At 45.3% G+C, this 69589-nt stretch overlaps 5 protein-coding genes across 7 annotated transcripts; 4 read left to right on the top strand and 1 right to left on the bottom strand.

The window, feature by feature from the left end:
* The first annotated feature begins 10674 nt into the window (after window positions 1–10674).
* Window positions 10675–22970, top strand: LOC133890458 (uncharacterized). The gene is made up of 20 exons (XM_062330833.1): window positions 10675–11033; window positions 13917–13973; window positions 14544–14571; window positions 14684–14806; window positions 14950–15061; window positions 16426–16463; window positions 16546–16599; window positions 17745–17813; window positions 17884–18000; window positions 18108–18176; window positions 20440–20519; window positions 20638–20769; window positions 20839–21112; window positions 21185–21277; window positions 21373–21537; window positions 21628–21752; window positions 21849–21975; window positions 22188–22312; window positions 22410–22571; window positions 22656–22970. The coding sequence occupies exons 1-20, from the start codon at window positions 10939–10941 to the stop codon at window positions 22693–22695; spliced, it is 2085 nt and encodes a 694-aa protein (XP_062186817.1). The 5' UTR covers window positions 10675–10938; the 3' UTR covers window positions 22696–22970.
* Window positions 22971–23844: 874 nt separating this feature from the next.
* Window positions 23845–29364, top strand: LOC133890456 (protein TPX2-like). 2 transcript variants are annotated; one of them, XM_062330831.1, is made up of 23 exons: window positions 23845–24342; window positions 24469–24560; window positions 24658–24716; window positions 24818–24854; window positions 24955–25016; window positions 25108–25241; window positions 25335–25524; window positions 25602–25695; window positions 25778–25894; window positions 26014–26100; window positions 26447–26614; window positions 26710–26772; window positions 26858–26938; window positions 27017–27093; window positions 27203–27281; window positions 27364–27492; window positions 27651–27740; window positions 27826–27945; window positions 28023–28189; window positions 28276–28384; window positions 28555–28614; window positions 28710–28804; window positions 28892–29364. In XM_062330831.1, exons 1-23 carry the CDS (start codon window positions 24177–24179, stop codon window positions 28974–28976), a joined length of 2361 nt encoding a protein of 786 aa, XP_062186815.1. In that variant the 5' UTR covers window positions 23845–24176; the 3' UTR covers window positions 28977–29364. The 2 variants fall into 2 exon arrangements, with proteins under 2 accessions (XP_062186815.1, XP_062186816.1); XM_062330832.1 differs by lacking the exon at window positions 26014–26100.
* Window positions 29365–35813: 6449 nt separating this feature from the next.
* On the top strand, window positions 35814–40308 carry LOC133890895 (probable protein phosphatase 2C 62). The gene is made up of 5 exons (XM_062331520.1): window positions 35814–36235; window positions 38084–38335; window positions 38756–39041; window positions 39257–39411; window positions 39949–40308. Exons 1-5 carry the CDS (start codon window positions 36197–36199, stop codon window positions 40087–40089), a joined length of 873 nt encoding a protein of 290 aa, XP_062187504.1. The 5' UTR covers window positions 35814–36196; the 3' UTR covers window positions 40090–40308.
* A 3548-nt stretch (window positions 40309–43856) lies between these two features.
* Window positions 43857–48310, top strand: LOC133890434 (uncharacterized). The gene is made up of 12 exons (XM_062330804.1): window positions 43857–44073; window positions 44189–44304; window positions 44404–44433; window positions 44523–44659; window positions 44819–44995; window positions 45151–45214; window positions 45307–45414; window positions 46043–46196; window positions 46833–46922; window positions 47161–47216; window positions 47457–47514; window positions 47743–48310. Exons 1-12 carry the CDS (start codon window positions 43992–43994, stop codon window positions 48126–48128), a joined length of 1458 nt encoding a protein of 485 aa, XP_062186788.1. The 5' UTR covers window positions 43857–43991; the 3' UTR covers window positions 48129–48310.
* A 564-nt stretch (window positions 48311–48874) lies between these two features.
* On the bottom strand, window positions 48875–54664 carry LOC133890433 (filament-like plant protein 3). 2 transcript variants are annotated; one of them, XM_062330801.1, is made up of 6 exons: window positions 54369–54664; window positions 53639–53833; window positions 51730–51913; window positions 50953–51437; window positions 49428–50855; window positions 48875–49295 (listed from the first exon to the last, which is right to left on the bottom strand). In XM_062330801.1, exons 2-6 carry the CDS (start codon window positions 53741–53743, stop codon window positions 49080–49082), a joined length of 2418 nt encoding a protein of 805 aa, XP_062186785.1. In that variant the 5' UTR covers window positions 53744–53833; window positions 54369–54664; the 3' UTR covers window positions 48875–49079. The 2 variants fall into 2 exon arrangements, with proteins under 2 accessions (XP_062186785.1, XP_062186786.1); XM_062330802.1 differs by lacking the exons at window positions 53639–53833; window positions 54369–54664 and adding an exon at window positions 52207–53280.
* Between the last annotated feature and the right edge of the window lie 14925 nt (window positions 54665–69589).

Raw genomic sequence — 69589 nt, 5'->3', positions numbered from 1 at the left:
GGAAATCCTTTTTTCTGCATCGGATTGCAATCTTGAAAATATGGATGAACATGATGTTAGAATTGAATAGCCATATTTACTTCTGAATCAAATCGAGCAAAGCTTAATTGCTATTGTGATTCCATTAGTGAGAAATAAGCAGTGAAAGAAAAGAGTTACGTATTCTATAGCATCAATACATCATTATTAGAATCTACACTGTGAATCAGATTATATATAAATAAGTGATTAAATGGAAATGCAAATTGGTAGCGAAGATATACACCATTATCATGTTTATAAGAGAAAAGAAAATAATTTATACTGCTACTTGACAGAGTGCTGCACATACCGTTTCCTCAGTTTTCAGCTAACTGCAGAGAGGACAGGGCACGAGGTCGTTTTTGTTGGACACTGGCCATGCACGCGGCTAGCGGACTGTGCCGATGAGCCCGACCATGCGATGCGACTGTGGGCCCAGCACCTCGCCGACGCGCCGCTCGTCCCGCGGCCACGCCCGGCCACGCGGCGCTGCTGCGGCCTCGAGTTCGCTATCCACGCAGCTGCAGCCGTGGATACGTCGAAGGTGGCGTGCAAGTTCGCCTCGTGTTCGCCATCCACGCGGCTGCGGCCGTGGATATTTTGAAGCCGGCGCGCAGCTCGGCCATGAGCTCGCCGTCCGCGCGGTCACAGCCGTGCAAGGCAGCGAACTCGGCGAGGTCCACGAACCCGTCGCGGCTGGAGGAGCCCTCGAGATCCGGATCAGAGACGACATCAAAAGAGGAAATAGGCGAGCTTTGAACGATCCGCACCTATTGACGGCGTCCTCGAGGGATTGGAAGGGCATTTTGATGTCCGGGTTGCAGACTCGCATGGCGTCCTGCAACGCCATCTCCATCTTAGGGCTTCGGCCCCTCGCCACCTGGGCCTGCGCTACGGCAGCCTGCTGCTGCGGCGACGCCTGCGGCTGAGACAGAGGGCAGAGAAGGAGGTGACACGTAGGGACCGAGCCAGCGGCAGCGGGAGAGAGCGGGGCGGTGGCCGAGAGGGAAGGAGGGAGAGGGCGGGCTGGAGGAGGCGGAGGCCGCCGTCACGTGTGCCCAGCAACGGCGACGGCTCGACAAGATCGTCGGAAAGGAGCAGGTCGATGGCGCAGTAGCTGGGTGAGGAGGAGGAGCGGCCCCCGACAAGTAGCTCCGCAGCGGCGGCGACGGACGGCGGCAGGGGCGATTCATCGAGCACGTGCCAGGCACGGCAAGGAAGGCGACCGGGTGGGCGCGCGTGCAGGAGGACGGCCCCGCGCATCTCTTCTGGCCCTCTCGCGCGCGGGGTCGACGGTACGGACGCCGGCACTGCCGGTGGGGAGGACGTTGGCGCGATCGACGGGGTGGATGGGGGCGTTCCCGACGCCGTCTCGGGCAGCGGCGGCGTGAGCGAGGGCGCGGACGGCAGAGCGCGCGAGGCGCGGCTGCCTGCGTGGCCATTGCTTCGGCCAGAAGCAGCGGCACGCTGTGGAGCGGCCGACCGAAGCAAGCACGGGGCGTGCGACGGAGGCACGAAAGAGTGATACGTGCTATGTATAATCGGAGGTTAATAGTCTTATCGAAAGATGTATATGAGATCTTGATTTATGTAATTCTTTTTTTTAATAGTTGATACATGTAATTAGAAAAGAAGAGAACATGTGACATGTATAAGAGAAGGTCTTTCTGTGAGACTGTATCTTATAAAATTTCTTTTTGAACAACGGAAAGAAAATTATATGTAACTCTTCACCAAAAGATCTCTACGAGGCTCTGATTCATACTATCCTTCTTTGATCCAACGATTGATACGTATAACTAAGAAAAAAGAGAAAAACACATAATATATATAAGAGAAAATCTTTCTATAAAATCAAATCTTATAAAATTTCCTTCCGTAAAGAACTTACATGGATTACCGATTTCACCCGGTAGCACTAGCGAGGAGCGACGCAGGGATTCTGCTGAGGGCAGGAAGAATTCCAGAACGGGGTGCCTGAAGCTACAAGTGTACGATCGAAATCCAACAACCCTCACATTCATGGTGACATGGCTTAATCTGGTGGTGAGAAACCGTAGCGCTTTAAAATAGATATATAGATGGTCAAGAAGCAACAAGTATGACACTAGCTTTGAACTTTTCAGCTCCAGTGGTTTTGCAGTTCATGCGACGCGTTTGAGCATCCTTTTAATATCTCGGAGCTTCTAATCAAGTGTCTATGAAGATCTGATTTTCTCGATCGGTAGGCCTATCGTTGCGTACCTCATCTACTGATGTCTGGTCCACTGGAGATCATTTGAAGAGGAAAGGTCCCCCATTCGCTCTTCCTCGTCTACCTCACTGTTGTCACGGCGTACTACTTTGAGTGCTGGGAGAGCAAGGACGATGAAGAGGAGATAATGGGGCCACCTACGTGTCAATTCTTTTTCTCCTATTTTTCTTTTACTATGTAAAAAAAGATTAAAAATAACAGATGAGCATCTTCCATGTGTTTGAGAGCAAGACATAAGTGACGAGTAACCATGACCATTTCACTTATGAGCGTCTTCCATCTGTTTGAGAACAAGACATAAGTGATGAGTAACCTCTTCATCCATAACTTATGTTAGGACATAAGTGACAGATATGTCTTTCACGTGTGCACTAAAGACAAAACATAAGTGATACCCATCACTTATGTCTTTCACCTATGTGCTAGGGAGAAACCATAAGTGACAGGTAACTTTGTTACCCACTTATGTTATATATAAGTGCAGATAAGTCAGTCGTCCTTATATGAACACAGTTACTCATCACTTATGCGTATTTTACATTGCATAATTGTATTATTTTTTAGCTCCATCCTGGAGCATAGCTAGGATTTGACAGTCGTCTTCTCCCTGTAAACAACAGCAACACATCCAAATTCATATCGACAAACATACTTATATAAGAACTTATTTCATCATAGAATCACAAAAGTTATAAAGTTTCCATCAATTAATGATTGAATCACAAATGTCACAAAGTTACAATCAACTCATATTACATAAGATCTCTAGGGTTTCTATAGAACAACTCGTTATGTGGGTTGATAACTTCAGACATCATGAACTCGGCAATTCGTTGTCGAATCCTCGAGAGTGCACTGTCGTCAAGAAAACAAGCTAAAAAATCTTGTATAATTTGACGTGTAACCAATGTCACGTTATCAGGAAATTAAATTAGTTACTAAAATTAGTATTGAATAATCTTTTATTGAACTTACATCGGGGGGATTTGATATACTTTGATTGGAGCTTAAGGAGCAAGTTTCATGCAACATAGACAATACATTGCCGTTTTACTATGATCTTTCATATCCGCCAAAGCAGCACTCGTGAAATATTTTACCCCACTCAGATATTCCGGACAAGTCTGGGTCTCAAAGTACACCCAACTTATATCTGCCATCTATAATGTAAAATTAAACATGCATTCTTCATTCACAACTACCTTAATTGGGTGATTAAACATGCGATTAAAAATTCTATACAATTGCAGTAAATCTATGGCATAAAGCGGTAGAATGCGATTAAAAATTCTATACAATTACAGTAAATCTATGGCATAAAGCGGTAGATCGAGCAAATCTAGTATCAGATCTAACATAAATACAACTCACTTGTACTAAGATTTTAGATAAAGATGCAAAATGGTTGATTATAACTCAAAGTACCAAAAATCAAGATTAAATAAGGGTTAAAGGAGGAGGAAAGTGGAAGATGCAAACCTTCAAAGACTTAGCAACACTTTAAACTTCAAATCTATAAGATATTAGAGAGTCTCTGATGAAATAGAATAAAATCGATAGATCTACTATGCGCACAGTAAGGTTGAGTTTGTTCTACGCACACAGTAGATGGTCGGCTCTTATAACAGAGCTAAGTCATCGGTGATAGGTCGAAATATAACATGTCACCTATACCAATCATGAGTGACGGGTTGTAACATAACCCGCCATTTATGACTGCTGCAGGGAGACTCGTCACTTGTGACTTATGATTAGATCATAAGTGTGACCTACTACTTATGACTGGTGCACGGAGATCCATCATTTATGACCAGGTAATAAGTGACGGACGTAGTTATGACCCATCACCAATGTGATAAGTGACGGATAATAGTATGACCCGTCACCGATGATCTGATATCAGTGACGGATCAATATCCGGTACCAACATAAGGCTACATAAGTGATAGATAATATAATTATTTATCACTAAATTATGTATTTTTTGTCTGTTTTTCACGTAGTGCTTGTTTGGAAGACTTGTATTTTATACTAGTGCTCTTTTTTTTGTTTGGTAATTGTTGCAAGAAAGAAATAGCATAGCATGTAAATTGACAATTTCCAAAGTCATTCAGATAAATAGGATCTTAATTAGAACATTATATAGTGAAATTTGGAATGTATATGTGGAAAACTGTTCTTTCTTTTAGATAGACAAGTATCACAGAAGAAAGTAGATAATCACACAAAAAACACATCATCCATGCAAGTTGCTCATACCATTGATGAAATGTACTAGTTACAAATACACACACCACACAGCTCAATTATCCTATAATTAGGATCAAATATGAAAAGCAATGAAACAAATGGTTAAATAGGTATAAATATGTACTCAGAAAAATTAGAGTATTGCGGACATTACATAATCGAAACAAACATCCAACCCACCCTTAGAGTTCAGGATGTCAAACAACCATCAGCTTTTAGACCCTTAGCTTTTTAAAATCTACTATCCAAAAACTGGTTTTCAGAATTCAAAGCTAAAACCAATAAGCATAGTATGGATCTACAGCTTTGTCTTTGGGCATTTGCTTTAATTAGTTACATGCCAGTGTGTTGCAACGAGAGTCGAATATTTTCATACTATAATATGTGTTGCGGTGGTTGAACAGGCAACGATGAGTGAATGTTGGTGTCTAGGCTAGGGACAAGCGGTGCGACCTCGCGTGGTTGCTCAACGCCTGCGCCTTCCATGAGGCCAACGATGATCCCTTCCTGGACACTGTCATCCTAGGTACATCGCATGACACTCAATGACTCACGATGGGAAAGGGTGACAGAGGGAGCGAATAGAGTGAGCAGGCAGGGAGGAGGAGGAGAGAAGGATCAATCCCGTGGGACCACCTGTCTGCGCGTGAGGGGAAGGGGCGGCGAACGAAGGGGTGGGCTGACGATACATGGATTAGGGATCTTTTAAGTAGGAGAGAAGAGAAGAGAAATGGAGGAACAAAAGCTAATTTAGGGTAAATGTAAACCTGCAATAGATCACTCATAGTCATAAGGAGCCCAACCTTGCTCTTGCAAAAGAAATGGAGGAACAATTATTAAAATAATCAAGTCTTTATCCTAATTGGCATCCACTTTAGATAAAAATAGTTTTCTGGCCGTGCATTGCAACGGACGTCAAAAATTTGTTAGATAAAAATCTACAGAATTGTCATAATCGACGGCCAGAACTGGAGCACAATAACATGAAACGGAGAACATCATGCAGAAATAAAAGAAGACAAGACTGAGACCCCAAGCTCAGCCAGATCGGTGCTATTCGAGCCAATCCATCGGATGCCTTATAGGCACCATGCAGTGTAATTTTTCAGTTCTGATGGCAGTAGGGCACTACGGACTTCCATCGAACATCTTGCAGTCATAGAGTGCAGCATCCTCTTCAAACCAGATGGTGGTACCAAGGACACCAACGGACTACGATAGTCTGGATTGCTGGTTTATACGAGGTTTCCTTTCATAGATTTAGATAGTATAATGTCCGTGCGTTACAATGGTATCCAAATATTTTGAACGCATGTCCTACTATAATGATAGTATATCACTCAAAAAAGAATATAGTATGCAAATATACCTTAGTCAAAGATAATATGTATCATAGCAATATTCTCAATTGTTTCACAACTACATGATAGTAAGGTGCCCGTGCATTGCTACGGTTTCCAAATTTTTCAATGACGCCAATGAGATAGTGTGAAGATTGGTTTTCTCTTAAGCATTTTTCACTGAAGGGATCCCTTCACTGAAGATGCTAATGCAAATTGGATATAACAATCCAAGGTATGAAGCAAATCAGTGCTAGCCAAACTGAGGGAATCATATGGTATTAAGCCAATAATGGAATACTTTTGATAAGCACATGCAAAGTAACACAACAAAACACAACCGATTTTCTAATACTAACCCTAAGCAAGTTGCACATTGTGATGAGTTACTTTTTCAGTCAAGGATGTAGCCTCCAAGATATCATGAATTTTATCATCCCCTCAAGCATCCAACTTTCTTTGAAGTTTCCATCCATGCCTTTTCAATACTTTCTGGAGCTTCATGTTTGCAGCAATCCAACATCTCTGTCCACAAACTTGCGTTCTAAAACTGGAAGCTGGTTCTGCCAATGCAGATTGGATGTAATAATCAAAGGTATGAAGCAAATCAGTGCTAGCCAAAATGAGAGAATCATAAGGTATTAAGCCAATAATGAAATACTTTTTATAAGCATATGCAAAGTAAAAGAACACAACACAACCGATTTTCCAATACTAACCCTAAGCAAGTTGCACATTGCGATGAGTTATCTTTTCAGTCTGGGATGCAGCCTCCAAAATATCAAGAATTTTATTATCCCCTCAAGCATCCAGCTTTCTTTGAAGTTGCCATCCATGCCTTTTCAATGCTTTCTGGAGCTTCAGATTTGCAGCAATCCAACATCTTCATCCACAAACTTGCATTCTAAAACTAGCAGTCCTGCAACCTTTGTATAGATCATACAAAACCATTAACTTATCAGTATACAGATATTAGGAGGATTTGTTCGCTATTCTTGAGAGAGCGAGTGTATACCTACACCTATAAATATCAGAGTATCAATGCAATTTATCTCACTTTGCATTGTAGTCCTCATATTGCTTCCATAAGTTTAGTTCCCATAATTAGAAATCTAATGTTGAAATACCCAACTTCATAAAATAAATCACGCAAGCCTCTTGCTAAAATGAAATTCAGATAACATTGTAAGCAAAAGTAGCAATATAATAATGCTTTTGCCATCCATGTAACATAATGAGTTCTCGGTCAGATCAAAGATGCAAAACTTGCAACAGAATTTCTTATTGGAAACCATATTATATATACTCACAAAGAAACTAATGTCAAGATATCTTAAATGCTCAATTGATGCTACTTGTGAACACTATAATAGTGAATCACAAAAAGATAAACTTACCATCTCTAATGAAGGAACACGCACACTGTTACAATCCTTTTCCTTGTCAAAGTTGTAGAAGGAAATTAAGTAAGATGAGAAAATAGGATGACTCTGGAGAACATAGTGCACTATAATATGGTTGTGAATGTAATGTGAAGTAAGGAAAATTGAACAACCTTGTGATATTATGAATATAAAGGTATGATTCCCAAGTCACCTATCATTCTTGGGCCTGTATCCACACCCAGATCACTACACGCATCAAGCAATGCAGTCAGTTTCTCCATCGAATCCATCTGAAAGAAAGAGATTGAGAAACTAAGAGAGCCCCACCAATGATTTATGTTAGCATATAAGATCAATGTTGTACTCAAATAAGAACACAAATGTATTGTCTAGCCATGGTTCATCTAGAAGTACACCCCCTATTTCATCCTTTTCAGTTATATGCTTTGCAACAAGGTGTTAGATAATATTTTGCCCAAAGTTATTTAAAGATAACCCTCCTAAGTCCCAACAACTACTAATCTATGAAGACCACGAATAATATTATCAGTACATTATTACATTCAAACCTAAAATGCAGTTTAGATAGAAGAGGCTGCTATAAACACAGCAAGCAAAATAGACATTGGCCACCCATTACATCAAAATAGGCATTCTAAGCATCTCACTACCCAATGGCAAGCACTAACCAGGCAGATGTTCCAATACACCATTTGATCAGACTCAGAGGTAGTCCATAGATAGCTGCATCGGCTCCAAGAGGAAAGGAGACACTAAGCAATAGCATATGCCGAAACAATAATGCCAAGGCATTTCATCAAACACCCTACTTGCAGCGTACGGAACGCGGAGAGGAAGAGGCAGATAAGGAATGAGGTGGGAAACAGAGGAGGAATGGACTCACGTAGCGGCTAACCTCGCGACGAGGCCAGAGGTCGTGGTTCCCCAACATGTAGAAGACGGCCCCAAACGGCTCCCTAAGCACCTCTATGGTGTGCGTGAAGTTGTCTCGTGTCTCTGCCACGTCCTCGGCTATGATGAGCGCGTCCAACCCTCCCCCGCCTCCCCGCACCCCAACCTCAGCTAGGAGCCACCGCACCCACTCCATGTTCTCCAGGTAGTCGGTGTGGAGGTCGGACACCATGAACACCTATGTGCGGTGGCGACGACACCTTTACCGGGGCGGCGAGACTTTCACGGGCGGCAGGGGCGGGTGAAGACCACTGGTGCCGTGAGCGGGGTCGCGGGCTTCTTGTGCGACAGAGACAACAAGGGAGACATTGGCGGTGGAGAAACCTTGTGCGGGGTTATGGTGGAGAAATCTGACCGTGGGGACTTAGGCGGTGGGCGCGAGGAGCCCCATGGGGTTTCGGTCGGCAATGGTGGTGTGATGAAGACGATGAGGTTGCCGACCCTCCTAATAATGGGTGGCGGAGACGGCTACGGCGAGGAGGAGGAGCCCATCGCGGTGGGCGCCTGGGCGCAAGCGGAGCTAGGGTTGGGGAGGCAGCGGTGACCTGGAGCAGTTCGCCCATGTCAGGTCCCTTGGTGAAAGCAGACACAGGCGAGGTCGGCGGGGTGACTCCGTCCTTAGCGAGCGTGGAGTGGAGGAGCAGGAGGAGGTACGCGAGATGGTGCTGCGTGGTCTCCTAGCGAGGAAGCCGACACAAGGTTGTAGGTTATGCAGAGAAGAGAGATTTTCAGGAGCGGACACACGCACAAACGAGCGAGGGAAGAAATCATTAGAGGACGCAGCGAGAGGGAAGCTCACACCTTTGGAGCAAGGATTTAAGGGTACCGTGGGATTCACGGGTGCGTGACTCATTATGTAGTTTTTAAGTAGGAGAGATACATGCAATGCTTCTTGTCCTATAAAGGCCTCATCCAGAAAGGAAAGATCTTCTGTTGAGATCCAGGGTCTCTCCGTCAAAGTCTAAATCTTGATGGTTTCGTTTGGCACATGAGAAAGGGAAATAATACAATATTCCACTAGAATAAAATAAAATTTAATCCTAACCATCCATTCCTTCCACCTTTTTATTATAATCTTCCTTTCATTTTTTTTTCCTATTTTACCCTTTTTTTCCAGTTGCAAAATGCCACATCAGTGTAGGTGATCCGAGAATACAGAAGTGCTCCTGGACAACAACCGCCCTTTCCTCATGAGAAGTGGCCCTAGCTGTGTAATATGTGGAGCGTGTGTGGGTAGGGCTAGATGAAAAGCTCGAAGCTCGCGACCCAGCTCAGCTCGTGTCTGCCTTGGCTCGGCTCGTTTCAAAATCTAACAAACCGAGCCAGAGTTTTAGCTCATTTAGATAACCAGCTAACTCGCGAGCCAAACGAGCCAGAGCTATCGTCTGCATCATATCACTCTCTTTCACTGCGGTCATCAGTTTTCTCTTCGATGGAGAGGCTCCTCACCAACCTACTTGGCTTTCTATTGATCAGCTTCTTGTTACGATATAGCTCTTATATTTTTTTTTCTCCCATCGATCATTCCTTCAGGCTTTGCATGTATAGACTGATGTGTGAGGAATATTGTTTTATATATTTTTTAGAGGAATATTTTGTTCCAGTAGCAGAATATATATAGGTGGATCTGTCAACTACTGTTATGCTACATGTGAGTTTAAAAAATATTCAAAAAAGATTCAACTTATAACAATTATATCTTTGATTAAACCACACAAATAAGTACTATACTTGTAGATATCATTGTTGTATAATTTTATCGATGTATTTTTAGTAAATATTTATATTCTTTTCATTCTAACAATAAGTTGCTCCCTAAAAAATAATAAGCTACTTATAAGCCAAACAAACCAAGCTATCTTTTTCGTTGGTTATATTAAACTATAACATATATTATCCAGCCAAGATTTCGAGCCATCTAAGAGTCTTGGTACTGTAGATACTGTAGCAGCAGGTCACACATATGTGTATGTATAGATATATAGATACATATATATATGTATACGTATATATATATATATGTATATGTACACATATATATATATATGTATACATATACGTATATTTACCCATATATAATTTTATTTTTGGGAAATTTCAAAAAATATCGAAAGAAATATTAGTTATATTGATAAATCGACTGAAATAATCTAAAATGCAAAGAAAAATATATAAAACTCAAAAAATATGAAACAAATTTTGTTAGTTTTGTATTATTGTTGTTTACATGCTGAAATTATGTGCATACATGAAAGTACTATTGTTTTTCCTATAATTAAGTGAATGTGTTAAATATTGATAAATTTATAAATAAATTTTGAGATATCATAAATTGATAAATCTAATTTTTTAGTCTTCTTTTATCATATGCTGTGTAAAAGAAAAAAACGCGACTTAAGCGCGCCGATCAGACTAGTTAAACGAGTCTGGCCCAAAGAGCCGAACTGGCTAGTTATCCAAACCTATGTGCGGGAATGGGTTCCGGTGTGGGCATTTGGTACCCAGTGGCAACCCTCTCTTCCGGTCCCGGACGAACAGATCAACCAGGCACCAACGCCTAATCTCGCGACAAGTAGAAATGGGCGAAGCCGGAAGCAGCTAGTAGCGCGAGACGAACGGAGCCCCGAATCCAAACCCTAGCACCAGGGGGAAGACAGTGCACGAACCCGGCGATCCCGACCCTCCAAAACCCTAGCCAGGCGGCCGCCGCGGCCGGATGTCGGACTTGGCGTCGATGGCGGCCGCCATCGAGGCGCGCTTCAGCAACCGCGACCTCATCGGCCGCGGCTCCTTTGGCGACGTCTACAAAGGGTACGGCGGATTCCCCACTCCTGTGCCCAAATTTTTCTTTCCCGCTTTTTATGTCACGCGGATGTATGAGCTGATGTGTGGTGGCGATGGCGGCCGCCCGTCGATTGAGCCTTTAGTTTCACTTCTGGTCGAGCGGCATTGGGGATTCTTAGCGTTGGGGCTCGAGGTGGGGGCTGGGTCCAGCGGGAAATTGGGCTTTGGGCATTGGGAATTAGCTGGCCGAGTGGCCAGTTGAGTGGCGTTTGTGATGTTAACCACCTGCTTGTTCGTGTTAGTTTGGTGGCATTGGTAGTTTATCGGGATCTGGGGAGAAGGATGCGATTTGGGTGCTTAGTGAGGGATTCGGAGAAACAGGAAGTGCTAACTGGGTTGATTTAGTGGCTAACCGAGATGAGCTTACACAGCATCTATGATAATTTATGTCTTTTAGTTGAGAGTGGTACTATTTTGGATGGGCGGCAGTGCCTTAAGAAATGCTGGCGGCGGGGTTGTACCTAGTGGCTAATCGCCCATTGGGTGGGCTAGGTAGCAGCTTAGGTGCTGGGCGGGAGCTTGGCATCTAGCACCTAGGTGCCGTCTAGGCGGGCTACACGACTGACTTTTGAAACAGTGGATGCCAAGTTACCTGACTTATGTTCTTTATCTTGATTGGCTGTCTTTAATCTCGTGTACAATGCCATTCTTGTGAGTAAATATACTTGCCATCTTGATTGAAGCTCAAATTATTTTGTCCATGTAGAAGATGTGCACTTAGTATTGTGCCTATTAGCGAGAAGCTCTTCATTGGAGGAGATCTTAATGGCCATGTAGGTATATGTAATGTAGGGTTTGAGGGGGTGCATGGGGGGCTTTGGGTTTGGTGATACAAAACCAAGAGGGTGAGGATGTCTTGAACCTTTCTGTGGCCTACGATCTGATAATAGCTAACAACTTCTTTAGAAAGAGACAATCCCATTTAGTGACCTTTAGTAGTGGCCACCACTCTAGCCAGATTGATTTTGTCTTTGCCAGAAGAGAGGATAGACAACACCTTAGATTGTAAGGTGGTACCTGGAGAGTGTGTTGTCCCTCAACATAAGCTTGTGGTGGCTGACTTTCACTTTCGTATACATGTTCGACGGGACAAGGGCATCAAAATCGCAAGAACGAAGTGGTGGAAGCATAAAGGAGAGGCGGCACAAAATTTTAAGGAGAGAGTTATTAATGAGGGCCCTTGGATGGAAGGAGATAATGCAAACGACATGTGGGTGAAGATGTAACTTGCATTAGGAAGGTGGCTTTGGAGGTGTTTGGGGTGACCAAAGGAAGCAGGTGCGAAGCTAAAAACACTTGGTGGTGGAATGAGGATGTTCAGAAGGCTATCAAGGAGAAGAAAGAATGTTTTAGACGCTTACACCTTGACAAGAGTGCGGACAACATAAAGAAGTACAAAGTGGCAAAGAAGACCCGCAAAGCGAGCTGTGAGCAAAGCAAGGGGTCAGGCTTATGAGGACCTTTATCAGTGGTTGGGCACAAAGGGAGGAGAAAAAGGACATCTATAAGATGTCTACGATTCGTGAAAGGAAGACAAGGTATGCCAACCAAGTCAAATGCATCAAGGATGGGTCTGGTTGACTTCAGGTGAGATGATGAGATGGCAAGAGTACTTCGGCGAACTGTTCAACGGGGAGAACGGGAGAATCTTTTGATGATACTAACAGACGATAAGCACGAAGGATTCATGAGGCAGAGGTCAAGAAAGCTTTAAAAAGGATGAAAGGAGGCAACGTGATAGGCCCTGACATATCCCCATTGAGGTGTGGAGATGTTTTGGAGACAGCTTTTGGCATCCTCTGTGGCAAGATGGTGTCACAAAAGCTGAAAGGTAAGTTCTATAGGATGACCATTCAACCCGTGATGTTGTATGACGTTGAATGTTGGCCAACTAAAAGATGATATGTCCAATAGTTAAGTGTAGTAGAGATGCATATGTTGCGATGGATTTGTGGCCATACAAGAAAGGACCGGATCCAAAATAATGATATACGTGATAGGATAGAGGTAGCACTAATTGAAGAAAAACTTGTCTAGCATTGGTTGAGATGGTTTGGACGTATTCAACAGGTGCCTCTAGGGCCACTAGTGCATAGTGAGATACTGAGACGCGCTGATAATGTGAACAGAGGTAGGGAGTCGATCAAACCTAACATGGGATGCGTTGTAAAGAGACTTTAAGGAATGAAATATTCTCAAAGAACTATCCACGGATAGAAGCGTGTGGAAGTTAGCGATCCACCTGCCAGAATTATAACTTATGCATTAGTCTTCTTGTACCGTTATTACTTTATTTTTACTATTACTAGTATCTTTATTATCATTATTGTTTTCTCATCATCTTTTTAGTTAGATCTTATGGGTTTCATCTCTAGCCTATCCTAACTTGCTTGGGACAAAGACTGTTGTTGTTGTTGTAGAAGATGTTCACTTATATGGGGGTGGGGGGACTGCTTCATAATTTGTTAGTAACTGAGCACTCAGGCAACTTTTGTATGTTGTTTTTCATGTAGTTCAAGTGTTCCCTTTGGACTAGAAAATAATCAATATGTGAAATGAAAATCTTGTTGTCTACTTGTTTCATTCCTCAACAGTCAACATGCCTTTTCTGTTACTTCACATATAATTCACATACAAGTTGTCATGCTATTTGCATGAAGAATGACATAATATGTTAATATTGGCCTTATTTCTGGATTCACTTTATAATCTATTGAATATTTTCTCACATATCTGTAGGCATTTGCCTCGCTTATATTTTGCCCATGAGTTGTACTTCTAATCTCTCTTTCCTCATTTATGATGAATTTCAATGCTTACTTAACATCCTTTTGTGTTACTTATTTATAGGTTTGACAAGGAACTGAATAAGGAGGTTGCAATAAAAGTTATTGATCTGGAAGAAGCGTGAGTCCCTAACATGAATTTTACTTTGTTCTCAACATAATAATAATTAGGTTTTAGTTTTGACCTGTTGTTCCACCTGTTGCCAATTGCATTATTTCCTGCTATTTACAACCATGATATTCATTTGTTTTACTATCGAAGAGAAAGATAGTGTACTGAATACTGATGGTATTATGTTTCTTAAATTGTATTTTGCACAATTCTGTTAAATGGGAAAGGTCCACTTATTGTGAAATTGGATCCGTTTGTCTAGCCTTATGACTGTATGCAGTTACTCATTACATTTCCTCGAATTAATGTCGTAAGCTGTCATATAGCGACATCATTACTCTGTTTTCTTGTAAAGTAACTCCTTATCATGAAGAATGTAAATCTGTTTATCTAATGTAGAAAGATCTATTAAGCAGGGTGACCTTACTCACATTGATAACTAATTTTCCTAGGGAAAGAATATTAACTATTTGTCACATCTGTTTCTCCTTTTAGATTCTGGGTCTTCTGATTTTCTTTTCTTTCCCGTAAATTTTTTATCCAAGTTACTAATACTTATTTTCAACCAATTCCATGCAGTGAGGATGACATTGAAGACATTCAAAAGGTCGTACTTGTCACCTTGCACACTATATTGGATGCTAGATTGTCATGGGATCAGCTTAGCATGCATTTGATGTGGAAAGTTCTTTACCTAAAAGATTTATTTCCTGTTGCAGGAGATATCTGTTTTGTCACAATGCCGGTGCCCATATATAACTGACTATTATGGCTCGTATCTTCATCAGACAAAACTATGGATAGTAATGGAATACATGGCTGGTGGTTCTGTTGCTGACCTTGTATGTTCTATTCTATCTCAATTGACACAGCAGTGTACTATGTAGATAGAAGTGAAGTTAGTGTGTCATTCTATTGTCAAGCATCATTACAAATTACTTTGTTGATGTTTCGATGTTGCTCTGACTTCCATTTCTATTTGTAGCTCCAAGCTGGCCCTCCCCTGGATGAAATGTCTATCGCATGCATTCTGAGGGACTTATTACATGCAATCGAATATCTGCATTCTGAAGGAAAGATTCACCGTGATATTAAAGGTCGTTATTACTTTGCTCCCTTTACCTTTTCTTATCTGGATGTTTCTTGCAAATATCCACTACAGTTTGGAAAAAAGACAACCAGATAGCCATTGGACTCTCCAATCAGCATCAATCTGCTAAGGATATAATTTGGAATTGGTCTTCCATTAAGCCGCATTTACATTATGGTAGTAACGTATAATTTTTGCGTATTGAGGATATAATTTGGAATTGGTCTTCCATTAGGCCGCATTTACATTATGGTAGTAACGTATAATTTTTGCATACTGACTTCAACACAGGTATACAATCTCATGTTGCATAGCGTATTAGATATATCTTTCTAGTTAGTCTTGGTAATCAGTTGCTAGTTAATTTGTGAGCTAATCTTCATTGTCTTAGATGTAAAGTTAGCTAGTTGGAGAGAAGACTCAGTTAAGCGCAGCAAGTGCAGAGACAAAGATGCTGTGTAGTATACCTTCAATAACTGGTTCATAATTGTTAGAGCAGTTTGTATAATAACCTTTCTATTCTCCTGGGGCAGGAGACTATCTGATAGGGATGGTGCTCCTCTGTTCTGTAAGAACCAATAGTCTAATAGCACTTGTCCATTTGCACATTGTCCTTCTGGTAAAAACATGCTTCCATGAGAAAGATCAATGATATCTTGTTAGCGGTCACTTGGTATTCCTCTTGCACTTCAAATATTGTTCTGGAAACTTATCCACTCCACCTGAACTACCTTAATCAGGTGTTGCAGGTAGGATGTGTCTCAAGAGGAGAACAGCCCCTCCCATCCCACCCAGTCAAGTTAGTTGACGCTGAGTTTATTATTTATGTGAAGTCCTTGGTTGTACAAAAAGTTCAAACTTATTTGTTATTAAATTCAAATTTGGTTGAGTTAAGAGGCTGAAGGGTGGCTGAAGGATTCTTTTTGCTGTCGGAGTAGCATGAGGTTGAAGTCTTAGAGGTGCCAGTAGATGTGGAGGGAGAGCAAAACCCTCACAAAACCACCATATTCACAAATCCGAGGGATATTTGTTTGGTGCTAGACAGTTCGTAATGCCCTTCCACTAGTACAGTGTTGTGGATGCTTATGGTCAAACAATACCTCAAAAGTTCTGTGTGAAAAGACTAGGGACAGGTAACATGTAATTTGTATGGGTTGCCAATTAAAACCATTCACTCAGCAAACATTTAAGGATTGATCACATTTGATTCTTTGGGATGTAAAACCGATTACAAAAATATGAATGATTGTCCTCTTGTGCAAGGACTAATTAATCCGGATATGTCGTTGTCAGTGCATTCTTTTCCTTTCTTGTTTGTAATACCAAATATGGTGCACATTCTAACGCACAACATTGTTTGATGTTTTGCAGCTGCAAATATCCTCCTGACCGAAAGCGGAGATGTGAAGGTATAATTTTTTTTAGGACTTGTGCCTTTGTTAATTCTTAGTTTATAATACATATTCTAATGTTACTATTTGTATTCTATAGGTTGCAGATTTTGGCGTTTCGGCACAGCTGACTAAAACAATGTCTAGGAGAAAGGTACCATCTTAACCATTTTCCCTTAATTTCAGGTTGTCAATGTTTCTGCATATGCATCAGGAACCTATTGAAACCCTCCTCAAGTGCAGCTCTAATTGACTGTTTTTGATGAGTGATTCTACTCATTAATGGAATCCTTGGTCTCTTGGAGTAAAAGTAGAATAGAATCAATCCCCCTTACCCCGCAAAAAAGAAAGAAAGAATCAATCCTCTTGTTGTTTATCATAGGTAAACTCACCTAATTAGCTGTTGTTTTCACTGTAAACTGTCTGTCTCTATTGATATAAAAACTTGCTGACCGGCAGTTTTGCGATGGATCAACCAGTAAAGCCCTGGTTTTCAATGAAACTTGGTATATTGAATGATTTTCTTACACGTTGTTTTCCTTTTCTGAATGCTATTGAAATATTACGTCTACCTACAAGTTTGTTGAATAATCGAATCATTGTCAACCATTCATAATCTGGCTCGTCATGAAGAATGCCCAAATATGTGGTTCCCAACCAAAAAGAGACCTGTTTATGATTGCTGCCTATTCTGGCTTTTACAACTTCACTGTGTCATGGAACCAAGTGTATGGCCTGAGGGTGTATATGGTTCAAGGTAATGGCGTAGTTGTTGCTCTTTGTTTTGCATCTACAATCACAAATAATTATTTACTATTTTGGAACATAAGTAGGAAAATGCTGCCATGCAGTCATGCTACCATCTGGTCAGTGGTAGAGCTCTAGTGGGGGTGATGTGGCATTCATTATTGTTCTGGGTAGTAAGGGTTAATCAGCCTTGAGTATGCTTGGGAATCTTGTTGAATCAGGTTTTTCAGGTGAGAAGGTGAGTGCAGGGAAGGGAGAGGAGTGGATGATTCTTGGAAAAACTCAAGAACCAAAGTGTCTGAAGTTAGATTTGTAGTTCTTTTTGTAGGGTTCAAAGTTTGGTTTGTACAATCATGCACTTGTTTGTATCAATTTAGTGTGCACTAGATGGAAGTCCCTTGTCAATGTTAAATATTCTATCATCTTAGCATTTAGCTTGACGACAAGCCTGCTTCCATCTGTTGGAGTTTCGACATATTTTTGTGGCAATTTTACATATATTAACTTAGAGTAATCCCTTGTACCACTGCTATTGACTTTTGACTTTTTCAGACATTCGTTGGAACTCCCTTTTGGATGGCACCTGAGGTTATTCAGAATTCTGATGGGTACAACGAGAAGGTACTTGTGCATTTGTTAAACAATTTTCTTTTTATTAAGCTTTGTTAGATAAGTTTGTGTCTCAATGCAGGCGGATATCTGGTCTTTAGGTATAACTGCTATAGAGATGGCAAAAGGTGAACCCCCTTTGGCAGATATTCATCCCATGAGAGTTCTTTTCATGATACCTCGTGAAAATCCACCTCAGGTCATTTGATTAACTTTCAACAACTGTTATCAAGTGTATTGCAATTTACTTACCCAAAGTGCTATGCATTTCTATGCAAGAAGATAAATGATATTGTTAATATGCAGCTTGATGAGCATTTCTCTAAACCCATGAAAGAGTTTGTGTCACTGTGTTTAAGGAAGAATCCAGCAGAGGTAAAATTCTTATTCTGAGTTTCTTCCTGTACCAAGAATCACTTCCTCTGCACTTGAATGAAGTAGAAGTTGGAGATCCGTAAAATAGATTTGTCGAGAATTATTTACACTATGCCTTTTCATTGAACATATGCAGCATCACTAGTTTTGTGTGGGTCATAATGTTACTCTTTAAAATTTCTCATTGTACTTTGCAGCAGCTCTAGTTTTGTGCGGGTCATTAATTTGGGAGTCCCACCTTGTAACCCACTATGAATCTGACATTTTATGAAGGTCTTCAGTTCTTACTAAATTTAATCATAATGTTGCGGAGAAGGGGGAACTGAATCAAATCTGAGAGTTCTTATAGAGGAGCAGGAAATAGACCAATTTTTTATTGGGATATTTAGGGCCTGTTTGGTACCACTCCCAGTGACCAATTCACGAAAGAATCCTGCGAATCGATGCCAAACAGCTCATTTCCGACGGGCTCCACGCGCATATCGGAGGGAAGCAATTCACGTTTTTATGAAGGGCGGGTGAATCAGCTGAAAACATGCTTCCCCCGGGAATCCAACTAACTCCTTTCATACCTGCACCTCTAGTTGAGTGATATTTACCTGCAAATGCCATTGATATAAAAAACGACTCACCCGGCTCCCCTCTCACCCCGCAGCCCCCCAGCCGCACCTCCTCCCGTCCATCTCTTGCTCACTCTCTTCTCCTCCCCAAAATGGCGAGCTAGGGTTACCTGTCACCTATGGCCACCGCTCTCCACCCCCAGATCCGCACCGGACCGTCGGTCTCCTCCTTTAGCGCCACCCCTGGATGCCAGTCTTCGCCCCCAGTGCCACCCATGCCGACCGGTCTCCGCCCCCACCTCCCCTGACCGCTATATGTGAAGGCTAGCGCCCTCAACTCTGGGACCTGACACCGAAAAGGAAGGCCGGCGCTGCCCATGTATGTGAAGGCCAGCACCGCTCGTTTTCTGGAATCCCAAAGCCATCATGTGCAGATCCACTGGTCAGGCAGCCATCCGTCCAGATCTGCCCATGTGTGCTCAGATGCTAAGATGATAATTTTGCCCATGCGCAGTTCTGACATCGTTTATACGTGATTAGCACTTTTAGATGATCGCTCTAGTACTCTAAGCTAGTTCAACTCCTCAAATATAGTTCCTGTGCAGTACAATTTTTAACATGAGCGAGGTGATATTGTTGGCAATGTTCATCCCATAGTTCAGGATTTCATGTTTTGTTCGTTTGGCAGTTCAGTTAGTTTTTTCATGTGATTTTGCTAGATGTAGACGATATCTGTGGGTGATAGTTCTTCATTGCTGCTCAATGATTCGGTCAGATCTGGATGGCATGTGTAGGTGCCAGTTGGTCATGGGTTGCTAGTTGATTTCGTAATGTGAAATTGATGTATACCATGAACATGACCATCTAGAAAATGAGAAGCGTTCTGAGTTTTCGAATGCATGAACAGCCTATTCTGATTTTTCTGGAATTTTAAGCTCCAAATGTTGAATGTAAGAGTTCTCGCATGATTGAACCCATACGCATGGTACTAGTACATCATCTACCATTCCAAACTCACTATACAAGATGCTTTTGGAAGAATGCAATCTGGTTAACTCATTACTAGATATTTATTATGCAATCTGGTTTTCAGATTTTATTGTTCAAAAAGTATTTAAAACAAAACCGATATATAACAATCATAACAAGATGTTGAGCTATCCAATAGACAAGCAAAAGATGATTGTGACGGCAACCATGTGTCTCCGTAACTTCATTCGTGAGAATCATGCACTTGATAGACATTTCCGCAGGTGTGACAAGGATCCAGATTATGTGCCCATGATATCTCAAGATGTACAAGTCAGCACAAACAGACAGGGGTACAATAGTCAATTCAGAGCACCATCCTCTCTTTTAACAATTAGAGTCCAGTCAGCTAGCCAAACGATTTCACAACTGAATCTAATTCATCAAAAAATATTTCCAGAGAGAATCATGATCTGAATCAGGAGAATCTGAATTCGGAGCCCTGCCAAACAGGCCCTTAGTTGCTACATTGTAAATTTTGTTCCAAATTTTGCATTTATTTATGCCTATTTAGTTGCTATAATGTAAATTTTGGACAAAATTTTCCGGTTGCAAGTCTATGGCTCTCTTATATGGAAATTCTTAACATGCTAATTTCATGTCTAGGCTGGAAAGACATTGAAATTCTATAATATCTCGTTTTTTCTTATGCTTCCTTCGTCACTTTATTACAGAGGCCTAGTGCTAAGGAGCTTCTTAAGCATCGTTTTATAAGAAATGCCAGAAAAACTCCAAAGCTTCTGGAGAGAATAAGGTTTGTGGTATACTTTCTTAACCAAAGTTGAGTAAATGGCAGCATTTGTTTAACTGATAATTTAAGCATATCAATATCCCTCATTCATTTCATGTGTCTCTATTGCTGGTATTGGTAGAGAGAAGCCAAAATTTGCTGTAAAAGACACCATGGATGCCACACAAAATGGCCGAACACATATTGAAGAAGATGATGTCGGTACATGTACTATCAAGGTTGATATGGCAAAGGATGCAGCTCGGACTTCGAGGTAGATTTAATAATACAGTAATTAAGCTTTGCTTCTGTCTTCCCACACCTGATTTTCCCCCTATTGTAGTCAAGGAACAGTCAGGGAAGCTGTTGGCTGGGATTTCCCTGATAGATCAGAGGGCACAGGAACTGTTCGAGTTGGATCAAGGCCACCTCAAATTACCTCCACCAAGGATGGTAGATTCGATATGCTTCATAGTCCAAATACACCAGCTAGTACAGCTGATCCAGAAAATCAGTGGAGGACATCATGGACTGGATCTGAAGAATCACTCTCATCAAGCTTGTCTCAGAGAGATGCACAGAGTGAACGTGGGAGGCTAGAAAGTTCTACAGAAGATGTAAGATTTTCATCTATGTCATATAACTTGTTCAATGGTTAATGGTTTTAGTAACGATCAATTCTTTGCCAGAATGATCAATCGGTAAGTGGGCTGGGAACGGTTGTATTGCGCTCTCCAAGAGCATCTCAGTTGCACTCAGCAGCTACCAACCACAGTTCTAAGGTAACATAAGATCTCGTTTAGACTTCCCTACTTTCCCTTCAAAACAAGAAGCGGATATAAGTAAGAAGCAGCATCTGATACATCTTACTTATTAGCCTCCCAGCGGATTCTCCTTGTATGAAGATATGTCTTCCAGTGGGACAGTTGTTCGGAGTCAAAGTGAAGAACCAGAAACTCCAAGATCTTCAAGGTCAAGGTTGGGGATCCAAGATAAGACATCAAGTGCTTCACTTGAGGATAGTGCTATTAACCTTGCAGAGGTGAGGCACATGCACATTTTGTTTGCCAATGTTCTGCTTGTGGTTAATGGTCAACACATGGTTATTAATGTAGTTGAGCTATACATGCAGGCAAAGGCTGCTCTGCAGGCTGGGTTTAGAAAGGGAAATGCTCGAGAAAGACCTGTTATCAACAGGCATGAAAATGAATCACATGAGCATAGATTTTCTGGAGTAAATAGTCAAGAGGTCCAAAGGTATTCGAAGTATAATTTTTTCTGTGTTTTCACTTCGTATTTAGAAAAATTCTGCTCCATTATTTAAGCTTAACAGAAGTATGTTCTTTACCCTAGTGAGAATTTTGACATGCAAAAAGGTCGCAAATCACGGCAGTTACCTGATGGGCAACCAGCTCCTCGAGCTTCTAGTTCTGTAGCTTCACCTGCAATCTCATCGTTGATAATCCCTTCTCTGAAAGAGGTAATAGTAAAATTGGCATGCCCCTTGTTTCTATTATATTTCTTTGTTACATTAAACTCTACTAATTGCACATTTCTATCTTTAAATTTTTCACAACTACTTAATTCGAACTCGTAGTTTAGTTGAGCATTCGCTACGACAAGTCTATCTCGATCTTTGCATCCTTCCAGACATGTCTTCCAGATTTGGACATTCTTGCTATCGTGCTGCAGGCTACTGGTGACAAGTTTGAACGACCTGCTGTTCATGCATTCCTTGATTCCTTGATGGATATAGAACATGAGTTACCTGGATCATGCGAGGTACTGATTGGCAGATTGATACACCGTCTAGGAAGGTGCGGCCATCGCTATGCTCTCTCGCTCTGTTTCTCTCGTGCACACAACCTTTTGCATTTTCTCAGCTCATAGTGGCTCATGATACCTCCCATGCAGCTCAAAGGATTCCTCGTTGCAAGGTCTTCAGGATACAGCAGTTTCAATTTTCACAAAGAAACCTGAACTTTCCTTGGAACCAGCAAGCAACAAGACATTAGCTAATACGCAGCCATTGGCTGCTCCTACCGTAAGCCCGTTGGCGAGGTTCCTTCTTACAAGGTTGGTCCACAGTAACAGTTTTTTTCACCTTGCTAAGCATGTACCCATAACAAGAAATTAGCTAATTCACCACAATTGTTGTAGGTGGCAAAACCAAGTTTCGCAAGATCTTAACTCCGTTTGATCCAGCCAATACAAAAAAGGAAGAGAGATTCCATTTTTGATTCAGTGTATAATTAATTTTTGAGTGTACATAACGCTATCGTTAGATATCTCTTTTTTGCTAGATGATCTCAGCGGCTTATGCTGCCATATGTTATTTCATTTTTTCTGTTAATCGTGAATAACACATTTCCTCCTCATTTTGTAATGTAACTCACTGCAACAACAGCATGTATAACATCTCAAGAACATTGTCAACGTACCAAATATTATCAGTTATCAGTTTTGTTAACCTTTTGAGGCTTGTATTACACCTTCCGGTCATAAATACATGTTTAGGATAAGATATGATTTTCAATGTATAATTTTGATAACTATTTTCAATTAAATATGTTTATAAAATCTATTAAATTTGTGATATTATGAAAACATTTTTAAAGACATTTACACGTGTTTTTAAGGTTTCTAAATTAAATGTTTTGAAAGCTATTGTTAGTTAACGTTGTGAAAGTTCGATTGAGATTTTTTTTAAAATAATATGTATTTATGATCGGAAGAACATTTAATTGGGTGTGTAGTAAAGGGTGAAAAATATGAACATACGTGAAAGTAGAGACAAAGCGTGCCGTTTGCACTTGCAACTCTTGTTGAAACTTGAACGATTGCATTTGTGACAGATTGTATATTCCACGGACTGGTGAAGACTTGCAACTCCGTGCGTAGGAAAGTGTAATCGCCAAGGTAAAAACTTGCGTTCTGCTAAACAATTATGCCTGTGATTCTATCACGACTATGCATTATGATATTAGTAGACGGGCAGAGTCAAATTGTTGTACCGTACGGTCCAGTTGCTCAATGTTTTTTGAAACAATATATTTGTTTATAGTACAATATATTTAACTGTTTGTTTTATCATTTATATGCCTCTTAAATTTCAGTACCGATGGCAAGTTTTCCCGTTAGATTTGAAACTATTTCCATAACCATTGAAGAAGGGATTAAGTTCATCCATAACTATTGAAGAGGGGTGGGTTCGGGCCCCAAAAGGAAGCTGACTTGTGAGAGTGAGACAGACGACTGGACGCCGTGTTGACGACACGACATCCTTCACTCCTGCGGGTCCCCTTCGGCCCTTCCCCTCCTCGTAATCCACCGGTAAATCTCTGTCCCCAACTGTTAATCCGGCCGGGGCCCACCCGCAGCCTCACCGGGAAAATAGCCGTTGCACACCGGGCGCGTGCACCCACCCTCTCTTAAGCCTTGCCCACTTTGGCACAGTGTTCGAATCTCCCGACCGTTGGAGACTCCGCCGCCCCAACGTTCTTCTCCTCCCACTCTCCCAGCCGCCCGATCCGACACCTTCTTCTTCCCCGCTCCCCATCCCTTCCCAACTCAAGACCACCGCGTCGTCACACACACACAGAGGGAGAGAGAGAGAGAGAGAGAGAGTCGGAACCCTAGCGTGATCCCTCGAGCCCTAGGTTTAGGATTTCGCATTGACCTATGGCGTCGGACACGGTGGCGGCGGCGGCGGCGGTGGCGATGGGGATCGACGAGGCGTACGAGTTCTCTGCGCCCAGGTTCTTCGATTTCATCAACGAGGAGACGGAGGGGGCCGTCCGTGCCGCCGAGGGCTGGTTCGAGGCCGGCTGCAGCCACGCCCCATCACGTACGTACCGTCGCGCCGCCGCGGCTTTCCACGTCGATCGCCCTCCCTGCCAATTCTTCCGCCTCGCTTCAGCCCGGATTTCCCTGCCAATTTTTTTTTCTGAGTTTTTCCTGTTCCGGCGTGCAGCGTTCAACCCGAGGATCAAGGAGTCGAGGGCGGAGGTCAAGGTCGCCGTCCTCTGCGACTTAGCCGACGCCGCCGAGGAGCCGGCGCCAGAGGTAATGGAATCGAAGGGGATTACCCAGATTCGGCCCTGGTTTGGCTATTTCTTCCCGTTCTTCTCATCCGTCGATTTTTGCGTTTGCAATTATGCAGGAGGAAGCCGTGGAGGGGGTAGCAGGAGGCGTCGCCGACCACGCCGCGGATGTTGATGGGTAAGCGCCGGATATTTCCCTTTCTGAATTCATCTGCGATTCGTCATGGTGGCAAGTTAATCACTCTCCTTACTCGTTCCCCTGTTCTTGTATGTGCTCAGGAGTGCTCAGGAGAAGAAAGACGCCTCGTTCGGATTTGTATGTGACTGCTTCCTGATTCCCTGGTGCTCTCCACGCAGTTCAGTTGTAGTTCTCTAGTTTCTTATTGGTGCTCACATCATTACATTCTGGAATTCAGGTCTCTGAAGCGAATGCTGGGGTAACTTGTGCCGATGCTGGGAGCCAGCAGCAGGAGGAAAGGTAACCTCTTTGGACTGGAATTTGTGTCTCACATTCATTTTGTGTTCCGTGGTTGGCATTGAACGAGTTGTGCCCTGCATGTTTTGGCCAGTGCGGCATGTCATGAAGCAATGTCGGAATCGCCGCCGGCTGATGCAATATCGGAGTCGCGGCCCGCCGAAGACGAGAAAAAGGAATCGCCCAAGTCTTTAGAGTTCCTCCCGTGCAGAGATCCGGCTACAAAATGTGGGTTGCTACTTGCTAGTTATGTTATTTGATCACTGCGCGGTGGGGAATTGTGGTTTCTTAATTCTGTCTTTGACACTGCCATGGCTTTAGCATCGTATGGTGGTTCGACCAGCACGCCTAAGATGCAGAGGCCTCCTCCTCCTATCAAAGCTGCCCCTGCGATTTCGACCTGTGCTAGATCTATAACGAGGAATGAGGCGCGCACTCCGAAGACGCAGGCGAACGTGTCCAAAGTAGGTCCTATGGTTGGCTCGATGAGCGTCAAGAGGAGTGTCATCAAGTAAGAGTCAAGCTCACCGGTACATATTGTACAATCCTTTAGAGACTATTTCCGTTGTCTGAGTTGTTCGCTTTCAGGGGCGCTGGAAAGGCAGCTTCTGCTGCTACTGAAATTGCACAGGAAAACCAGGCCGTGAAGAGGCAGAAGCTTGATGATGGAAGGACTCGACAGGTAAGGGAATGAGGATTGAACAAGGAACTTATAAATTGATGTCATTGTGATCTAAGAAATTTTGTGTTGCTGGTGTGCTCAGATACTGGACGTCAAGACGAGGGTCCTACAGCACAAGGGAAGAGGTGGTTTAGCTGGAAGCACTGAGTTGACACAGTCTTCCATGAGGAGGGCCCATGGTGACGCGCACTCTGTGAAGGTAACTGCAAAATTCTACTCCCAGCTCTAATGGGAGACTTTGATTTTTTAAGTTTCGTGAGGATTGGGGACAGATGAAAAGCAATATGATATTTATAGGAGTCTTGTGGTGTTGTTCAGGAAGTGACCTCATATGTTTCGGCTGCGGAATTGGTTAAGAAATTCGAGTCAGGGACTAGAGACTCTTACAACAGATCACTTTCACATGTTAGTATTCATTTCACCATTTCAATTGTACATTAGTTTCTCACACGTTGCGTGGTTCCATATCTAGACTGATATGTCTCTGTTGATTACCAACGAAGTTTCTTACACATTAACATTCGAATTTTTAGCTAAGAAGAAAGAACTATACATATGATTGCTAATCTTAGTTTCGTTCCTTGGTGTAGTTCAATTTGTTTGTGTTTTTCTTATTGTATCTGCAAGAATTCTCTTTTTAGCAACGAGTTCGATCAAATTAAATACATTTACTACAACTGAGATACTGGATCAGGAAACAGTATTGGGATATTAAGTGGATTGGCATCCATATTGCTTATGTGTAATGCAGGAGGATGCAGCAGCGAGCAGGCCTAAGCTTATGTTAACAAGGCCAAAGGAACCTGAGCTTCAGACCGCCAGCAGAGTCCGAGCAGTCAGAGTGAAGAGCTCTGCAGAGCTAGAGGAAGAGATGTTGGCCAAGATCCCCAAGTTCAGGGCACGGCCATTTAACAAAAAGGTGAGAATTTGTTTTGCATCTAAAAGAATGTTGACTTAACGCTTGCTGAATTCTGAGGAGATAAAGCATAACTAGGTGCTGTTTTCTGCTTTCAGATTGCTGAAGCTCCTGCATTCCCTCCGCTTCCACGGAAAAGTCTACAGATTCCCAAATTCAATGTGTGTTTGCTATCGTCATGACAAATTCACAAGTGACAATCATTGTTTTAGTTGATTAATCAATTATACCTTTCAACGACTACAGGAGTTCCATCTTAAAACAATGGAGAGAGCAACTCGACACGCGGACACTTGCTCAGAAGCTTCTTCTGTGGTCACTATCCGGGTAACTTTACTTACCTCACTGCCAAATTAGGCTGTCAATTATTATTATTACTCAAAGTTGAATGCTTCAATCTTGCAGAATCAGAGTAAACCATTGAAATTGACAGAACCAAAACCACCACAGCTTCACACAGAATTGCGAGCTCGGCCACCAAAGTTTGTCTTTGCCACCTATCACATCCTATTACATCTGTGGTGAACAATAGCCATTTTAGAGATCTGTGAGATTTTTTTAATGCTCGGTTCTAACATCATCTTTCAACAGCGTGAAAAGTTCTCAAGAGCTGGAATTGGAGGAACTGGAGAAGGCCCCCAAGTTCAAGGCCAAGCCACTGAACAAAAAGGTACTATCACTTGTCTTAGAAAAGTGTATAGATTTGATTAGATTATGATTTGGAGCTTCAGTCTGAGCTTCATTTCATGCAGATTCTTGAGAGCAAGGGAGATGTTGGTGTGTTTGCTCATCCAAAGCCTCAGGTGACAGCTCCCAAAGAGTTCCATTTTTCAACCGATGATCGCCTGGGCCCTCCTTCAGTTACTGATTTATTTGACAAGGTTGTTATCGAAAGTCATATCGTGATATGTGTGGATGTGCTGTATTCGAACCATTTTTTCTATCTCTTAATGCAATGACGTGCAGTTCTCCCTTAACTAATGAACTGTTTTTTTTATTGGCAAGACCATTTTCACACCTTAAAGTTCTTGTTTTGCAGCTTTCTATTTACTCCGAATCTTCTTCACACACCGACAGGAAGGGTGTGCCCAGACTCACAATACCAAACCCTTTCAATCTACATACAGAGGTTGGTGAAATGTTAATTTCTGAGCACTAATACCATTAATCACCATATTTGCTCCAACAAAATAATACCGTATCTCTTAATGCAGGAAAGAGGTCATGAAAAAGAGAGGCAGCGAGCTGTACAGCTCTTACAGAAGCAGATGGAGGAGGAAAAAGCCAGGGTTCACAAAGCTAACCCGTACCCATACACCACTGACTATCCAGTGGTACGTGAAAATTTACTCTGTACTTTTTTCAGTTGCAGTCATCTCTTCACTAATCCTGTCTAACAATCCCTGTTCAGGTGCCGCCAAAGCCTGAACCGAAGCCTTGTACGAGACCAGAAGGCTTTCAACTAGAGAGTTTGGTGAGGCATGAACTAGAGCAGCAAAAGCTGATGGAAGAACGGGAGAGAATGGAGAGGGAAGAGGCCCAGAGGAGAATCGTCAAAGCACAACCTATACTGAAAGAGTGAGTAGCGCATGCAGTCATTTGTCCTAAGAATTCTTCCTTTTTCGTGGGCAAGATACACAAAAGCCTCTATAATCTTGTTGCAGGGATCCTATTCCTCTGCCAGAGAAGGAGCGGAAGCCTCTGACTGAAGTCCAGCAATTTGCGTTGCACATTGATGAGAGGGCGGTTCAAAGATCAGAATTTGATAACATGGTCAGTAAGCTTCCCCTGTACTTTCTTTTTGTTACACGCTGGAGCATGCTATCTTGGTTGACACCTATTAAAGATACATACTAGTTAGTATGAGGTTTTACAGAACACTATGTTGTAAAAACAACTTTTGCACATAACAATGTTTACTTAATTTTTTGTGTAATGCGCAGGTAAAAGAGAAAGAGAAGACTTACAAAAGGCTGAGAGAGGAGAACGAATTCGCCCAAAAGGTACACATATCTTCCATGCTCCTTCAAATGTTTCACTAGCTGCCTGCATTCGTTTGCCTCCTTTGCTGATTGACCGACACAATCTCTGTCTGAAGATTGAGGAAGAGAAGGCGCTGAAGCAGCTGAGGAGGACCATGGTGCCACAGGCGCGGCCTCTCCCAAAGTTCGACAGACCCTTCCGTCCACAGAAGTGAGCAAAAAGACAACCAAAATTTGTCATCTCCAATGTTCAACCTCCTAAACTTGATCTCATAGTCTCACGAATGCTGTTTCACAGATCAACGAAGCAAGTGACCAAGCCCAAGTCGCCTCAGCTTCAGGTGGATGAGAGAGGGGCAAGAAGGCACGCTTTCATCAGATGATCTCCAGCTCTACCCGTTGTATCTGTACACTGATTGTTCATTTTTTTTCCTTCCTTGAACGGCAAGATAGGAAATGATCTTACCGTTGATTGCCGCATTACTATGATTCTTTCTCTGACCATAACTGTAATCTCTTGTCAGTCAACACAGCTGACAATTGTTTGTAGGGAGGGCCAAACAGGACCGGCGTAGCCGTTATTGTGTGTAGATTACTAGATTGTGTGTGTTGTGTATTATGATCTCGATGATGACGCTTATCCTTTCGTTGATACCTTGTGTTGCTTTTTGGTCTCATTACTGCACGGTTCCACTGAAATGCTTGTATCTTGGAGTGGCAAACAATTGTTTTAGCATTTTCTGGCCTGTGGAAGAGATACTAGTAGAAATACTGCAAGTGTGCTAACAATTGTTTTGGCTGCAAGAACGCATTTGCTAAAACTAGTAGAAGTAACCTGCTAGTTCTAGCTATAAATGAGTTCTTGAAGTTCACTGATTATTGAGAAAAAAAGGCGAGATCGCTCATTTTTTAGTGGGTCTAAATTGAACATGTAGGCAATTCAGTACCTACTAACAAAATTTACACTATGTTCTGTTAGTAAAGACTGATTGTTCTTCAGCGGTACAAAGATTTTAAATGAAGTATGTACAAAAGAGGGTGGTGAAAGTACCTGTTGAATGGTGCTCAAGAATTCTTGGAGCAAGACTCATCTCTTACGGTATACATGGTTGATGCAACATTTCTACAATTTCGAGGATTTCCACAAGCCCGTCCGAGTTGAAGGGCTAGGACTCGGTTGTTCGAGAGGACATACTCTACTTATGGTTTAGGGTACAAGCAGATGAGGCAGCATCTTTTCTTTCTCTTATTTCATCCTACCTGATGGATTAATCGTTCAAAAAAATATCACCTTGAACAGTTGGTGGATCGATGGATACCTAGCTCTAGATGTGACTACACATAGGGTGATTAGATGAGTTATCTTATTTTTATTTTAGATTAAAATAGAGATTTTAACTGCTTTATTTTAATCAAACTCGATTGGTAAGTATAAATCACATGACATGCCTCTATTCCTCCTGCCTATTCATTTAAGAGGGAAGAGTTCAAGAAGTACATGATTAACAGTTCAAGATGCAAAGAAAACTATAAAGAAACAAAGCTCCATGCCTTTAAAAATCAGATAGCTCGATGCTGGCTAGTTCAGCGGACGATAGAGCTAGGGTTGCAATGCGCGAAATGGTTAGGGGTCAAGCAAAAAACCAATTGAGGAAGATGTCAACCGTCAGAACTATAGGGAACCAGAAAATCTCCTATCCACTCCATCTGCCAAATATTGATTTCTTCCTTTACTCTTATCGCCACCTTTAAGCAATCTTCTTCGCAACCTTCAAAAACACATGGGAGAGTTAGACATGCTTAAATAGCTAGCGCTCTCCTTTGTCTAAAATAGAAACATATGGGAGAGAGAAAGAGATGGACTTTAGCTATATACATACGTGCATTTTCGCGTGAAAAATCGTGCGAGTTATGACTTAGGACAAGTGCATATGTGTAAATATGGCATCATGCAATAATATATGGTAATAATCATTCAGATTAATGCCATTTTGATGAGATTGAAATTGCCAATTTTAATCTGTTATAAACTGTGTCAAATACTATTCTTTGATGGGCTGTTACTACTGCATGTCATGGCTATTTAGAACCAGAAGACATCCTAATTGGGTGACATGTTTTTTCCATCTTCTCATTTTTCTCATTCCTCTTCTCTCCATGAGAGACTGTTATGTTGCCAATCCTTGCTCTTCTTTTGGTGTGCACTGAGTAGAAGAGCGGGATCTCCGAAACTGGTGCTGCATAGAGACCTATACAGGGCGGCAATTAGGTTGTTGGGCAGCGCTCGGTGCAACCGCTCGATGGCTACGACTTCTACTTGTGTCCTCAACTTCGACTGTACTCGACGACGACTACTCCCTTGACGTTGACTAAGTTCGAGGAGCTACTTCTGCTACATCAAACAGATCACACTTGTGGAAACTCGTATTCATCAACCTAACAAGTAAATTATACGCGCAACTATCTTGAGAAATAGCTTTTTTATTTGATGTACATAATAGATTTGCTAGTTATAGTGTTCGCATTTAGATTTTCACGTGTAGTTTTAAGAACTTGTTCAATTCTCTGCAGGTAGCGTGCGTACGCACTTTTTTTTCTTTCAAAGAACTTGACCAGGTTGGATAGGCCAATTACAAATCCAGAATAGACCTTAACTTGTTCTCATTCTATATTTTTTTTCTTTCTTACTTCGAATCGAAGCAGAAACTTAACGTCTTCTTTCAGATGGCATGAACAACCACTTCTTGCCTATATAGAAATAAAACTGCTTTTCCAAGCTAATGCTTAAGAGTTGAGTCCGAACAGGTAATTCCTGACTGCAAACCTAACTACTAATCACCTATCTTTATTTATTTTTCGCACCAAATGATTGTTGAAATGTATTTCATGTACGACTTTGTTTGCTATCCAGTTGATTAGCACTACTTGTTCTTTACGACCGTAACATTTGACTTTGTTTTGTGATAAAAAAAAAGATAGATCTATAATGTACATGTGCTTTATGTGCACAGTCTTTTAGTTATAAACGTTTTTCAAAAGCAGTATGCTTTTAGCCTTTTAGGTAAAATATATCACTTTAGATCTACTCTTTACGTTTTTTTCTTAGAAAAAGTTTTTTTTTCTGAATAAAATGTTTTGGCCCGAGCCCCTAATTTCTCAACCAGCCAACCTTCATCTGATGCCATACCGTACGTTAGAATAAACAATGCAACAATATTATTGGCAAAGGCTGAATTGAATCAATAAATTTGCAAAAAGGTTTGCAGACTATTGTAGGAACATCGAATTTTAGGTAAAAAGTTATTCAAACTATCTCCAGCCACTAGGTAAAAAAAGTAAAATTTTTAGGGAAACACGTACTAAAAATTTCTTACAGACGCACACCATGATGCGCTAGTATGTGCACCACTGTTCATTTATTTTACTATGACCTATGAGCAAGCACAGTCCTTTTCGTGACAAGAGAAAAACTAAACTGGTCGACAACTTGTAATTGCACCTCCACTGTACGAATTTGTGAACGGTGGCGACAAGTCAATTTTTTTTATCTATATCACGACAGAATTAAGCTCAATTGCCACTGTGGGGAGACAAAGTAACTCAAAGTCTAATGGTTGAGGTATTTATATGAAACTCCAGATTTCAGATGCCAAATTTGACACTACTTATTTCTGAAACAGGTCCATCCTAATCATGCTTTTCCCGGGAGATCCTCCTGAGGGCTTGTTTGGAAACAAAGGGGTGAAAACCCAGGGAAGAAAAGCCCCCAAAGAGATTTGAGTGGCATATGGAATGCCCTGATGAACCAGGGGAGACAATCCCTAGGTATGATACCGTTTGGAAATAAAAGGGATAAAAATCCCTGTTGCTTCAAAAATATTCAAAAAAATTAGAAAAAATGGGAAAAAAATGAAAAATTCATAGACCCTAGAAAACATTGTCCAATCGAACGAGAAAACAAAAACAAATTCATAATCGTTAGAAGTAGTTCATAATCGTTCGATGTGGTGCTCGGATATGATACCATCATCATCATGCATGCTCAACATCTGCTCGAATATCTCATGTATCAAGTTCACAACATGCTACTATAGTACAACACGGAACCAACCAAATGTTTAAAGATCTCAAGTCAGGTCTTGGACTACACCAGCATTCATATATTGTATAACAATCCAAGACCTTGGTGCAAACAAGATGTTGTGGATGTCAATCATGCTGTCATCTAGAATAGATCTTGAAGGTCAAGCATATCAGCAAGAACACCTGCTACGGTGGTATCGTTACCAGCTCCTGCACACTAAATCATCAGAGGGGCGCTCTCGTAACATCAACTATATATCTCCACCTTGTCACAAGACGAAATGGATCCGTAAATTCCCAAATATCGAATAACCAAATATAGGTTACATATGGATGAACAGAACAATAAGCAGATGTTTTTAAGACTACTTGGTCACACTTCATAGAAGATAGTAAAAAACTAACTCTTGACTTGAGCAAATATATTGGTCATCCTTTCACAGTTTTATCCTGATTAGTTATACATTATCGAAGACTAAGTTTGGTGTAATGATATTGTCTGAATTGAACATTTTTCAATTATTCCAAGAATATGATATGTTTTACATTGTCAAGATGTCTACAACTCTATATCCTACTTCATCTATACATATTAAAAACAACTAATGGGAATCAAGGCACTGCAGCAGCAGCAGGAACACTAATCAGAAATCTTGCTTTCTTGCACTAGTTGGACACTGATAAAAAAAAAAAGTTCTTCATCCTCTTCTTCCTCATGAACTGCCTAACTTGCTCTTCCCAAGAACCCATTAGCTAGTATATGGATATCATATTGTTAATTATCATATCGGGCTATACATCATATAACAAATAATAGAATATAGACTAAAAATTATACCCACACTATATTACTCAAGCATTCAGGGCAAGTACAATACATATTGAAGTAAAATGACAAGAACGTAACAAAAGTTCGAAATGCTAACAGAACATTAGCACTTGTAAAAATTATATACCACAATGTATCATGTTCTTAACATCTCGAAACATCGACCAGCATGTAAAGGAAAAACCATACATGCTAAAGAGACTACATGTTATGCATCTGTAGTGGGGGCTGGGGACTCTAGAAAAAACCAATTTGACTTGCACTGGCAGGATGCTTAACAATAATTTGGTCCTTCTGTGTTAACAACATAGCTAAAAGACACTACAACATTTGATATCATCAGCAGTGTAACTACAAATAAACTACATAATCCCAATGAATCATTTTTGAAGCAAGAAGCCCGATGAATTCGAGCAAATAAACTATCTCCAACACCACACCATTTGAGGTACATAAGAGGATTTGACTCCATACCTTCAGTTAGAGAGAGAAAGAAGAAGCACGTCAGTTTTCCCCTTAGCCGCAACCCCCAGCGACCTTCCTTGAGTCACCTTCCTCCTCCTCCTCCTCCCTGTTGCTAAGATCTGAGATGAGGCGTTGAACCCTAACACCTCTCACCGCATGAGATGAAACTTAGGTGGAGGAGGGAGGAAGAAGATTGGATTTTCACCTTCTCGAGATGTCGTCGTTGGAGTGATGAGAGGGACAGTCACAGAGGCAGAGGCAGAGGGTGTTGTGAAGGGGGAGGGGCAGGCTGAGGGCGTCGCGAAGGCTGTCACGAAGGTGGAGGGGCAGGTGGAGGCCATCCTGGAGGTGGAGGTGCACACGGAGGTGGAGGTGGAGGAGCACGTGGAGGCGGAGGCCGTCGCGGCCAAGGCGATGTCGCGAGCGAGGCCAAGGCGGCATTGCGAGCTAGAGACGTGGAATCATGCCCGACCTCATGAGGCATGAATAATTCTCACGCGGGAACGATGGGGGATTTAGGTTGTCAAACCCCAGGTAGTGGGATTCCAAAGGCCGCCGACATCTTGCCCTTGCTTGACTGTCTTGGACTCGCACTCTGCCATCTCATCGCAGCTGTCGATTTATCGGCAACCATAAGCAAGCAAGTTGATCATAGACGCCCATTACCAGAACACAGTCAGTCAGCCCGTCAGCTAGTCAGAGCTGCATAAGACCCAAAACGTTCAGTTGGGAGCTTTTGTTTTGTTGAACCAGTGACCTGACTGGTTTGATCTTCAGTCTAACTTTTTGTACTACATGGAGGACCATTCCCACCACGCGACCAAACATCAGTTTCTCATCCTTCTTCAGCAAAATTGAAGGTTACGGAACTCAGGATCGATATGGTAGACCAAGCAACGAACACATGAACAAAACTTTGGGGCAATTTTCTGGTTTGTATTCTCTACTGTGTTACAAAATATGGAGAAGATTACTTTGTATATATAAAACAAACAAGGCAACTAGCCTAACCCGTGGAACCCTGGGTAGTGGGCTTCCAAAGGCACACGGAGGCCGTCACGGCCAATGCGACGTTGCGAGCGAGGCCAAGGTGGCATCATGAGCTAGCGACGAGGAATCGTACCTAACTTCCCGAGGCGTGGATAATTCTCACGCGAAAACGAGGGGGTTTTAGGCTGTAGAACCCCGGATAGTGGGCTTCCAAAGGCCACTGATATCTTGCCTATGGAAGCTTTTCGCGTGGCTCTCTGCCCTTGGAAAAGACCGGAATTCCCATATGAATTGAGTCTTCTAAACAGAAAGAGAAGTGAGAAAAAACCAATACTTTTCTCCTCATTCGCTCTCTTATATTCAGTACCTACTTGACATAGTCCATGTCTCAATGACTCAATCTACCGCTCTCCCCCTATCTTAGGTAGAGATCTAGATGGAGTAAGGTGGGGGCGGGTGGTCTCCACCCGCCCCCACTTGTATGTCCCTCGCCCTGCTCTATCTTGCCCCGACTTAAGATCGGGTGATTTTTTTGCCCCGCCCCGCCTCGTGAAGCTCCGACTTTGACCCGACCTGCCCTAATTAAAATCGTTAAAAACTCTATATCAAGTTTAATTATAAGGTAATAGCTACCGTAACATACAAATAAATAAATAAATACATTTAAAATTCACGAGATATAACCTAACATAACAATAGTTATACATATATATATATATATATATATTAATTTACTAAAATTTTAATTAAAAATAATAATTTTTTAATAAACTCGTAAAACATGTATATAATATATACTCAGAACGGAGCAGACTTGACCCATTCCCGCTCCACGCGACCGATGCGTCCTGAACGGTGTCTCGTTCCATCGTACCCTAATGAAAACGGAGCGGATAAAGACCTGACGGATAGATCTCTAATCTCAGGTCAACAGACTCTGTCCGAGATCCAGCTCCTCTCTCTCCACCGCCTCAAACGTTCCCCGAAAGCACCTTCACCCACCACCAAGTCACCAACCCCATCCCTCAATTATAAATTTATATAATATTATCACTGACCTCAAGTTGATCCAACCTCCAGTCAAAAATTTCTTTTTTGGTAGGAGAGATCAAAGGAGGGTGTGATTTAAGGGGGCCTGAATTCCAAGAAACCCATTGCCTCTTCTGCTACGAGGTGCTGTTGGATTTCAGGCAGGAGCTCTGAATCAGGGGGTTTCAGGTTTCAGGAAGCACAGCAATGTCTGGCAAGGAAATCTTCCACAAGGTGAAGGACAAGGTAACGAGAAATGGAAGAGGAAGGGATTGTTGCTTGGTTTGCCTTGCTCATCGGCTGTCTTTTCTTTTTGTTCTGCTTAGCTAGTCTGATCCTTGCATCCAAGATTTGTGCGGAAATTTGAGGGGAGGTCTTGGAGTGTGTTCAGGAAGCGCTTATTTAGATTGTTTTGAGAAATCTTTGGAATGATACTGGTTGATTGAGTTGTTTCTTGGTCAAATTTATGCCTTCCCGGTGATGATCCAATTTTGGGAGTCACTGGATTCTGATGTCCTGTACACATGAACATCTTGTTAACGAGGCCGTGATGCAGCGAATTTTTGTGTGTGTGTTTTCGGGAACCGGAGGTTGAGGGGGTTGTTTACATTGGTTTCATTACCTGAATGGCGTATTGGTGATGGATAAGTCTATCAAAAATACGTTGAAGTAGAAGATGGCAATCTATTGTTCTGCAATACCTTTGAAAGAACAAAAAATGGCATTCTTCGTGTAGCTGGGTAGTTTTTTCGAGAAAAACTGATTGATTTTGCAAAAGAAGTATGTGATAAACTGATAATGGATGCCATTTGCGGGTGTGTTCTCTGAGATAGAATGCATTGAAAACTATAGAAGGTATATTTTCCTTGTGGGCAAAGCTAGACAACAAAATTACGTGAACTAAGTCTTATGGCTCCTGGTTTCTCATTTCAGAAGCATATAAGAAGCTAATTTTTTAGGACAAATACATCTTTCAATGTCTCGTGACCAGATTTTGATAGGAGAGCACAAGCTAATAATGAACCATAACCGACCTAGATCTGAGTTTACATTTCAACAAATCCCACATATATCTTTACTTGTTTGGTATGGTGCTTAATTTATTTTCAGCATTTGGAACTTGTTTACCCACTATTTTTGTTTGAAGAACATGTATATTGGTTTTGCCGGACCATGGGTCCTGCTTTGTTTTCTGAACCCCTTGAAATTGTTTATCAACACTCTTGATGAAGATCTCTTTAGTAGCTGTATGTGCATGTGGATGTAAATTGATTCTGCTATGAGGTTCCAGGTGTACTACATTTACCGTAGGTCTTTATTGTATAATAATCGTGTTCAAGTTCTAGCTATTCAAAATTTATGTGAAAATTTCAATTATTTGCAGTTTGCTCCTAGCAGTGTCAGCTTTAGGGTTTACAAGAGCTAAATTTGCTTGAACTGAATTTGTTAGGATTTGATACATTCAATTTCCACTAAACAATTGAAGCATGCTGGATGTGCATCATGAGCATCATCCTTGCATACAAAAAAAGGAACCAGAGGGTGAAAACACTGAAAATTACTAGAAATGCAATCATGTCAATGAATCACATTCTGTTGGTCAATTCATTTTATTTTATTTCTGTCCTTAGTCCTTATTGATCATGTAATTCTTTTTGCACGTGCCCACAAAGCTTTGTTTACTGAGCTAAAATGATTGGATTTTATTTTATGAGAACCTTTAGCTAGCCACTACACTTGAGAATATCATTTAATAGATGTTCGTGCATGTGTGCTTTACAGTGTGATCTAAGGTTCAACTCAGAAGTTGGAAGTTACCATGAATTGTTGTCCACAAAAGGATGTGATCATGAAGAAATGCAGACATTATCGACAAGTCCATTTTTGTAGAATATATTTTTGTTCCTTGTTTTCTAGATGCTTCCTGTGATGTTCACACCTCTGATGCAATCTGTGGCCAGAAGAAAAAGGACACTTGTTGCCAGCTTAACTGTGTTCATATGTTTTAAACATGCTTGTTTTTCTGTTTTTCTTAGTGTTGTGCTCTTCATTAATACAGTATGATTGACATGAGAGTGCATGTTTTTCCGACAGGTGAAAGATGCTTTTAGTTCATCAGGACCAGAAACAGGGAAAGGCAAGACAAAGTTGTCAGGCAGGCGTGTCAAGCATGGTTACCATCTGGTGAAGGGCAAGTCAAATCATCCAATGGAGGACTATCTAGTGGCAGAGTACAGGCAAGTTGGCGAACATGATTTGGGTTTGTTTGCGATATTTGATGGTCACCTGGGCCACACTGTGCCAGAGTTTCTGCGTTCCCATCTTTTTGATAACATCTTGAGTGAGGTAATGCTTCAATTTAGTTTCCTGTTATCTTTCTAGACTCAAGTGTCAGTGACAGCTGCGAGCTACCTTTGCTATGTGCTCAAATGATGTTAGTAAGAGTATTCTGTGCATTACGTGCCAAGTGTTTGGATATGGTAGCTTCATATACTTATGACCTATGGAAGGGAATGCGGATGATGACTTCTTATGCTATAAAATGTTCTGTACATCATGCGCCAGATACCCTATTAGTTGCTGTAACAAGGTAACAAAAGACTAGGTTAGGTTAAAAGGTGCATATGCTTGTAAACCTACAATCTTCATGCAACCACCATACTAGCAAGAGCAAGAAAGTGAATGGCTTGATGTTCAAATCATGTCTAGGTGGCAGAGTATATTTTAACTCACAAGTGTGCTTTGTATTGACTCCTGCTTCCTCAGCCAGAGTTCTTGAGTGACCCAAAAACTGCTATCCGAAAAGCATATCAGCTTACCGATGAGAAAATATTGGAAAATGCATCGGAGTTGGGAAGAGGAGGCTCCACTGCTGTTACTGCTATCTTAATAGGCAGTGACAAGTACGTGAATCTTGTAGTTGCAAATGTTGGGGATTCGCGAGCAGTTATTAGCAAGAGTGGTGTGGCGAAGCAGCTTTCAGTTGATCATGAACCAAACAAGGAGCAGCCATCAATCGAGAAAAAGGGTGGCTTTGTGTCAAACCTACCAGGTAAACGATTATCTCTTGTTGCTGCCTACCATTGAGCTGCATGTCTGGAACAACATTTTCATAACAATTTAGAGGTTCTGAATTAGGTGTTTTCTAGTGACATACATAAATTTCTTTGTTGTCTGCTGGTCAATAACAGCTTCTTTCATATCATAGTCACATGCATACGATCTGTAATTTATTGAGATTCGATCTGAAACATGTTTCGCTTGCAGGTGATGTACCACGTGTTGATGGGCAACTGGCAGTTGCAAGGGCATTCGGAGACCGGAGCTTAAAGAAGCACCTCACCTCTGAGCCAGATGTGGTCGAAGAACCAATTGATGAAAATATGGATTTTCTAATTCTAGCAAGTGATGGCTTGTGGAAGGTAATACTGATACATATGAAACTGGTATTCATACCAATCATTCCTCTGAAGGGTTATGGAGTTACCTGATTCACAGTCTAGTGTATTTCTATATCTAAAGCTTAACAAACTTGTAGCATGAGGGATATAATTTATGGGGGTTTGTAGCACTGGTGTACGTTAATAACATTTAAATGGACTCTCATGTCTGGCCACCCCTTTTTTGGTGGATTACATGAATTATGTAATAGTTTGTTGATGTATATAATTTGATTTAAACATGGTTTGATGAGGGTTAATAGCACTGGTATATATCTTTATTTTATGGAAACACAGGTGTAGTTTAAGCAATATAATTTAGTATACCTGAGAACATTGATTCTTCTAACTCATGAATTACATTTAAATGGACTCTCATGCTGATATGTGGCTCACTCATTTTGTTGTGGGTTATGATAATTATGGATTGAGCCCTTTTATGAGTCGCTAGTCGCTAAGTTGCTTAAGTCCGTTTTTACCATTTTCAATGATTATAATGCTAGAATTGCACATATTCAGGTGATGTCGAACCAAGAGGCGGTGGACGAGATCAAGGACTTCAAGGATGCGCAGGCAGCCGCAAAGCACCTGACTGAGCAGGCTGTGAACAGGAAGAGCAAAGATGACATATCAGTCATCGTCGTCAAGTTCCTGTGCTAGCGAAATGTCAAGCTGTTCACCTCCAAGTTGTACAACTGTTGTCGTGTTAAACGGTCTTAATGCTTGCTGCTGTCGGGTATTGTGTTTAACCTTCTTTTGTTTTGGGGACAATCCACAAAGGGTATCAATCAAGGCTTGTAACGTATTGTTGTGTGTTAAAGGCTCCAAATAAAGTATGTATCAACTACCATCATTGTAATTTAAGTTCGTTGTTGTTCATTCTGGTGCAGTAATCTTTATTTCATAAGATTTTATCAAAAAGAGGGGGGAAATACCCAGTTAGGGCTTGTTTGGATGCCAGGGGCAAAAACCACATGGAATTAAACCCCGAAGGGAATTTTTCATGTGCCAATGACATCCTCTTTCGGCAAGGGATAAAAACTCTACCTGAGAAAAGTTCTTGGTTGTTATTTGGGAGACTTAGGGATAAAAATCTCAGCCAATAAAAAAATTTAAAAAATAAAAAAAGAATTTGAAAATGCTGCTAGAATATAGAAAACACGTGGCATGGTTAATCTTTCGCAAATACTGATACATGCATGTGATCAAGTTAATTATTAGTAGTGTTGGTCACCTACGCCGTGCCTACTGGGTCAGCTTGAGGCACGGCACGACATGGCTCGAGGGGTAGCCTGGCCGTGCCTGGGCGGCGTGTTGGCACGGCTGGTCTAGCCTCAGCTACCCTCGCCCCGCCGGCCTCGTCACCCGATCGGCCGCCTGACCGCCCTAGCCGCCCTCGTCCACGTCGCCCAATCGTCATGCCTCGGCCGCCCTGTCCCGCCGATAGACTGCCTGATCGCCTCGCCGCCCCCGCCTCGGCCACCCTCGCCCTTGCCCCCACCCTGGCCGCCCTCGTCCGTGCCGCCTGGTCGCCTCATCACCCCAGCCCCCGCTGCGCCACGCCGCCCGGCCGCCCCTCCCCGTTAATCTCACAACTGTGTGTAGATCAATATCTAAGCAAAACCCAACCCTAATTAGGGCGGCGGCTACTGTATATAAAAGACTAGAGTCGGCCAAGGACCCCTGGACGTGTCCCTAATAGACTCCAACACGTTACACGGCCCAACGGCCCAAAAGATGGTGGCGCAGCACCCTGACAGATTCTGAACGTCCACTTGTTTCGACGATTCCCGTTGACTCAGAAATAATTTGGACATGGAACCAATACCGTTGGAAAGCTTATCTCCTTAGCTTTCCAACCATGTGTAGAACGTCGAAAACGGAGTCCGTATGCGTCCTGGGCGACGATTTTAGTGCGGACTGGTCCTGGACTCTGAAACGGACTCGAACTGGATTGGGCCTCCACCTTGGCTTGAGCGCCCTTGCTGTTCTTCTCCCGTGTTCCTAAGTAATAATACATCACAATTATTCAGTAGCATCCTATCCTCATCAAAATATAAAGGAACACTAAGGAACGAGCTCACCTCATGATTTAGTTGACGTGCACGAGCTCGTGTCAATGGATCTATTGTTGGAGGAATACTCGGTGTGTGTGTGTATCCGAAAGAGTGATGTCCTCATCATCGTGAATGTCGGATTTTACCTCTGCAAGAGAAGAAATACCACAAGGAAGTCAAGGAGTGTTTTGTGCAACATCAAGAGGAAAAGGGTTGAAAGCGACCTGACTCAAGTGTGACCGAACCCCTCAACGGAGACGTAGGATCCCCTCAAGGATTCAAACTTTGGGAACAACATCATCGTCTCTCCGTTCTTTGGTTATTTCGTATATTAGCTTTACTTTATTGCAAGTTCATAAATTAATTTGTGTTAATCCTTGTGTTTATATCTCATATAGGATTGCATCTTGTTACTTACCCTAGAGTAGATTAAACTTTTGTATTTAATTTCATTAAGTCAGAATTTGAGCTTTTTAGGGTAATTTTAGAAAAAAGACCTATTCACCCACCCTCTAGGCCGCCATCTCGATCCTTCAGTTACCCATATATCATAAGCAAAAATCATAAAGCAGATCTAATTATCTACTGTCATAGTTTTATTGAATGACAGAGATCAGTTACCCATATATCATAAGATCAACTTTTATAGTTTTACTAGACAGGTGTTACTGGATTAATATGGGCAATTGTTACAGGAATGAAGTGAACACATCGAAGTATTTTGTGAATCTAACTATCTAAGGATCCTATAGTGCTACTGTTAGGGACTGAACTGATTCTTGGCTGGTCAAAACACAATACATATCGCCACTCAGTATTGACACAACCAAAACTGTATTGGCTACTAAGTTTTCTAAGAACTTAGTTGCAGAAATAATAAACCTCCAGTAACCGCTACCAGACAATCCTATCTATGGCAACATAATTTGTTTGGCCAAAAACTAAAGTAATCGAGCTCAGTATGACAATAACACACACAAAACCATTACGATTTAGTAAACTGCACCAAAAAAAGGGAGCTCACCTACGTGAAGCAAAGAAGCATGAACCAGTTCCAGCAGTAATTTCTCTGCAAAAATTACAACGAGAAGTAGCACAATTTAGTGAACAAATACAATATGATCAAGATCTAGATTTACTGAGCATTTAGCTCTCAAATATAGAGGTTTAAGCCTCTGAGATCAGGTTAGCCGATACGCATTCGGAGGCTGACAAAGGTATAAATCAATTTTAGGCTAGGTACGTGCATAGTTCAGTATTCTAATGGTGTTGATTGAATTCATAGATGGTTAGGACGATCAACATGATTAGGATAATGTTGCAGATGCCTCCAAGCTCGTCGAGAACAACAACATGCAGCAATTGATGGATCTAGGTAAAACACTTAGAACCCTAGAAATAAGAGGAAAGGTGAGGAAGACGAAGAGATTGAATTGTTACTGGAAGACGCTGAGCTGAGAGATCATGCCACACTAGAGTGGATTTGCCTCGCCGGAGCTGAGATGCATCGTCGGAGCAAAGAGACAGTCGCTGAAGAGAGATGAGGTCATGAGGCCACTGCTGGCGAGGGGGAACAAGCAGGCAAAAACCACTGGTAGAGACCCCCGCGTGGTTGTTGAAGCGAAGGCAAGGTGTGATGGAGGCGGTGGAGGTCGGCGACAGGGACAATGCATCACGAGATCAGAGAGAGCGAGTGAGAGAGAAATAGGGACAAAAAAAGCATGGGTCGGGAGGCATTTTTTTTCTCCCCATGGATCGATGGGAATAGGGATGAATGAGCCAGAGTTATTTCGACCTATGAGATATTAGAAGGCCACCTAGGTTTGGAAGGGGATCAAACCCATGAGCCGAATTGTTCCCATGGAATGGGCTGAGATCCCAGCAGGGATTGGTCCATCGAAACAAGACCTTAATCTCACAATTCACCCTAGATTTACTCCTTGTGTGTCTCACTAGTGCATATTTTTGTTTTATGGTAGCCGACAACATGTCGACAACGATGCGTCAGTAGTGATTTCGTCAATCTCCAAACTCTGTATGTATAGTCTTTAGCAGACGTTGTGTGAGTACGTGTATATGGTGGTATGATGTTGTATTTGCGCATGCAAGTTGTATTGGTGTTTTAAAAAAAAGTGCATGGATGTAAATGTTTGTAGATGGCGTGAAAACCCCTTTTTTTCCATACCTGAACAAAAAATAAGCCTTCTTCCTTTTCAAAAGCCTGGTAGGGCCCAGCCCGGCATCCTGCGACCCAGCCCTGCCCGACCAGTCTTCCCTCGGCCCTGCCGGGCAGCAAATTCTCACGTTTTCCCACCCGGGCCGCCCTTTCTCAACACTCATTTTTTCCCCAGGCCCGGCACGGCAAAATCCCTCATGTTTTGGCTGCTGCTCGACTCGGCGGCGCACGTTACAAAACCCTAAAACACAAGGCCTCCCTTCCTCCTCCCCGAACTGCCGCCTCCCCTCCCGCGGCGCCGGCGAGCCGAAGCGACGCGAAGCGAAACGATGCCGCGGACGACCGTGGTGGAGAGCCCCGGCTGCCCGCCGCTCCGCACCCTTACCACCGACGTCCTCGGCCTCGTCAAAGGTGCCACACGGGAACCTTCTCCCCTTGTCCCATTCCCTTCGCTGCGTGCCCCCGTCCTCTCCTCTGCGCGCTCTACTCTGCACTGACTATCCCCGCCTCCCGCCTGCCTGCACAGTCGTCGAGGCCCGCGCGAAGCCTGCGGGCGCCGCCAAGGTCGTCGAGATGTGGGGCGCGCCCGACGCCTCCCGCGCCATCGTCACCGCCTCCTTCGCCGACCGCGCAGCCGACCCCGTGAGCACGTCCTCTCCGTCTCCTTGTCGGCCGAGGCTTTGTCAGATTCATTGATCATCAGTGCGTGCCTTTTATTTGTGTTATATTTTGCTCTTGCAGGTTTTGGCTGTGGCGAGGAAGAACGGCGTTGTGAGTAGCTGCTGCTCTTCGGAATCGAGGCGCTTACCTTACTGCTTGTCTTGCCCCCATTGGTGTCTGATTTTGATGAATTCGTGTAGGTTGAGCTGCTGAATCCTCTGAACGGCGATGCTCTGGCTGCTGTCAAGGCCACGGGACCGGAGCCAAATGATTCTGGTCCAGAAGGTGATCCCCTCGTCGCGCTGCATCTTTTCTCAAGACAGGCTTCAGACTCGATGTAATTTTTCATTTCGCAATTGTTCATTTGTTGTCATTCTAGATTTCTAGTTTATGCTGTGCTCCATCTACACGTTTACACATAAAAGTTGTAAAATTCATGGTTCTTTTATAGTTGTGGATGGTGACCAAGTTATATTGACCTCATTGCGCACAACAGGTTGGGTACATTTATTGCCTGCACGGAGAAAGGCAAAGCATGTACGAGGTCTGTCGCTAAGGAAAACACAACTTCTGGCACAGACGCTGGGCCTTCAAGCACGTGGGATGTGTGCAATGGGGGCAAAGTGCAATTTTGTTCAGTGGATCATGGTGAAAGCTATGCAATATTTGGAGGGTGAGTTTAAATAATTCCAAAACGAAGTTTTATGTATTAGTCTAAAAAAATCTGTGTTTGCTTCATTGCTTTCGTTCACTAGCTTTTCTGTTTGGGATGCAAGACTGGTCAGCAGCAAATTTAAAGTCCTAACTATTGATTTCATTTCATTGTAGGCAAGGTATAGAAGTGAACTTGTGGGATATCACATCTTGTAGTAAGATATGGTCTGCTAAATCTGTAAGCACTCATTGGCTTTTTAACTTCTCTCTGATATTATTAATGAACCATCATTTTTATTAATTGATTGTATTTCCTTGTTTTGTCTGAAGCCTCGAGCTAATAGCCTTGGTATATTCACTCGACCTTGGTTCACTGCTGGAAGTTTCTTGTGCAAGGATGACCATCGTAAAATTGTAGCCTGCACAAATAACCATCAGGTAATGTAAGCTTAGTGCTCGTATGTCTTGATATGCCAAGAAAAACTCTAAACATAAGTTTTTTTGGTAGAATTTCCCGATGTTTGAGTAACTATAATGATTGAGCAGATTCTGCTTGTTGAGTAAATGACTAGACATAAGTACCCGAATTGCAAAGATGCTAGTTTCTGCTGCTAAGTCCATGTGAGTTGGTTTAGATGCATGCTGTTTTTCCCAATTGTGTATCTAACACACCAGGCCCAAAACTTGCTAAAGGCTACCCCATGCAGGACAGGCCCACATACATTTAGCATCTCACTTTCCCTTTCATCATTGCTTTGCGGTACTATGTTTGTGCCAAGAGGCATTATATGCTAGTATTACTCATTTCATGCTTCCAATGTGGGACTAACCCACTATCGCAACACACAATATGGACACTTGGGCTCCTGTAGTGGACTGGTGTGTTATATTGTAGTTTCCTTATAGCTTACAAATTAAAGGGCAATGTCTTTTGTTTATTTTCAGTCTTCTAGGCAGTAGTTTAGCAAGGCTTGTTCTCGCCATTGGCATCTCTCATAGTTTTGTGGTGCATTGAGCCATTGATGATGAGGCTTAACATTTTTATTTGAATGATTACTTTTTGCAGGTCCGCTTATATGATACTGCTTCACAAAGACGACCTGTAGTTTCTGTTGATTTTAGGGAGTCACCAATCAAGGCAGTTGCTGCAGACCCCAATGGACATGATGTCTATATTGGTACAGGAACAGGGGACCTTGCTTCCTTTGACATGAGAACAGGTATGTTAAGCTGGTATATGTTATCTTCTGCTTACACATTGAATTATAAACTTGATCATATGATGGCTTCTTTAGAATGTTATGTTAGTTTAGTTTCAATTTTTGTAATCAGCTTTTGATAGCTTATACTAAAATGCACTTCCTTTCTCTTCCATTGTTGCTACTTAAAAGTTTAATGCACATGTCTACCCCTATGATAAATGTCACGCACATATGCTCAGGTGACCTATATAGCTAGCAGTTCTATAAGGTACTGGTCTATTTATTTTGTTTGTTTATATCAGTTAGCTGATGATCTGCAGCTAAGTGATTTATTAGAACTTCAATGCTTACCTACAAGTCTAGACTCACATTATACACATTTTGCCATTTTGGATAGACTGATCATTAGGTTATTAGTTGTCTAACACACTTGTTTATATTTTATTGAACTATAAACATATTATCAGCAATGGGTTATCAGTATCAGGAAGAAATTATTTTAAATGGAGATAATGACTAGCAGATGTTTGGGTCATTATAGATATATCTTCATGATTGTGTTGTTAAAGAACCACATGTGCAATCCATGGTGAACTGCTATTCGGCTCTGTAATTGATAAGATTGCAAAATCAACCTTTCCCTCCTGTTTCCAGGTAAATTGCTGGGATGCTATATTGGCAAATGCAGTGGGAGTATTAGATCGATTGCTAGGCATCCTGAGCTACCTTTGATAGCTTCTTGTGGTGAGTCTACTTCCAGAGAGCATCTTTTCTCTCCATTGGGATAATTCTATTTTGCTTCAACATTCTAGATAACTTCTGTTACAAGTTAAAACATCAAATTTCAGCCACCCACTGTGGTTTTTTATTCGTTTTTTATGAATGCAATCAATCAAGTTAGCGTTCATCTCAACTTCAGTCATAGTAGTCGCCTTTCATTGAACTTGCTTGCATGAACTCATGACACTCTTCATCTTTGTAGGACTGGACAGCTACCTGCGTATCTGGGACACAAACACACGACAGTTGCTTTCTGCAGTATGTTTAAGAACTGCTCTCATAACACTCAAAACTCTGTCAGAGTTTGTTTTCTTTACTGCATTGTGAATTAATTTTGGACTTCTTTTCATTTAGCCAGCAAAATGAAGTAACTATGTGGTCATTGACTAGGAGTTCTTTATTTGTTTCAATTTTTTTACTTTAATGTAAATTACTTATTTCTTGTACTTGTTGAGCTATTTCCATGATTAACCTGTTGTCTTGTGTTTTCTTGTACAGGTCTTTCTCAAGCAGCACCTTACGAGTGTGTTTATTGATTCACACTTCTCAGTTGAAGGTTATCATCTATTCCGAACCATTTTCGTTTCTCTGCACTTGTTTGGTATTTGTATTATTTTCCAATGTGATTGTTGAGTTTTGAGTAAGCTGAACACTAGGCAATCTTAGCAAGCTTATATCCTGAATAACATAGTGGTTCAGAGAGCAGCGCTTCCTTCATTATAACCTTAAAACTAGTATACCTTAAACTCTGGATTGTCCTATGCTAACACTGTTATTGCTCCAGAACCTGATGAAATGAAGTCCAAGCAACTAGAGCCTTCGGTGCAGGCTGAGACTGAGGTCAGAAAAGAAAAGAAGAAAAAGGAGAGCAGAACGATTGAGGAGGACGAGGAGCCTTCGGTGCAGGCTGAGGCTGAGGTCAGAAAAGAAAAGAAGAAAAAGAAGAGCAGAAGGATTGAGGGGGACGAGGAGCCTTTGGTGCAGGCTGAGGCTGAGGTCAGAAAAGAAAAGAAGAAAAAGAAGAGCAGAGTGATTGAGGAGGACGAGGAGCGAAGCGGGGTGGTTGACCATGACAATAGCGACGCTGAAATGTACACCCCGAAGAGAAGAAAATCTGGAGAAAGAAGCAAAGGCCTGAAAAAGAAGAGCAAGAAACAGCAAGTCGCCTAGGACAAGTACCTTTGATCTCATCACCTGCCTTTTACTTGATTTTTGTAAAATTAAACATTTTCGTGTTGTCGTTTATTCGAACACAGAATCTACTGTTCAAGTTTGAATTTCTGTGCGGGGTAGTTCGCCTTCCTTTTTATGGCACTGAATTCTGCAAGTAATATAAAAAATGAATTATGGTATACCCGTCACTCGCCTGGTTGCCACCCGATATTCTCTAACTGCACTTGTGCCTCTAGTTTGAGTAAGAATGATCTCCTTATGCCATTTCTGTTACACCTTTTGCATAAGAAAAATAAGAAGTGAAATTGAGGACTCAAGATGCCCCCAAAGGACCAAAAACACCCCTCCTCTCATTTGTGTCGCTCCTCTACCTTTCTTCTTTAGCTATCTGTATCCTTGCGACCTAGCTCTTGCCCTCCTGGTCGGTGTGATGTCTGATGTCCACTGCCTTGTACCTGTTGTGGTCGCGACGAAGAGGATGCTACACCGTAACCACTGGTGCCTTGCCCGGCAATGGGACAGCATGTCAAATAACTCATGGTAGGAGCTCGAGGACGGCTGGGATCTGCCGCCACTGCGGAGATGCCTTGTGGCATGCCAAATGCATCCCTCACAATTCCAGTGCACCTACACCATCGGCATTTCTCTGGCGTTGAACGTTCATACTCTATCTGTGCCGTTGGCAAATATTCCAAAATCAAGATGTGACGCAATTTGGGGGAGAAAACCCATTTCCAATGAACAGAGAGAACAAAGATAAACCTTTACTATGAGTTCCCAAAAAGGCTTTTTCACCAACTCTATAGGCAGCTTCCATATGAACACTTGCTTACCTATGAACTATTAGCTTATCTCTATATAGCATGTGGGGAAGATCATGGCGATGCCATCACAGCAATCATGCGAAAAGCCAAACAAAATAGTTTCGCTATCCACTTGCCACGACGATCATGTGGCTGCCAAACAACCGATTCGCGCAGGATAACTTGCTGGATGGAGCAGCTTCAGATCACCATCGTCCCAGGCGTCAGCTGAGGCGCTTTCGTTCTCGGTTCCAGGGATGAAATTATCGAAATCAGCCAAGGATTTCAGTTTGCTGCTGAGTGAAGCTATCGTCTTCTGGCAGTCTGCCAGTTTCCCTGCAGCCTTGGCTAGCTCTTTCTCCTGTAAAAATTGTAGATGTTTCATGAGTAGTAACACCACTGAAAGTCCTGAAACTATTCACTACCAGAATTTATCTAGATAGATGAGATAAATGAATGGTAATAAAATGCCAGTTGGTTCTGTAGAATTTACCTTTCTGTTCTGAAGATCTTTGGTTGCCACAGGCTTCAATGGTTGGTGACCAAGAGACATGCTGGACAACTTTTCTTCCATCTTCTGACATTTCGCTGCAAATTCCAACGATTGTTCGTTCTCTTTGTGAATCTGTTCCTCCAGCAAACTCACCATTCCGCGTAATTCCTCGGCTTCTTTCTCTTTGAGTTCAAACTGACTAGCCAGCTTGTTCTTCTCATCTTCAGAAGCACCCAATGCAGTTACGTAAGCTGATGACAAGTTCTTCTGGCTCTCCAGCTTCTTTTCTAACAGGCTGACATCTTCCTTCAAGCTGTTGATTTCAGCTCGTCTCGACTTGAGTTGAGATTCCAATTCCACTGTCACTGGCCTGTGTTTCTCGATTACATCCTCGAGCATTTTAACCGTCTCGCTCAGCTCAATGATCCGTGAATTTGCAGACTCCAGCTGAGATCTAAGCTCATCTCTATGCTTACTCAATACCTCCAAATCCTTGCACCGCATTGCGAGTTCATTAGACGACGCCTTCTCTTCCTCAAGTTTCTGTTCCAAGCCGCTCGCTTTCTTCTGCAGCGAAGCGATTTCCTCTTGTGCCGACTCCAACTCGAGCTCTACACCCTTCTTCTTCGCTTCCAGAGCCTCAATGCCATGGCATTTCGTTGCGAGACGAATTGACAAGGCCTTCTCCACCTCCAGTTTCCTCTCCAGCAGAGTGATCTTATCTCTGAACTTCTTGTCTTCAGACCGTGATGCCTCTAACTGAGCGCACAGCTCTCTCTTCTCTGCTCCCAATGCCTCCATATCCTGATACTTAGCTGCGAGCTCCAGCGTCAGCACCTTCTCGGACTCGAGCCGTTCCTCCAGCACGCGGCCCTTGTCCAGCAAGCTCGCGATCTCGGCACGGGCAAGCTCAAGTCTACCCTCAAGCTCACTTCTCTTCGCCTCTACGGCTTTCATCTCGGCCTCCATTGCATGCTTCCCGCCATTGGCAAGGTTCAGCTGCCTCTGCAATTCAGCTGATTTCTCCTCTGCCACCTTTGCCCGATGGCGGGAAGCCCTCAGTTCGCGTTGTGCCTCATGCAGCGCCTTCTCCCTGTCGGCCTTCTCGGCTGCCAACTTCTTGACCTTCTCCTCTAGCTTCACCACCTGGACGTTCGCGTCTTCGGCGTCGCCTTTCGATGAGTCGTTCGCGGAGGCGAGCCTCTCCATCTCGAGGAAGTCATCCATCACGCCGATGTCTGCGGTCGCGAGGTTGGCGCTCCTCGTGCCCGCGTTGCCCTTGTCGTTCTTGAACTGATCAAGCTCGGTGATCAGAGCCGAGGCCCATGAGTCCGAGCAGTCCGACTGGTAGTCCGTCACCGACTCGGCGCAGACCGAGCTTGGAGCGCGCCTGAGCTCGATGTTGAAGGAGGGTCTCCGTGCCGCCGCCTGCGTAAAACATCAAACATGTGAATAAAACAAGATCTTCTGACGAGTTGCTTCGGGTGCCATGAATGATCGACGCAAGAAAAGGGTTTCATATCACCTGCAGCCTCCGGCACTCGGCTTCGAGCTTGGCCACCTTCTTGAAGCCCTCCAGCTGCTGCTTGCTCGCCGTCTCGGCGGCCCGCCTGTGCAGCTCCTTCTCTAGGGTCCTGAGCCCGAGCTCCTCCGTCTTGGCGAGCAGCTGGACCTTCAGAGCTGAGTTCTCCTTCTCCAGAGCAGACAGCCTCGCGCTGGTGTCGCCATCGGTGGCCACCGAGCGCTCAGACTTGGCCTCCAGCCTCGCCGTGAGCTCGACGGTGCGCAGCTCTAGGTCGGTCTTCTCGGACTCCCATTGCCGTGCTTGCTGTGTCAGCGCGTCCTGCACCGTCTGCTCCTGATCTTCCTTGGCACGCCGGAGTTGCCGGACGCATTCCTTCAGGGCACCATCAAGATGGACGAGCCGGTCCTCGAGCGCAGAGTTCTTGGCAGTTGCAGCGTTCAGCTGCGTCTTCAGTGATGCGATCTCCTTCTCGGCCTTCTCCCATCCTAGCATAGAGGAACACAGGTTTTTGTCAAGCAGAAGCATATGTGACTTGTGAATTCTACACAAGCAAGAGTGCAGAAATGCCGCTGTTTACTTATAACTGACTAATTAAGCTCCATGCCTATGGCTCGATTACAAAGAAAATTCAAAATCATATTTTTTGTGTGTCTGACAAAGTTTTTGTTCGACTGAATATACTAAAAATATCTTTCGAAGCACTTACAGTATGAAATTGTGTAAAAATTTTTGTTCACATACTACAATTCTCTGATTCACTCCAATGCGGCAACATACCTAGAACAGCTTCCTCTGCAACTTTGGAATGCTGCTTCACGAGATCGTCCTTCGCACGGATATCCAGAACTACGGACGACAGCCTCTCGCTCAATACCTTCACCTTTACACTGTTGTCGTCCTCCAATTCCTTTGACGAGATCTCTGGTGATTGAGTCGATTTTGGAGAACTCTTGGCAGTATCCTAATCAAGAACCCAAACTGTCAAGCATCCTGCAGATTAACTTGCTCATGTTTCAGCAACTAGGGAAAGGAATACAATAATGCTCGAGCTTAGGTGACTGCAATGAGGTTTTTCTTTATGTTTTAGGCCTGAAATACTATTATTCTTGGAGCAATACTATACAACAATTGGATGGTTGAAGATTTGAAGTGTCAGCAATGCAATGAGGAGCCTCTACCAGATGCATCAGAAAAATTGGCAGAATCGCGGTCAAGGTACGACACACTGCCATATCGAAATGCACGGCATGGTACCTTGTGAGAACATGTTAGCCTTCCTTTCAGCATAATGCTCCCAAAAGCCTTAAGGCTGTCAGTAAGAACTGTCAGCACAGTACTCCTTCATAAATCCCAATCGCTCATGGAGTTACTTCTAGACGGTAGGAGTAGGACACACGGTACTTAATTTAAGTGTTGAATCAGACATTACTAGGAGGACGCACAATTTCATGGAGAAGGCAAGCAGCTCTGGTCAAAGATCACAAGCAATGGCACCAGGTACTGATGCAGAGGACCAGACCAGAGCTGGAAGATACAGAGAGAGAGGCATCCATCCTGATTGCTCTGTGCCAGCACCCAGCAACAGGAAAAGCCATTTGGGTTGGGCCAAAGGTGCAGGTGCAGCACATGGAACGGCCGGCCGGCCAACCCAACAAATGCATCCTGCTATGCTGCCCTGGCCTCAAGCAGCCATGATATTGTCAGAGAAAAGCTAGTCCCAACCAACACCCACATCCTCATTGTCCATGGCGGGACACGCAGCGGTCAGGTAGGGCTTGTACTGCTGAGCCTTCCTGGTATAGAAACACCCAGGACGGTCTCATTCTCCACCTCCCAATTAGTGAGTGTCCTACTGGAATTGTCACAGAATCATGAACAGAAAGGGAATGGTTAGTGTTACTGCTGCTCAGCAAATCAGGGGGTGAAACTCAATTTTGCTGCCTCTCAATGCCATGTGGGGGGCATAGATGCTTATGGTCAGCCACTCTACCTGTACTAAAATGATTGATCCGCTATTCGGAGGTCTACGACGACGCTGAATACACGCGTTTATCCTGTTATTGATAGACAAGAGGCTAAACCTATACAGAATTTGCTGAAACATCCAGAGAACGATGCTCCTGTAGCACACAGCATCAGAAATAAGGGTCAGGAACAGCAAGGCCTTTGTCCAGGATAACTGACAACTCACCAGAAATCCCTGCCTAACGCTATCGGTGGTTTGAGTTTTGAAGAGTTTTTATGTGTTGCAACTTGGTGATAGATTACCAAGCTTAAGAGGCCCTACAGATTTGGCACCGGATGGATGAAACCTCACATGTTTGCCGTGTCACAAGGCGTTTCCCACCCCCCTTGTGCACTGCACATGCGACATGACCTGTTAACTGAAGGATTGCGGTGCGACTCACAAAGTCAAATGAACGCCGAGCAAAGCTTTGCTTGTGGTACACTCTACTAGTCTAGACATGGGATGAGGAGAAATGAGTGTCCCTATGTTTCTAAAATTGAGTATGACATCGTAGAAATGCAGAATTCAGAACATGAGCAGATGAATGATGAACATTTCTGCATACTTCGTAGTATCAAATTATCAATTTGAACATATCAGTTGAGAAGAAACGGCAGAAGAAACTGTAACCGACAGTACAAGAAAAAAGATGTTTTTTTCTTCTTTTGATCCCCTCACCTGTTCATCAGTTAACCTCTCGGATGCTGAGGAGGCCGAGGTCTCGGTCTCGGCGGGGCTCTTCTCCGCCGACTTCCGCCGCCACAGCCAGCTCCGGCGATCCATCCTCGGAGTCGGAGACCTCTACTCTACACCAATGCCGATGCTTCGGTGCCTCTGTTTCCTTTCCTCTATCTGGAAGAGTTCATGATCACACTGGGAAACAAAAAAGGGGACAATATCAAAGGACAACAGTTCAGTCCATCTATCCAACAATTAGTACAGACAAGACTAGAAGCAAAACTTCCAAGAACACAACGTTCATGCAATCCAATGCTTATTTATCTGACAATTCATCATCAAATTTAAACGCCTCAAGTGCACACCAATTCTAATGTTCATGTGTATGCGCCCATTTGAACAAACTGCCCAGAAATCGAAGTCACCCAGACACCCAGATTACATCTGCACAGGAACCAAAATTACAGGTGCACAAGAACAGAAATTGCATCTCTTGGCTCCCCAAGAAACAAACCCACTCCACCAAGAAACCACGCAAATGAGAGACCGCCGTCCATGGCGCACAAATTGCCGAGAAGGGATAGAGCAGAAACCGAAAGAACAACACAAAAAAAGAAGAAGGGAGGAACAGAGCAAAAACTCCAAGAACAGAAAGGCAACTCCACTCCAAGAATCTGAAGAGAGAGCCGAGCTGAAGTCCTCCATGAAACGGGACCGAGGCGAAGCTCACCTCCACCGAAATCCCGCAACCTCCCGGGAAGGAGTCCAAGAACCGCGCCTTCCTTTTGTCACCGGCTTCCTCCCCGGCGCGGCACACGAAACGCGAGCGCGACCCTTATGGAAGGGAACATGTCTGCGCTGCGATTGTTTTAAAACCGTCAGCTCGGACAGACAGACGCAGTGCAGTGCGCATGGGGAGTAGAAGATTAGGAGAGAAAAAGGCGTGGGCGTCTCAGAAACGAAGGCTTCGCAGTGACGCTGACGTACATGCAGGTTGTAGTGTAGTCGTGGAGACGAGTCAGTGTGCTGTAAGTTTGCCCCGCTTTTATGCTGCAAAAGATGCCAGGGACCCATTTAAAACATAAGACTTCCTATATTTCTCAGAAATTCCCCTGAAAGTCCCATCCCATTTACTATTTCTTAGATTTGGTGGATTTTCCACTTGTACTGAGAAACTGAAAAGAAAAAAGTTACTAGCTACAACAAATGCCATATGAGTACGCATGGATACAAATCGATTTGTAAACCGAGGACACTACTACTATCACTGCAAACAAATGAGCCATGAGAGATGGCTACGTCGTTGATGGACAAGCGTAGCAGGGACACGCTGTCTCGCACTGCAGTACGGCATGCAAATATTTGCCCCACATGAGTAAGCCGAGGGATTTTAATTTAATTTTATAATTTCTTTTTATTTACCAGTGAAAAGATCGAAATTCACGAAATTTTGTGAATTTTTCGTCATTTGTTATGTGTATCTTACATGTTACTAAAAGATAATTCCAGAATTAGATATTTCGTTCTCATTCGAAATCCCCAAAATTTCACTAAAATTTTAGCAAAATTTTAATCACTGAGTAGCAGTATTTCTGCCGTTGTCTTCTACGAGCAAGTGATTGGTGTGAACGTGCAGTCACTGTATTCCCAAAGACAAAAATTGCTTAGGAAAAAATATGGCACATGACAGAGGAAATTGAATGCTGACAGATGAATCGTCAGGTTGGCGTCTTGTGGGACTCTGAAAGCGCCTTGCAGGAGAAAATTTCAATTTGGGGGCAGAAACGGTGTCAAAAAGTATAATGTCACGATCAACCTCTCCTTTTCCAAATCTTTTCTTTTGTAATAAGTAAGGAGGCAATCAAACATGTACGAATTAATCAACCCCCCTTTCTGATCTTCACTCTAATCATCCTGATCAATGACGAAACTTTGACATGTATTGGCTGCCAACCATCTATTAGCCTCTTCAGCGATTTGAGGTTTTCTTTTTTATAACCCTAGGATACTTCGAATTTAGGTGGTGGGCATTCGAGTTTCAGCCATCCCTTCATTGACAAGAAAGAGATTGAACTAAAAGATCTGAAATGGGTTTTCCGATCATCTGATGAGCGAATGAATTGAGTGAAAAGAGAGGGGTAAGAGCAGCTCAAAGGTCAATAAAACGGTGAAACTCCCTTGTCAAATTGGGATGTGCCGACCCTTGGGATACTGCGTGCATTTCTGGTGAAATTTTGACCATATATATATATTATCATTATCAAATGCCACCATTAATTTATGAGCTTGTCATACACCGAATTAGTAGTATTTTTAAAGTCAACGTCTTAAAGATAATGGTACAAAGTCACTAGTAGCGTTTCTTTTACTTATTCGGTGATTCCATAAGAATCTCATTTCATAAAGAAACGTTACAAATCACGGTACAATATGTAAAGATGTCTCATGACCTCCCCTGAATTCCATGCACATTGGGCCTAAACCCATGGTGACATTTAGATAAATGTTCACTTACACATAGATATGATATTTTGTCCTATTATACGCTTTGATACAATACAATAAAGATCTGGCCTTTACGTATGATTCATGATATTTCTCTATCATGTTGTTTGGATATGGTAATGAAAGAGGCTCAGTATTGCATCTTCGCTTTTGGCAGCGTGCTATGAGCACACTACGACCTCCTTCGACTTTGGCAACGATAGGGGTTTACGTAGTTTACGGTTTGTAGAGGGTTCATGGCTCCCCTGGGTACGCAGGGAGGACGGAGAGATGGTGTACCGATCGATGTAGGGGGTGGTGGAAGCATCGCAATGAGGCGGCGACAGTTCCGAAAGCGAGGTTTGAAGGTGATGATGAGCAACGCTATGATGACTATGCATGATTTAGGAAGCGCAGGGCTGGAGGGCCAGCAACGTATGCGGTGAGGCAACGATAGATACGGATGTGTTAGGGAAGCGTGACGAATGGTAAAAGCTTAGAGACCTGCACTTTGGCCATGTCTGGTGAGCAGGGCGGCGGCAGCGGTAATAGAGGAGCACAAGTAGGTAGGGAGGAAGAGGCATGATGTGAGGGTTGATAATGTAGCATAGATGTAGCTTGGCCTAGGTAAAATGTCCTTAGCATGATATTACAAATTAGAGGTTTTTTTAAGACGAGATGAGTCCTAGAGGGCATAATTAACGTGTACGAAATTGCCATATAAAACTGATGACCTGTACTTGCCCTCCTGTCGAAAGTCAATGTTGCGTAAATGGATAACCTATGTATCAATAATGTGGACACCTACGGCACTTTATTTTTGTTTCTGAGGATAATCGAACCAACTAACACATCAAACGATTCCCTAAATAACACATCTCAGCAGTGGTACAGATATGCAGATAACCACATGACATGATGATCAGATTCGAATTGCACAGTAGTACATGCTTGAGTGTATGTCGCACGTTCAGAATTCGAGATTGGATGCAATCTATGATTCCGACACAGCAAGTCGACGTGAAGTAAAGAAACACTGAAATTATAATTACTCCGGAAATTACGGGCATTGTTCTTCTGATATTGTGGCCTTAATGTCCATAAGATTCCAATTATACAGTCTAGATGTTGAGATATTGTGAACAAATATTATATGTGTTCAAGTTAGCCTTTTTTTATTTATGAAACTGGAGGGTTCCATGCTAGCTTGTCATATTGCCATTCAATCCATCAACAACAACACAAAAACGAATTGCTGAGATTGCTCCTTGTGCTCGATGAGCTTTGATGCAGGGTTGAGATCAGCACTTTTGCCATTCGAGTAGTTGAGCTTGAGTCGTAGCTTGTTGAGTTCGAGCATTTTTAGCAGGTTTACTAGCCACCAGATTTGCATCCCTCCCGGAGCGAACCTGAACTGCTCGATTTTGCACCGGCATCCACCTTCGTCGTAGCAGGTGTCTTCCTCGATCCATGACAAATGCCATCACTGATAGTGGGGCCATAGAGAGAGGGCAGCACAAAGGGGAGAAGGGGGAGACAAAGGGGTAAACGGGAGAATCATTATAAAAAACCTATAACTAGTAAGTTCAAATATCATGATCGCAGTCAGTTTTGAGACTTGTGATTATAGTTATCTCACTCGGTTCTTTGATCTACAAGCACCTCAGATCGCCCAATAGGTTCTTATCTATATACCATATTCGGTACCATCCAAGAACCGACAACGCGTATAGCTGTGTCTACCCACCTTTCATTTAATTAGCTTGATAGGAATTATAGTCCTTGTACATACCATGAATATTACTCCCTCCGTAGTAATATCTTTGACGTTTTAGCTTTCAAAAAGTGTTCTAAACTATTTGACATTTTTGGACTACAAGGCCATATATGGGCTCTTCTTCCGTTGGCCGAAGTGCATAGTGATCAAGTTCCGGTAGAGATGAACACGTGCATATTAAAGAAGGCGATTAAATTTTTTTCTTGCTTTCATTGGTTGATGGGGTTCTTTCCTAGTCCTAACGTAGTGATGGTCACCCTTGAAAATGATTCACTATTAATCAAGAATTTTAATAAAACTATATTGATTTTCATCTGATTCAGATAAAAATAATCACAGTAATTATACTACAATTAATTAAAAAATTCCTATTAATTTTAATCCAACATGCAAATGATGAATAAGGAGATCTATTTTTCTATATAGATGATTGCAAAGCTCGATTACAATGGTTATTACAGATACACCTTGCACGTGTTTCACTATCCCAATTAAGCGTTCAATATAGTTTTCTTCACAATCTGATACAGGGTTTGACATATTTCTCTATATCATTTTAAGTTTACACATGGAATCAATAATGTTGCAATAGGAGCCAAAAATTTTCATGAGCTATACTAGGTGAAGCACATGCAAAATAACACCATCACTACATGAAAAAGGGACATAAGTAATAGGTGATAACCCTAATGGGTGACAGGTCTTGTACCCATCACCTCCGAACGCATCACTGATGAGTCATTATGGGTGACAGATATAGACCCGTCACCAATGTGGTCATAGATGACGGGTCACAATTTGACCCATCAGCAATGAATATCATAGGTGACGGGTCGTAACAGTGACTTGTCACCTATAACTAAACATAAATAACGGGTTGTAACAGTAACCTATCACTTATGACTAATGAACGTGTTTCATAATTTTTAGACATGAACATAGTCAAAAAAAAAAAAAATTTCACCCAAGAGCCACCCTAATGCAGGACCCATCGCATATGCCCAATTCACATCATTTTCAAACATATTTCGGTTTTTGCATTTCGTTGGACTCGAACCCGCGCCCAGGGCCTCGTGCGTGACTCCCTTACCACCTCACCTATCACGTGCTTGTGATAGAAACAAATTATGTTATCCTTTTTTACTTTCGTTGTCGAAGGTCATAGGTGACGGGTTATAACTGTGATCCATCACTTATGCAAGTCATAGGTGGCGGGTCACAGTTATGACTCGTCACTGATGATGTTTTTCTCAAAATATTGACTCTGAGTGCTTTTAGTAAAAGGGGTATAGCTTTTGCATACAGACTCTGATTTTGACATTTTTTTGACTCTACGAACATCTACAGAAAAAGTCACATTCGTTTCTCCCCGACTTTATTGGGTTCGGAGAAATTTTTGAGGTCAAAAATAGCTTGGAAGATTGAGTTCTCGCTCCTGGTAGTTTTTGCACTGTTTTCGGAACGCGTGTTGTGTCCATAGCCGCCACCCCTTAGATCAAACTTGAGAAAAATTGTACAATAATTTCTATTCTAGTGCTCCTAAGGTGAGAAAAAATAAGAGAAAAATAAAAGAAAAAATAGCATCATATATATATTCCTAAGGCTGTATATTATATATATACACCCCTAATGAATAGAGAAAAATAATATAGAATACACATATATATGAATATATGTTTGTACTACTATACACACACACACATGACATAAACTAGGAGTACGTGCACTTTTGCACCACAAGAAAGGCAGGTCCAGAATGCCGTTGATAGGCCTAAGTCCCTCACCTAGAGTCATCATCCTTGAAATAATAGCTCTATATATCAATCATGTACATCTATAAAAACAACCATAAATGTTATGTATATATATCTACATAAACCTAAGTATATGAATACCTAGGGGTATATATATACACACAATACATGAAAGATAGCTCTATGTATTGATCAAGTCATTGGTGACGGGTCACAATTTGACCCGTCACAAATGATTGGCTAGGATGACCCGTTACTGATGAGTTAGTCATTGGTGACGGGTTTCGTATTCCACCAGATCAATAGCCTCCTCTTCCTGCACCAAACCTGACGATGTCGTTGTCGGAGGATGAACTCCTGTCGCAGGGATCCCGAGAGACCCCTTTTTTAAAGATTAGGCCGGGGGGATGATCCTGAACGAGCTTGTCTGGGAAATAAATGGGAACGGAAATAAATGTAGTGGCTGGTGGTGGGAGATGATCGACCTAGTGCAAGAAAGATGGGTGCACCGGGGTTTAGACAGGTTCGGGCCGCACGGGGGCGTAACACCCTACTCCTGTGTGAGTGTTATATCTCTCCTTGAAGGGAATTCTTCAAGGATGTATCTGGTTACAGGGGTGAGCTGTCTATAGAGAGCTTGAGGCTCTCGTGTTCTAGCTTGGCTTGAGCTTGTTTGTGATGTTCTTCGCCTTTTGATCTGGGCTTCGGGTGCTTCTTGGGGGTTGTCGGGGCTTTCTTGCCTTGTTCACCTTGTTTTCGGTCTGTCTTTATGTGTTCTTCATCCTTTCCTTTTATAGGCGCGCCGACCTCGACTTATCTAGAATGGGAAAGAGGGGGCACGAATGCCAAGGCGCCACGGAGAAAGGCGTCATCATTCCGTTTTGGCGAAGTGACAGGGGCGGTGGAAAATTGCGGCGTGCATCCGACCACCCGCCACTGTGGATGTCCTCTGGCGCCATTAAGAGGGTCCACCGGGCAGCCACAGAGGTGCCCGGTGCGCCCACCCTGTCTTGTTCTTCTGCCAGGGCAGGGTGGCAGGCGGAGCGCTTCGATTTTGGCAACGTTATCCCGAGGCACCCGGATGAAACGGGACGGGACCCGTGCATTTAATGGACCCATGCCCCCCTGCCAGAGCATGGCAGGGTCTGACACTAGGGCGTGAGCAGCTGAGAATGTCAGAATGTCAGGATGTCAGGCCGCGCGTGCCTATTAAATGCGGCATTGGGCCTTTGACTGGCTGACACCCCGACGATGGGACCCTTCGGGTCGTCGGACGATCTTGCGTGAACCTTTGGGGAACCGAGTCCTCGGGGACTGCCACGTGCAGCCCCGAGCACTCTCTCCCGAGCACTCCGGTGAGACCTTCGGGGAACCGAGTCCTCGGGGGTTGCCACGTGCAGCCCCGAGCACTCTCTCCCGAGCACTCCAGTGAGACCTTCGGGGAACCGAGTCCTCGGGGGCTGCCACGTGCAGCCCCGAGCACTTGGGGGAGACCTTCGGGGAACCGAGTCCTCGGGGGCTGCCACGTCCAGCCCTGAGCACTCTCTCCCGAGCACTTGGGGGAGACCTTCGGGGAACCGAGTCCTCGGGGGATGCCACGTGCAGCCCCGAGCACTCTCTCCCGAGCACTTGGCTATTTGGATCATCGAGGGACTACGGTACTTGGGGGTAAGCGAGAACCCTTTCGAGCACTTCCTTCCCGGTACTTGGACTCTGCGGATCATCGGGGAACTGGGGTGCTCGGGAACCAGAGGCGGCGGCCCCGAGCACCTTCTCCCGGGACTTAGCTTCTTCTTATCTTGCAGGGTGGACCTCGCGGGATGGTGATGCGTGGCGGATGGCCGGCCCGGTCTCGGGACTCAGGGACCCCTGGTTCCTGATACACCGACAGTAGCCCCCGGGCCCATTGGTAGGCGACGGGACGGAGACGGCGGATGGACCCTTCGTCGCGGCCGAGGCCGAGGCTGGTGCAGACGCTATGTGGCAGGCTTTCGAGAGGTGGCCCTTACGGACCTAGACCTCAAGTACGCCCCAACAGGAAAATGAATGGACGCGTGTCCACACAACTTCCAAAGGGTATGATGACCGTACGGGCGGCACGCGTGGTCGCCGCGCAGATCGAGGAAAATACGCCTGGCAGCCGCTGACACTGCGCGATCGGCAGGAGATTCGCCTGGCGGTTGCGCCGATCGAGGCGATGCTTCGCCGAGCGAACCGTTTGGGCGGCAGTTTTTGAACCTTGGAGATATAAAAAGGGGGATAGGATCGGTCCGTCCCCCTCTTTACGCTTTCTTGCACTTGCGCTCTTGCCTTCTTTGTGCTCCGAAGCCCTTAGGAATTTCTCAGGCGACCGAAGCATTCTTCCTTCTCTCTCTCTTTCCACTGCCAAAGCTGCCAGATGACGAGGGTTGGAGGAGGACGCCGGGACAAGGCTTCGGACAGCATCTTGCCGGAGTCTCGTCTGAGGAACGAGGAGGCGGCAGACAAGATCAGAAAACTGCTGGTGCCGGAGGGGCAAGCAGGTGCTGTGGTGGTGACGCCGGCGAGCCTGACGCCGGTGACGACCGTCCCAGGGCGGATCGTCCTCTTCACCTCTTTTGTGGTGGCGGGGTTGGTGCCGCCGTTCTCCACCTTCTTCCTGCAAGTGCTGGAGACGTACGGCATTCAATTGGTGCACCTAAGCCCCAACTCCGTGGTGGTGTTGGCGGTCTTCGCGCATCTCTGCGAAATGTTCGTGGGGGTGGCGCCGTCGGCGACGCTGCTTCGCCATTTCTTCGTCCTTCGGCCGGTGGGGAAGAAGAGGGGGCACTCCACGGCGGACGTCGCGGGGTGCTGCAACCTTCAGCTCCGGGACGGCCTGAGGGATCATTACATTCCCCAGGTGCTGTGCAGCAAGTGGGAGGAGTGGCAACGGGACTGGTTCTTCGTCGACGTCGACCCCCACGAGCGCCTCGAACTGCCAGAGGCGGCGGCGGAACCTCGGCGATCGACGTGGGAGGCGCCGCCGCCAGAAGACGCGAGGCTGAAGCCGGTGTTGGAGCGCATCCTGGAGCTACGCGAGGCCGGGCTGACCTCCGTCATGGTGGTCGTGGATTTCCTGCGCCGTCGGCTTGCGCCTCTACGAGAACGGGCCCGGCCGAGCTGGTTCTACACCGGGCCGGAGGACATCACTAGGACCCAGATCGGCGCGAGCTGGGATCTGGGGCCGGCGGAACTGCGAGGGATGACAAGGGTGATCACAGGAACGGAGGACATGGGCCGGGCGGAACTCCCGTGGCTGGAGATGGCACTCTGCGCCAACCCCGACCGGGTGGCCATCATGGCGCGGCTGCCGGAGTTCGACGCCCAGGGGCCCGTGGACCGGCCGAGAAGCCGGAGTCCCGAGGCCTCCGAACTCCCCGGGTTGGAGGAACTACTTGGCGAGGAGGCCGCTGCCAGCTCGGCGCGGGCTGGCGAAGGGGCCGCCGTAGGCAGCAACCGCCGTGCCAGGGAGGAGGGTGCCTCTGAAACCGTCGAGGAGGTGGCGCCGGGAGACCGGGGAAAGCGTCCCCGGGCCCTAATTCTAGTGCCGGATTCTCCACCGTCGCCAACGGCAGCGGCGGCATTCCCGGTGCTGGAGCCGCGGCTGGTGCGGATGGGGCCTGCGTCGGTGCCCGCGACCCGCGCGGCGGTACCTGAGACCCGCGCAGCGGCACCCGAGGCCCGCACAGCGGCCCCACCGAGCCCCCAGCGGAAGAGGCGGCGGGAGGAATCCGGACCGACGGCGCCTGACCCGGACTTCAGGCTCCCAGCGGCCAAGTGGCAGTATCGGTGAGTCTCCTTTCTTGCTTTTTCCTGGCATTTCTGGCCCGAACTAAGCTTTGACATTTTTCATCTGTCTCCCGTAGGCCGGCCGCAGGCGCCACCGCGACGGAGAAGGCGCGGGCGCCAAGGCCAGGGCCGAGCCCGCCGACTGCGTCGACGGAGGCGGGCACAGGAACGGCAGAGGCGCCAATTGTCGTGGCGGCCACTGGGAGAGAGGCGGAGGTGGCGGTCGAGAGGAGGATGGAGCAACCGTCCGAATCCTTGGCGCCGGCGGAACCTACCCCGGGCGCGGAGAGCCCGGGGCGGATGACGGTGGAGGTGGGTGTTTTGCCGGGGCCGGCGGACAGGGCGGCCGATGCGGGAACGCAGCCGCCGTCCGAGTCTTCGGCGCCAGCGGAGCCTACCCCGGGCGCGGAGAGCTAGGGGCGGATGATGGTGGAGGGCCCTACAGAGAGCTCGAACCCCCCGGAGGCACTCTGCGGGGAGGCCTGGGCCCCACCGGTGCCCGGCCAGCCCGCCGACCCCTTCCTGGCCGCCATCGAAGGCGTCCAGGTAGCGGTTGGGCAGCTGGGCGCAGCGGTAAATGCCAAGGAGGGGGAGCTCGAGGCCGAGCGCGCCCGCCTGGCATCGGAGAAGGCGCAGCTGGCGGGCGCCCAGGAGGAGGCCCGCGCGGCGGCCGCGCGGGAGCAGAAGCTCCTAGAAGACATCCGCGCGGAAGCCGCACGGGAATAAGAAATTTTGAAGACCGCGCGGTCAGAAGCCGCGCGGGAACGAGAAGACGCCGCCCGCCTGGCTGAGGCGTCGAAGCAGCAAGCTGCCGAGGCCCTTGCCAGGATGGGGCAGGCGCAGGAGAGGGAGGTGGCAGTCGCAGCTCGGGAGCAGGCGGCGGAGGAGCGGCAAGCCGAGCTAACCCGCCGAGAGGGCGCGGCCGAGAAGACGCGTGCTGACCTCCAGCGCTAGGAAGACGACCTCCGAAAAATCAGAGAAGAGATCCGCCGCTGGGAGGAGGACGTCTCCCTTCGGGAGGTGGACAATGAGTTGTCGGCGTCGGATCTCGGCGCTCGGGAGGATTCGGTGGCCCAGCAGGAGGATGTGCTGGCCCGGCGGGAGGGCGAGCTGAGTCACCGAGAAGACGAACTGAGTCGTCGAGAGGGTGAGGCTGCTGCGGCGGCAGCGGCCGCTGCTACCAGGGCGGAGGAGAACGCGAAGCACGAGGCGGAATTGACCGCCCATGAACGCGCCTTATCCGAGATGGTGGCCAAGATGAAGCAGGCTGCCGGCCCCGCAGCAGTTGGCGGTTCTTCTGGTCCGACCGGGGACCAGGGACTTGAGGCGCAGCTGCGGGCTGCCAAGGAGAAGCTCGAGACCGCGTTCGTCTCGCGGGTCAACCTGCAGCAGATGCTGGAGGATATACTCCGGCGGATGCAGCGGGCCGTGGAGAAGGGCGGTCTCGGACAGCTCGTCGAAGACAAGAAGGGCGACAGCCCCGCACGACAAGTGTTGGGGCTTCAGCAGGTCTGCGAGCGCCTTGAGGCCCTGCCTTGGGCGGTCGAGGAACTTGCCGCCCGGGAGGGACGTGGTTTGGCACATGCAGTGGCCGAGCACGTCCTGGCCTGCTACCGAAGCAGGGACCCGAACTTCCCGCTGGAGCCGGCGCGGGAGGGAGTGGTCGAGGCTGAGGGAGAGGCCGCCCGGGTAGCGGTCCGGAGTACGGCCGCCGTGGTGGCGGCTGGCTTCAGGCGAGAGGTGTCGCCGCCGCCAGCCCCCGGGGATGACTCAGAGGATTCAGCCGACGCTTCCGCCGCCGACTAGATCTTTTGTAGCTTTTTTCTTTCTCTTTGTCGTCTTGATGAATGTAAATATAGGAGTGAACCCTTAGAAAATGCCTTGTATATGTCTTGTGAATATAATGGCAGCTTTTTCTTGGGCTCGCAACTCCAATTTCTCTGAGTGTTTGACGTTTCTTCTGATGTTTTGCCTGGAAGTCCCGGGGAGTACTCAGTCGGGCCGTTCCTGACCTTCCCATCCCTAAGAACGAAGTTGTCCCGATCGCTATTGCTGGCGTAGTCGGCCCTCGAGCTCTCGCGAGTCCGCATTGTCTAAGTTAAGAAACAAAGACACAGACTTCCTTGCCCGGGAGATAGATCGATCCAGCACGGAACACGCCGTGCCCAATGAACACTTTTTCACTTCGCGACCACTCAGTTAGTAGACGGGAGACACGTGCGGGCGAGAATGTGACCAAGAGTCCTCGTGGTCCGGTGGTGCCCGGGCTTAAAACGGGCCGGACCGAGCACTGACAGCCCGCCCCCGAGGCCTGAGCTCCGGACTACTCGAGAAGCTCGAGCGATAGGATTACCCAGGGCACCCGTGGAATCGGTAGTACTCGGGGTCCTTAAAAGCGGACCGAACACCACGACCACCACGAAGGGCTTCGGTCAGACATTACCGTACGCGCGGTACTCCTTTCTACAAACCGCTCTGTCGTTCTGGGAAAAAGTAGACACACGGCAGGGTTTTGCGTGCGAGGAGACCACCTCGCCGAACAGATTAAAGCGCGAGAGCCCCCGAGAATGACTCGGGAACATAAATTTACTGAAAGCAGACTTGTCTGAATATAACCACTCACCGGACAGCTGTCGGCCTTCCGGCCAACCGATCCAGGAGGGGCGTGCTTCCGAGCTCGGGTGCCCGGGGACTTGGTTCTTTCAACGGAGCGCCCAGAGGCACACGAGGCTTCCGGGGTCGAGTGATCTCGACCACTCATGCCTAAGTGGTAGGACCACCCGAGCACCCTTGGGGCCGACCAAAGACCGGGGTATTGAAGCCCTCGCAGTCGAACTGCTCGTGATTGTCGGCTTGTGACTTAAGAGAGAATATAGAATTTCTTTGTCTGGTGCGCTCTGTTAGTGTGGTACTTGTTATAGACTATTCTCATTTTCGACCCGAGACCTCTCGAATACCCAAACCGGCGGACGAGAGCGGACAGAGGCATAACCTAGAGGTCCTATGGTTTGGTGGCGCTTGGGTATGACAGACCAAACCGAGCACCGACAGCCCGCTCCGGGGGCCTGAGCTCCGGACTACTCAAGCAGCTCGAGCAATAGGATTACCCAGAGCGCCCCGGAACTCGGTAGTGCCCGGGAGCCTGCCACGACATCGAACACCACAGCCTACCATGTCGGACGTAAGTCAGCGGCGACTGCTCGCATGCATACCGATTGGGATTTTTTTATCAGCGGGGAAAATGAGAGAGCGAACTTTTTCTCGCACAACCGAGCACCTCACCAGACAGATTAAACATACGGAATCCAGAAAAATAATTTGACATAGCGATTGCCTATTGAGATATTGAATTTACAATGTTTACAAGGTAGGGCGACGATGACTTACCCACCGGGTGGAGCCCTCGGTCAGTTTGGGCGGGGGGAAGCCCCCGGCCTGGCTGACCTGAGCTGCGAGCACGACCATCTACGGGTAGAAGCGTCGAAGATGCTCGATGTTCCACGGATTCGGGAGTGGCTGTCCTTCCTCCGTCGCCAACCTGAAAGAACCTGCCCGTGGGACCGCGATCACGGTGAAGGGACCTTCCCACACAGGGGACAGCTTATTCATTCCTTCGCGCGACTGGACGCATCGGAGAACTAGGTCCCCCACCTCGAGAGACCGGGCCCGGACATGGCGTAGATGATAACGCCGCAGACTCTGCTGGTATCGAGCCGCCCTGATGGCGGCACGCCGCCAGCGCTCTTCCAGGTAGTCCACGTCATCGCGCCTTTCTTGCTCCTGCTCACCCTCAGAATACGCATGCACTCGAGGGGAGCCCAGAGTGAGCTCGGAGGGGAGGACTGCCTCGGCGCCATAGACGAGGAAGAACGTAGTCTCCCCGGTGGCGCGGCTTGGCGTAGTCCGATTAGCCCACAGCACGGTTGGCAGCTCGTCCACCCATCCCTTCCCGTGCTTAGCGAGCACGTTATAGGTCCGGGTTTTGAGGCCCTTCAGTATCTCCGCGTTGGCACGCTCGACCTGCCCGTTACTCCGAGGATGAGCGACGGAAGCGAAGTAGAGCTTAATGCCGAGGTCTTCGCAATAGTCCCCGAACAGGGCACTTGTGAACTGGGTGCCGTTGTCGGTGATGATCCGGTTCGGGACGCCAAAGCGGCTGGTGATACTGCGGATAAACTGGAGCGCCATGTTTTTGGTCACCTTGATGACTGGGACCGCCTCCGGCCACTTGGTGAACTTGTCGATGGCGACATATAGGTATGCATAGCCCCCGATTGCTCGGGGGAATGGACCCAGAATGTCCAAACCCCAGACCGCGAAAGGCCATGACAGGGGAATGGTAGAAGAGCCTCAGCTGGCTGGTGAATCTGCTTTGCGTGGAACTGGCACGCCCTGCAGCGCCGAACCAGCTCGGAAGCATCCTGGAGAGCTGTAGGCCAGTAGAAACCTTGCCGGAAGGCCTTCCCGACCAGCGTGCGGAACGATGAATGGCCACCGCACTCGCCCTCATGGACCTCAGCGAGAAGATCGCCGCCTTCTGCCCGGGAGATGCATTTCAGGAGTACACCTCCTGCGCTACGCCGGTAGAGATCCCCATCTACTATGGCATAGCGTCTGGACTGCCGAGCAACTCTTTCGGCAGACGCCTCATCCCCGGGTAGGAACTTTTCTTTCAAGTACCCTCGGATGTCAGACATCCACGAGGCATCTTGAGAACATTCGGCGAACGCAGCACACTCGCCGGACGGCGGCGCCCTGACGGGGCTTCCCACTGAGGGCACCGCCGGGGTCCCCTGAATTGAGTTCAAGGGTTCCCCTTCATCCTGTTCGGCAGGCAGGACGGAAGGCCGTGCGAGTCTTTCTTCAAAGACTCTGGCAGGGACGCGCGCACGTGAGGAGGCCAGGCGGGAGAGCTCGTCGGCCAGAGTGTTGTCGCGGCGAGGAATGTGCCGCAACTCCAGGCCATCGAAGCGCCTCTCGAGCTTCCTGACCGCAGCCACGTACACCGCCATTTGAGGATCCGTGCACTGGTACTCCTTGGACACCTGGTTGACGACCAGCTGGGAGTCCCCTTTGACCAGGAGGCGACGAATCCCGAGCCCCACCGCAGCCTCGGAGGCCGACGATGAGACCTTCATATTCCGCCATGTTGTTGGATGCGCGGAACTGCAACTGCACGACGTACCGGAGCTCTTCACCCGTTGGGGAGGTGAGAACCACTCCGGCCCCTGCGCCTTTCAGCGAGAGGGAGCCGTCGAAGTGCATGACCCAGTACCCGGGCGCGTCGTGCCCGGGATAGGCAGAGATCTCTTCTGGGACGATGCAGGGGACGGGCGTCCACTCTGCCAAAAAGTCGGAGAGTGCCTGACTCTTGACTGCCTGGCGACTGACGAAGTGTAGGTCGAACTCCGCTAGCTCAACTGCCCATTTGACGACGCGCCCAGTGCCTTCCCGGTTCCGGAGAATGGGTCCCAGCGGATACGTGGTAACCACCGAGACCTTGTGCACCTGGAAGTAGTGGCGCAGCTTTCGAGAAGCAATGAGCACGGCAGAAAGCAGCTTCTGAGCCTGGGGATATCTTGTCTTGGCTTCCCGAAGGACTTCACTGACGAAGTACACCGGTCGCTGCACCCGGCGAGCCCGGACGCCAGCTCCACCCGGGGGGCTGCCGCAGCCCCCAGGCTTGGCGGCACAGTCGGGGCTGGCCGGGCACTCGGGCTCGACTCCCTGGTTGGGAGGAGCAGTGTGCTCGGGCTCGACCCCTTGCCCAGGGGGAGCCGCGAGGATAGGTGAGTGGTCAGGGACCTCTGGGAGCTGGGACCCAGCACCCGGCCCTGAACACTCGTCGCGCTCCACCACCAGCACTATGCTCACGACCTGAGGTGTGGCCGAAATGTAGAGCAGTAGGGGCTCACCTTGAGAGGGAGCCACCAGCACGGGTGGTGAAGTGAGGTACTTCTTTAGATCGCGGAAGGCCTGCTCGGCCTCCAGCGTCCAGTCGAAACGACCGGATTTCTTCAGAAGCTTAAAGAGGGGGAGCCCTCGCTCCCCGAGCTTGGAGATAAAGCGCCCGAGGGCTGCCATGCAGCCGGCGAGACGCTGGACCTCCTTGAGTCGAGCTGGGGG

Source organism: Phragmites australis, chromosome 14 (genome assembly GCF_958298935.1).
Source record: "Phragmites australis chromosome 14, lpPhrAust1.1, whole genome shotgun sequence".
In the NCBI taxonomy this organism is placed as follows: domain Eukaryota; kingdom Viridiplantae; phylum Streptophyta; class Magnoliopsida; order Poales; family Poaceae; genus Phragmites; species Phragmites australis.
This window is presented reverse-complemented; position numbering and strand designations above follow the sequence as displayed.

Bases quoted from the DNA above. Each gene is read 5' to 3' on its own strand.
- LOC133890456 (XM_062330831.1), top strand. From the start codon at position 24,177: ATGGCGTCGGACACGGTGGCGGCGGCGGCGGCGGTGGCGATGGGGATC. The intron at 24,717-24,817 runs GTAAGCGCCGGA...GTATGTGCTCAG, and splicing joins CACGCCGCGGATGTTGATGG to GAGTGCTCAGGAGAAGAAAG. The intron at 27,946-28,022 runs GTACGTGAAAAT...ATCCCTGTTCAG, and splicing joins ACACCACTGACTATCCAGTG to GTGCCGCCAAAGCCTGAACC.
- LOC133890458 (XM_062330833.1), top strand. From the start codon at position 10,939: ATGTCGGACTTGGCGTCGATGGCGGCCGCCATCGAGGCGCGCTTCAGC. The intron at 16,464-16,545 runs GTATAATTTTTT...TGTATTCTATAG, and splicing joins CCGAAAGCGGAGATGTGAAG to GTTGCAGATTTTGGCGTTTC. The intron at 21,113-21,184 runs GTAAGATTTTCA...ATTCTTTGCCAG, and splicing joins TAGAAAGTTCTACAGAAGAT to AATGATCAATCGGTAAGTGG.
- LOC133890433 (XM_062330801.1), bottom strand. From the start codon at position 53,743: ATGGATCGCCGGAGCTGGCTGTGGCGGCGGAAGTCGGCGGAGAAGAGC. The intron at 50,856-50,952 runs GTGATATGAAAC...TGTTTTACGCAG, and splicing joins CCGAGTGCCGGAGGCTGCAG to GCGGCGGCACGGAGACCCTC. The intron at 49,296-49,427 runs GTAAATTCTACA...CAATTTTTACAG, and splicing joins AAGATCTTCAGAACAGAAAG to GAGAAAGAGCTAGCCAAGGC.
- LOC133890434 (XM_062330804.1), top strand. From the start codon at position 43,992: ATGCCGCGGACGACCGTGGTGGAGAGCCCCGGCTGCCCGCCGCTCCGC. The intron at 45,415-46,042 runs GTAATGTAAGCT...TACTTTTTGCAG, and splicing joins CCTGCACAAATAACCATCAG to GTCCGCTTATATGATACTGC. The intron at 46,923-47,160 runs GTGAGTCTACTT...TCATCTTTGTAG, and splicing joins ACCTTTGATAGCTTCTTGTG to GACTGGACAGCTACCTGCGT.
- LOC133890895 (XM_062331520.1), top strand. From the start codon at position 36,197: ATGTCTGGCAAGGAAATCTTCCACAAGGTGAAGGACAAG. The intron at 36,236-38,083 runs GTAACGAGAAAT...TTTTTCCGACAG, and splicing joins TCCACAAGGTGAAGGACAAG to GTGAAAGATGCTTTTAGTTC. The intron at 39,412-39,948 runs GTAATACTGATA...GCACATATTCAG, and splicing joins CAAGTGATGGCTTGTGGAAG to GTGATGTCGAACCAAGAGGC.